The sequence below is a fragment of the Aegilops tauschii genome, chromosome 4 (genome assembly GCF_002575655.3).
Source record: "Aegilops tauschii subsp. strangulata cultivar AL8/78 chromosome 4, Aet v6.0, whole genome shotgun sequence".
NCBI classification, from domain to species: domain Eukaryota; kingdom Viridiplantae; phylum Streptophyta; class Magnoliopsida; order Poales; family Poaceae; genus Aegilops; species Aegilops tauschii.
In genome coordinates, this window is record NC_053038.3 from 181341483 (window position 1) to 181413571 (window position 72089).

Consider the following 72089-nt stretch of genomic DNA (forward strand, 5'->3'; position numbering starts at 1 on the left):
CCTAAAGATAATGTGCGTATAGGAGACACGTAGGCAGGTCTATGTATATAGAAAGGGTTCATGGGGATTGTGCGTGTGTATGCTTGCGAGAGGAAGAGTGCTTGTGATAAAGGTTAGTGAAAACAATCGTAAATGGTTACGAGAGGGAGGGAGGGTTATATCGAGAGCATGTGTGCGAGAAAGACACCTCGGGAGAGAGTGTGTGAGCATGTGTGAGAGACCACCGATGGAGAGTGAAACTACAAGTAAAAGACTGATGTACACATTGATTAAACATATAAATTGTATCCAAATATTAGGATGGGATCATTATATTTGCAATTCGCGTAAGGAATGATCATTGATCCATCAGACATCTAGATTCTATCGAATTTGAGCATGTCTAAGTTATTATTCGACACAATTGATCCACATAGTTAGTATTTTTGAACTCCCGACAATGCATCGCTTTAGCAATCGAATATAAACGTGAGTATAGTTCATGTTGTGTGTAAAGCACATTATACATACGAAAGTTAAACAATGAACATTATAAATAGCTACCTATGAACTAGCATACATTTGAATTCAACTTAAGGTGGTGTAAAAAAATCGAATTCAACATGAAGTCCATTCAATTATTTGAATTTGATATCATGGCATTTGTAAATCATACCTAAATTATGGGGGCACCAATCTTTGCTCTGATTTCGTACATAATAGCATATGTAGTCGTGTACAAAATAGATTCAAATTTAGCTCCTCCATTCCAAAATAATCATAGTTATAGGATTTTCAAGTGTCAAAATTTCAAAAAGAAGCGGATAATTTAATGAGGTTTTCAAACATACAAGGCCAAATTTAACGTTGTCTATTTAGGTCAATCCTCAAAGTTCAAGAGTACTCTAAACGTGCATGCTTGTGTTTCAAAATTTCGAACGAAGCGCCAAAAGAGCCTCTACTCGCCCGAAACCACGTGAGACCAATGTTTGGTAGTACAAGGAAATTACTTTTCTAATAACTCCGACCCGTGAAACCTACCGGCCCAGCGTCCAAAGGTCTAAACCGGGGTAGGTTTGTAGCTTCATCTAGACGCCACGCAACCGCCTCCGAAAAACATTCATACATAATGGTCGCCTAAGCACACATGCGCGCGGCCGAAATAGCTCCCGCCCACTATTTTGGACACCTGGGATTACCATCCTACCCCCGACCCGCAGTAGGTCCGAAATTTAAGAGGGGGGCAAAGTCTGTACTTTCCCCAAATTTCAAACAAGCGTGTCCAATCTTCTGTTCAAAAAAGCCAAAAACAAGCGCGTCCCAAACTGAAACATGGTTCTCCCCCCTCCCCCCCGCCCACCCGTCCGATTCCCCATTCGTACTCCATGGGTGCAAAAACTACCTCTCCACCAGCCTCGAAACCCCGGTGTCCTCCGTCTACCACCCCATTCCACCCATCAACCGTCGCCCTCCTCCATCACGCCAGAGCTGATACCCCGACGTTGTCGTCCACCGCAACCTCAACCGCGACGCCCTCCACGGCTAGTAGTTGAAGCCGAGGCCGAGCCGTCCGTACCCGTGCCAATTCAACCACGCCGTCCTGCGCCTCACCGCTGCCGCTCCAACTTCGCCACCCTCCACCGCATCGGAGCTGTTCCTGCTACGCTGTCCTTCGCCGCCTCGGATCTGCTTCCCCTCCGCTGACATATGGCCACGGCAACACAATCAACAATTTGGCCATGGGTTCGTCCAAGCCTGCACCCTCCTCCAGAACATCGGTTTCCCCGGCAAAAAGAAGAAGATTAGCATGACATGTGGAGGCGACCACACCGGCAACCGAAAATGGTACTCCTCTTCCCTTATTCATGCAAATCTTACGTGTCTGCTTGCATGGTATTCATCCCACAGAAGACACTAGTTGACCGCTTCTTCTTGATACTAGATGTTCCTAGTTACTCGCGATGCACAAGGTTTCTCCTCATATACCATTTCACCTTAGCTAGAGGTCCGTCGCCCCCTGGATTTCAATTCCTGGTCAGTTGATTCCCAATTAACGAAAGCATTCCCCGGCGTAACAGGCGCTAGTCCGCCTATTACACCGGGGAAGCAGCACCTCGGTGTTTATCTTAGGGGCGTGTGGGGCCTAGAGCTGCTGGCGCCCGATCTGGACGTCGGCCGGGATTAAAGGGATGGCCTGGGGGCGCTGCCAAGCACGGCGGTGGTGTGGGTCGATGGGAGGGCGGGGCGGCGGAGGCAGGGGTCTGGGCCGGTGGTCGCTGGCGGTTCAAGAAAGATCGTCAATAGTGACTGGCAGGAGGTAGACGAAAGCCATCTGCCCGTTCCTTATAGATCGGACGGTTCATAAAAAAATCAACCGACCTATTTATTTTTAGTCGACTGGTATCTTGATAGGACCACATGTGGTGGTGTGCTGGAGGAGTACCTGCATTTCCCAGCCATCCCAGTGCTCATATATTACAAAATCATACGGAGTAGAATCTAATTTTGTTTTCCATGCATTGTTGTAGAGCTATCATATGTCTCCTGTCATTTATTTTTCAGCCACCTGCTATCTGCTACTTTTACAGTGCACTAGTTCTGCACACACTTCACCCATACTCTCACTATTGTGTTTTTATGCAAGGGTATTTCAGACTCTGCTGCCTTGACAGAAGCAGAAAAGAAAAGAGAGATCGCTCCAGCATGGTACGCGGCTAAGACAGACACGTTTCAGCCTTATAAAGGGTGCAGTGTCAGCAGATGGAGACTGTAAACGTAGCTCTGGAGTTGATGACCTCGCTCGCCATGAACCACCATCCCAGGTGCTTCCTTTAACTTTGCGGTGTCATATGTGGTTGCATGTTGCATATGGTGTCTAGCTTGTATTCGAAAGGCCGAAGTCGGTCTTTATTAAGATAAGGAAAGATATTTTTACATGAACCACCATCCCGGGAGCACCAGAAGACAAATAGCTAGTCAGGGCACTAGCCGAGTCAGTGACAAGCCCAACACAGACATGCATCACCTGGAAGCCAACTAAAAAGCCGTGATGGTGGCGAAGTAGCCCGCCTCCCACCAGGCTCTCAGGAACTAGATGATCATGCTCACCACTCCAGCTCGATGTCTAGCTTGTATTGCTTCCAATTTGGTTAAATTGCATCTGCTTGTATACCTTTGAATATGACATGCCTTCCTGTTTTTGGTACATACTAGTACATCTGTCTATTAACCATGTTCTTACATCAAACTAATGTTCTTGCGTATCCCTCATCAATCACTTATGATGAGGCAGTCAGGCCAGTGGACTACTGTGATAAAAGATTCTCATTTAAGGAATGCAGCGTCAGCCTCCCCACATGATTCTCAAGAAACAGCAAGGCTAGATGAAGATAGTGAACGTAGCTCTATAGTTGATTACCGCATTCCCCTACACTAGCATCGCAGGTGCTTGCTCTAACTTGGCAGCGTGATATGTGGTTTCATGTTGCATATGGTGTCTAGATTGTAATTCTTCTAATCTGGTTAAATTGCATGTGCTATTCTGCTTAGTTTATACATTATACCTGTTAATGTGACATGCCTTCCTATTTTTAGTACATAGTACATCTGTCTATTAAGCATGTCCTCACATAAAACTATTGTTTTTTTGTATCCCGCATAAATCAATATGACGAGGCACCTTCAGTATAGGCAGTGTGATATTAGTTGCATCTTTGATATGATTTAGCATGCGCTGCTTCTAATTTGTTGAAATGCCATTTATGATGGGACATTTTTAACTTGACAGAGTCATATTGGTTGCATCTTTCATGTGGTGTCTAGCTTGCATTGCTTCTTATTTGTTGGAATGGTTTCTGCTTAGTTTACACAAACAATTGTGAACATGCCATGCTGTCCTATTTTTCGTACATATTCCATCCTGGTATCATGTGTTTGCCTTACATGAAAGTAGTGATTGTCAGTATCATGCGTGAGTGACTTCTGAAGAGAGAATTTTATTGCTTTTTCTTGTCAGTTTTACTTGACAATTCAAAATCAATAAAGCGGAAGGAAGTTAGCAAGGCAGCGGATAAAGGTGCTCCTTCCAAACAGAGGGCCTCTACAATTTCTACTCCTCCATCCCCCAAGATGATTTCCAAGACAACACATGCATAGACACTCAACATAGCTATGTTTATGATGAGCACGTCTCCCCTAGTGCACCATCACCGGTGCTCCCTCTAACTTGGCACTGTTATATGTGGTTGCATGTTATGTGTGATGTCTAGCTTGTATTGCTTCTAGTTTTGTTGAATTCCATCTGCTTACTTTACACATTATACTTGAATAAGACACGTGTTCCTGTTTCTAGAACATACAATATCTGTCTATCACACCATGTTCTTACATCAAATTACTACTGTTGTGTAACCTGCAACAATCACTTATCATAAGACACGTTTGACTTCGGAGTGTGATATAGGTTACATCTCGCATTCTTTTCTAGCTTGTACTACTAATTTGTTGAAATGGCACTTATGACGAGACAGTTTTAACTTGGTAGAGTGATATTCGTTGCATCTTTCATATGGTGTCTAGCTTTCATTACTTCTAATTTGTTGAAATGCCTTCTCCTTAGTTTACACATCATAAGCTGTGAATATGCAATGCTGTGAATATGCAATGGCACTAATGACGAGAGACCTTTAACTTGATAGTGTGATGTTGTTTGCATCTTGCATATGATTTATTTCTTGTACTGCTTCACATTTGTTTAAATGGCATTTATGATGAGACACTGTTAACTTGGCAGAGCGATATTTGTAGCATCTTTCATATGGTGTGTACCTTCCATTGCATTGCTTCTAATTTAATGAAATGTCTTCTGCTTAGTTTACACATCATAGTTCTGGTTATCTCATGTTGTCATGTTTTTCTTACATATTACATCCTCCTATCATGTGGTTGTCTAACATCAAAGTTCAGTTCGTTTGTATCACGCATCAATTTGTTCTGAAGAACTAAATTGTTATTCGTTTTTCTTGTCAGCTTGACTTAACATGGCACAGAGAAAGAGGAAGCAAGACAGAACGACAGGGAAAGGGAAGCGGAAGAATCCTGCAGATTCTGCTGGTACTGATGGTGCAATAGAAGGTCAAAGTCTAGCGGAAAATTGTACCGACAGGGTATCCCATGCTAAATGAGCTGCAGAACAAGCCGAACAGAAACAAATAGCTGCCACCAAACAAGTAGAGACAACCCTAGTTGTTGCAATACATTCCACAGTACCACCAGCTGCACGATTTACTCGTTGGTCAACTCAGCTAGCAGCACGTTCCCAAGCTCCCTTGCCACCTGACACTACTTCCAAAGCACTCTTGACACAAGATGAGTTGGCAGGATCAGATGAACTTTGTGAGCTTCAACAGCAAGAAGGTAGTTGCTGGAGTCAAGTTACAGTTGCATGCTTCTTTATATGTAGTCTCACAGTTTGATGTACACTAACACTTCCTATGTTTGTTGTTGGACTAGCACCTAGGCGCAAGAGGAAACAAACATCAGGGATAATGCTCGATAGGTTAACTAAATCTAGAGGAGGAAGAATGGAGATCCGTTTTGAGGCAGGTTTAAAAAGGCCACGTGATGCTATAGAGTCAGCCAAGTTAGTATCAGAGGCAGCGGTTGCTGTTAGGTGTCATGTACGTATCCTCCCAACATGGATTCAGTACAGGAATGACAAAGACGAAACCCATTTCAACACCTTCCTCGACCATTTATCTGTAAGTATGGTTATGTATGGAAACTAGTAATATCGTCTTGCTCTGTCCAATACTTTCTAGGTTGCTGATAATGAGACTCCCATAATTTTCAACAGATGAGATTCAAGCTGGATAGCCAAGATGATGCAACCAGACAAGCTTGCACCCATGTTTTCAAGTCTGCTCTGCGACAGTATCGGTATAACTTGAGGAAAACTCACTTTGAAGGCAAGGCTAATAGTGAACTTGCCCAAACATCTCCAGTGGAAAATATATCTGATGAAGACTGGAGAGGCCTCGTTAGACACTGGTCCGATCCGAAGTATCATGTACATTATATATATATGTGATCAGATCACATGTTGAAGTCCTATTTACGCCTGTGCCACACAAATCTATCTTCTTGTAGGTGAACTGTTCAAAGAACAAGGCCAACCGTACGAAAGTGAAATTCCAACAGACGACAGGATCTCTTAGCTATATTGCACACTGCAAGGCTCTTGTAATTAGCTGTTGTTTCACTCTTTTTGCCGTACCATATTATCAGATCTATATTGACTTGTTCCAAATGTAGAGGAAAGCCCGCAAGGACCAAAAAGCACCTGAACCAAATGCTATGGAAATCTTCAAGGACTGTCACACCAGCAAGAAGAAGGGCATGACTACACCAGTCAAAGCCGCTATTGTAAGTCCTTAATCCTCATGCCTTTTAACTACTACTTACTCTGACTTGTGCCTTGAACTGCATGGTTTGCAGCCAATGTCTATTACTCTTTTCAATTTTATACACAATTGTCTTAGCGTATCATTGCACCTTACAAGGTTTAAAAGAGAGGAGTGATGTTCCTTTGATCTTGACCTGTAATCTAGTTCCGTGCTGGACTTGCCCACACAACGTTACAATTGCCTGTTTGTCCGTTCTCAGTTGTTTTTTGATATGAATGATGTCATACTATGCTTACCATATTATAAACTTCGTCTCTTTATCCTTAGCCCTCAATACAATGTGAAGAAATAGACAATACATTAGCGATGGTACATGGTCATATGTTTGGAACCTGGTTTTATTATGTACTCTGCAATAAAATACAACTATTATTTTACATGGGTTCACCAGAATAAGTTTTGTATATAGACCAAAGCTATTTTGTTTGGTTTTGCTGCCTCCTTAATATCTTCTGTTCTGGTACTACTAATGTAAAACCTCAACTTTTCAGCGAGCTATGGAAAAAATGGTGGAACCGCCACCTTCTGAAGGTGGCGAGGCAACTATAACTGGAATGTCAGCTCTTGCTGCAGTGGGTCAGTACCTGTCCACTAACAGTGCCAAAAGCACGTTCCTGCGTAATACTGGGTTGGTTGTTAAGGCAACCTCGTCCAAACTGCCTCATGATCAAGATATGCAAGCTCAAAACAATGTTGTATCTGCGCTCCAGACACAAGTCCATTCCCTAACAGAGACCCTTTGTGAAAGAAGGAGAGACATTGTTCGATGTTGTCAAGATATGCATGGTTTTGAAACCAGACTATCAGACATTTGCTATGTTGTTCAGGAGCCTAGGAGAACTGAAGGCGAAGGTTATGGTGCTCCATCGGACAATACAGCATGAAAACATAACAGTCAGGTCAAATGAATTGAGCTTCTGAACTTCTGGTGGTGCATTTATCTGCTAGACTGTTAACTTTTATGCCAACCTTCCTTTTGTTTTATAGTTGTAATTTGTTTTGGTGCGATACAAAATTTGTTCTTAACGTGCAGCCACCGGCTAAAGAAAACAACAAGCCATTTTTGTATATTGTAGGGTGTTCCCTATATTTGCACTGGTGGCGAACTTTGATGCCCAGTGGATGTAATATGTGTAATAGCCATGATAGCCTAGCGTAAGTTGCTTGCTTAATTATTTCCTTATTGTCTTGTTTATTTGTTTTCTTGTAGTCAGTGCTGTTCTTTTTCCGTGGTTTGCTAGTGGCCGCAATAACCTATTTTTTAAAACTAGGCCACATTAACCATGGGCTACATATTTACTGTAGTTCACATGGGCCTCCTACGGGCCGTAGAAACAATGGGCCTTCTAAGGGCCGTAGAAACAATCGGCCTTCTACGGGGTGTAGAAGCAATGGGCCTTATATGGGCCGTAGACACAATGGGCCTTCTACAGGCCGTATCATCAATGGGCCTTCTACGGGCCGTATCATCGGTTGGCCAAATATGGGCCAATAACATACCACATTATGGCCGTAAATGGGCTAGAGTTGAAATTGTCTGTTCATGGGCCAACCATAACGGGCCGTCATTAATCGGCCGTATTTGATGATGCTATGAAAACGGCCCAACGTATTAACGGGCCACAAACGGGCCGACTGTAACCACGGGCTGAATTTGGCCCACAAGTAGAAAATGACAGTAACGGGCCGTAAGTAAACGAATGCTGGAAATGAGCCCAAGAATAAATGGGCCCTGAGAAGGCCGAAAGATAACATGGGCTGGAAACGGCCCAACTGAATAATGGGTCGTTAATGGGTATAAAGTGATACACTGTTCATTACGGGCCAGTTTCACCACGGGCCGTTAAGGGGCCAAGGGTTACTAAGGGCCTCATATGGGCCGAAAGACGTCATGGGCCATACATGGGCCGGAAGTTAAAACGGGCTGGAATTATATTGGACGGCCCAGATGATGCTACTGGGACTAATTCAGATAGGCCGTAAACGGGCCCTGGGTTAGCGGGCTGTAAATGGGCTATATGCGAACATGCCGTTAACAGGCTTGCCGTGGGCCGGCCCGCCACCTTTTGACCAAGTCAAACGGGCCGACCTTTTCACAGGAATGGGCCTCTGTTGGGCCGTGCCACGTGTCGACGTATCATAGGTGCTTTGGGTCCAATGAGTGGATGACATCTGTCCCAACGGTGAGCCGACATGTGTTTCCTCCATCCAATGATGATTTTACACGTGGAAAATCCCCATTGGCCGAGGCTGTTAACGGGTTATCGGATCCAAAATCGGACCTGATAGCTTAACGGTGTTCCGTTACGGTGGATGCCACATGTCGGTCACCCTTGACGAAAGCACTTCAGTGACGCGCGATTTATCGTCATGGAAGTGGACACTTCCGTGATGATAATTTTGGTAATGTCATTGAACACTTCTACGACAGCACGGGTATGACTATCTTGATTCTGTCATAAATTTGTCATGGATGTACATGCATGACAGAAAACGTGACCTACTGTGACAAACACGTATCATCACGGAAGTGTATTTTTTTGTAGTGCATCTAGGGAGAAGGTCAAGGAAGAAGAACAAGAAGAAGGCGGGCTCTCTCCCCCTCTCTCCTGGTGGCGCCGGAACGCCGCCGGGGCCATCATCGTCACCACAATCTACACCAACACCTCTGTCATCTTCACCAACATATTCATCACCTTCCCCCATCTATCTACAGCGGCCCACTCTCCCGCAACCCGCTGTACCCTCTACTTGAACATGGTGCTTTATGCTTCATATTATTATCCAATGATGTGTTGCCATCCTATGATGTCTGAGTAGATTTTCGTTGTCCTATCGGTAATTGGTGAATTGCTATGATTGGTTTAATTTGCTTGTGGTTATGTTGCTGTCCTTTGGTGCCCATGATATGACCACGCGCGTGGATCACACCATAGGGTTAGTTGTATGTTGATAGGACTATGTATTGCAGGGCGAGAGTGACAGAAGCTTCAACGTAGCATAGAAATTGATGCATACGGGATTGAAGGGGGACCAATATACCTTAATGCTATGGTTGGGTTTGACCTTAATGAATGTTGGTAGTTGCGGATGCTTGTTAATAGTTCCAATCATAAGTGCATAGAATTCCAAGTCAGGGATGACATGCTAGCAGTGGCCTCTCCCACATAAAACTTGCTATCGGTCTAGTAAAGTAGTCAATTGCTTAGGGACAATTTCACAACTCCTACCACCACTTTTCCACACTCACTATACTAACTTTATTGTTTCTTTATCTAAACAGCCCCTAGTTCTTATTTACGTGCTCTTTATATTCTTGCAAACCTATCCCGTTACACCTACAAAGTACTTCTAGTTTTATACTTGTTCTAGGTAAAGCGAACGTCAAGCGTGCGTAGAGTTGTATCGGTGGTCGATAAAACTTGAGGGAATATTTGTTCTACCTTTAGCTCCTCGTTGGGTTCGACACTCTTACTTATCGAAAGAGGCTGCAATTAATCCCCTATACTTCTGGGTTATCAAGACCTTTTTCTGGGACCGTTGCCGGGGAGTTATAGCGTGGGCTAAATATTCTCGTGTGTGCTTGTTTGCTTTATCACTAAGTAGTTTTTATTTTCTGTTCTAAGTTGTTCTCTATCTTTAGTTATGGATATGGAACACGAAATACCAAAAAAATTAGGTGTACTTGCTACTCCTGGAGATGGGGAACCTCCTAAAACCCTCGATGCTCATTATGTGAAAGATATTATGCACTACTTTAATAATCCTGAGAAAACCCCATTCAATTATATAATGGGAGACACGTTGGATCAACGTGAATACTTTAGGGATTATCGCTTGACTCAAAAAGGGAAACTATTATGGGATCAAATTCATATGTTGCATTGGTATGCTCGGCAACTATGCTTGAGATATGATTATACTTGTTGCTCTAGGATGAAGGCTCCACACCTTCCCTTTTCATGCAGATTTAATGATAATAAAACCTTGGCTTCTTATGCTAATGGTATATATGATTACTATGATGTGGAACAAATAGAAGAATTCGTTGCTTTTATGGGTGCTTATTAAATTGAATCTTTGTTTAAAGAGTGTGAAAATCTTGATGATGATGTTTACAGACCTGAAAATTTTGCTATACTTAAATATTGCTATGAGAATTATGAATTCTATTCCAATATTGATGAATTTATTGAGAGAGTCTCCCCTGTCCAAGAAGAGACTAATATTTTGCAGGAGTCTATGGAAGAAGAAACTGATGAAACTGTGAGCTCATTGGATGAAAAAGATGATGAGGAGAGCAAAGAACAAAAGGAGGAAGATCGGATTAGCTACCCGTGCCCACCTTTCAATGATATTAACTCTCCAACTCATACATTATTAAATGCCCCTTCGTTCTTACCGAAGGATGAATGCCATGATAATTGCTATGGTCCCGTTGATTCTTTTGAATTATCCCTTTTTGATGATGCTTGCTATGCTTGTGGCGAAGATGCCAATATGAATTATGCTTATGGAGATGAACTTGCTATTGTTCCTTATGTTAAACATGAAATTTTTGCTATTGCACCCACACATGATAGTCCTATTATCTTTTTGAATTCTCCAAACTACACTATATCGGAGAAGTTTGCACTTATTAAGGATTATATTGATGGGTTGCGTTTTACTACTAAACATGATGATTTTGATAGATATAATATGCATGTGCTTGCTGCTCCTACTTGCAATTATTATGAGAGAGGAACTACATCTCCGCCTCTCCATGTTTCCAATAAGATAAAATTGCTAGAAACTGTTTATACTATGCACTGGCCTTTACTATGTGTGCATGAATTGTTCTTTTATGGCATGCCGATGCATAGGAAGAGAGTTAGACTTCGTTGTTGCATGATATATGTTAGTTTGTGCTCACTACTAAATCACAAATCATTGTTAATTAAAATTGGCTTTGATATACCTTGGGATCCAGGTGGATCCATTACTTGAGCACTATATGCCTAGCTTAATGCTTTAAAGAAAGTGCTGCCAGGGAGATAGCCCGGAAGTTTTACAGAGTCATTTATTTCTGTTGCGTGCTTTTATAAAGTTTAAAAACAAAAATAATGTGCCAAGATTTGCCTTTAGGATGTTTACATTGCTTGTTGGTTTGTGCGGTGCAAAACAGAAACTTTGTCTGTAGTGCGCGATTTTACATTTTTTACTGGAACGTCAACCGGTTCTGAAACTTTCTGCACTGTCTTTCCAGACAAATTGTTTATTTTTCCTAATTTTTTCAGAATTTTTGGAGTACCATAAGTATGGTGAATCTTCAGATTACTACAGACTGTCCTGTTTAAGACAAATTCTGTTTTTGATGCATAGTTTGCTTGTTTTGATGAAACTATCGATTTCTATCAGTGGATTAAGCCATGGAAAAGTTATATTACAGTAGCTGCAATGCAAAAACAAAATATGAATTGGTTTGCAACAGTACTTAGAGTAGTGATTTGCTTTATTATACTAACGGATCTTACCGAACTTTCTCTTGAGTTTTGTGTGGATGAAGTGTTCAAAGATTGAGGATGTCTCGATGTGAGGAGAAGAAGGAGAGGCAAGATCTCAAGCTTGGGGATGACCAAGGAACCCCAAGTAAATATTTGAGGAGACTCAAGCGTCTAAGCTTGGGGATGCCCCGGAAGGCATCCCATCTTTCTTCAACAAATATCGGTCGGATTCGTTTCGTTCATGCAATATGTGCAAATCTTGGAGCGTCTTTTGCATTTAGTTTTCACTTTTCTTTTATGCACCATGCTGGTATGAGATAGTCCATGGTTGATTTATAGAATGCTCTTTGCACTTCACTTATATTTTTTGAGGTTGGCTTTATAGAATGCTTCATGTGCTTCACTTATATCATTTGAAGTTTGGATTGCCTGTTTCCCTTCACATAGAAAACCGCCATTTGTAGAATGCTCTTTTGCTTCACTTATATTTGTTAGAGCGTGGGCATATCTTTTGTAGAAAGAATTAAACTCTCTTGCCTCACTTATATCTATTTAGAGAGATGACGGGAATTGGTCATTCACATGGTTAGTCATAAAATCCTACATAAAACTTGTAGATCACTGAATATGATATGTTTGATTCCTTGCAATAGTTTTGCGATATAAAGATGGTGATATTAGAGTCATGCTAGTGGGTAGTTGTGGATTGTAGAAATACTTGTGTTGAAGTTTGTGATTCCCGTAGCATGCACATATGGTGAACCGTTATGTAACGAAGTTGAAGCATGAGGTATTTATTGATTGTCTTCCTTATGAGTGGCGGTCGGGGATGAGCGATGGTCTTTTCCTACCAATCTATCCCCCTAGGAGCATGCACGTAGTACTTTGTTTCAATGACTAATAGATTTTTGCAATAAGTATGTGAGTTCTTTATGACTAATGTTGAGTCCATGGATTATACGCACTCTCACCCTTCCATCATTACTAGCCTCTTCGGTACCATGCATTGCCCTTTCTCACCTCGAGAGTTGGTGCAAACTTCGCCGGTGCATCCAAACCCCATGATACGATACGCTCTATCACACATAAGCCTCCTTATATCTTCCTCAAAACAGCCGCCATTCCTACCTATTATGGCATTTCCATAGCCATTCCGAGATATATTGCCATGCAACTTCCATCATCATCATATACATGACTTGAGCATTTATTGTCATATTGCTTTGCATGATCGTAAGATAGCTAGCATGATGTTTTCATGGCTTGTCCGTTTTTTGATGTCATTGCTACGCTAGATCATTGCACATCCTGGTACACCGTCGGAGGAATTCATATAGAGTCATATCTTTGTTCTAGTATCGAGTTGTAATATTGAGTTGTAAGTAAATAAAAGTGTGATGATCATCATTATTAGAACATTGTCCCATGTGAGGTTATCAAAATAAAATGGCCAAAGAAGCCCCCCCCCCCAAAAAAAGAGAGACCAAAGAAGCCTAAAAATAAAAAATAAAAAAATTAATAAATAATGAGAGAAAAGAGAGAAGGGACAATGTGACTATCATTTTACCACACTTGTGCTTCAAAGTAGCACCATGTTCTTCATATAGACAGTCTCTTGAGTTATCACTTTCATATACTAGTGGGAATTTTCATTGTAGAACTTGGCTTGTATATTCCAATGATGGGCTTCCTCAAATGCCCTAGGTCTTCATGAGCAAGAAAGTTGGATGCACGCCCACTTAGTTTCAGTTTGAGCTTTCATACACTTATAGCTCTAGGGCATCCGTTGCATGGCAATCCCTACTCCTCACATTGACATCAATTGATGGGCATCTCCATAGCCCGTTGATTAGCCACATCGATGTGAGACTTTCTCCTTTTTGTCTTCTCCACACAACCTCCGCCATCATATTCTATTCCACCTATAGTGCCATATCCATGGCTCACGCTCATGTATTGCGTGAAAGTTGAAAAGGTTTGAGAATGTCAAAAGTATGAAACAATTGCTTGGCTTGTCATCGGGGTTGTGCATGATTTGAATACTTTGTGTGGTGAAGATGGAGCATAGCCAGACCATATGATTTTGCAGGGATAACTTTCTTTGGCCATGTTATTTTGAAAAGACATGATTGCTTTATTAGTATGCTCGAAGTATTATTATCTTAATGTCAAATGATAGACTATTGCTTTGAATCACTCGTGTCTTAATATTCATGCCATGATTAGATTACATGATCAAGATTATGCTAGGTAGCATTCCACATCAAAAATTATCTTTTTTATCATTTACCTACTCAAGGACGAGTAGGAATTAATATTGGGGATGCTGATACATCTCCATCGTATCTATAATTTTTTATTGTTCCATGCCAATATTCTACAACTTTTATATACTTTTGGTAACTTTTTATACTATTTTTGGGACTAACATATTGATCCAGTGCCGGTTCCTGTTTGTTGCATGTTTTTTGTTTCGCTGCAAATCCATATCAAACGGAGTCCAAATGGGATAAAACTCATGGAGATTTTTTTTGGAATATATGTGATTTCTGGGAAGAAGAATCAATGCGAGACGATGCCCGAGGGGGCCACGAGGCAGGGGCGCCCCCCAGGGGGCTGGGTGCACCCCTGACCCTCGTGGCCACCCCGTAAGGCGGTTCGTGCCCTTCTTTCGCCACAAGAAAGCCAATATCCGGATAAAAATCGTGTCCAAATTTCAGGCCAATCGGAGTTACGGATCTCCGGGAATATAAGAAACGGTGAAAGGGCAGAATCAGAGAGCGCAGAAGCAGAGAGAGACAGAGAGACAGATCCAATCTCGGAGGGGCCCTCGCCCCTCCCATGCCATGGAGGCCATGGACCAGAGGGGAAACCCTTCTCCCATCTAGGTAGAAGGTCAAGGAAGAAGAATAAGAAGAAGAAGAAGAAGAAGAAGGGGGTCTCTCTCCCCCTCTCTCCTGGTGGCGCCAGAACGCCGCCGGGGCCATCATCGTCACCGCAATCTACACCAGCACCTCCGTTTTTTGAGGAAAGGATAGTAGGAAAGGCTCCTACTATGTTTTCATATATATATATATATATATATATGAATGGGGGGTGTTACAATGTTTTTACATTTTTACAAGTAAGTCCTACCCAGCCCAGACAAGTTTGGGTTAGGTAGGGGAGCAAGAGGGGCTACTACTAGTGTAACTCGAAGATAAAAGAAGAAATGAAGGTAGGGTGAACACCCTTTGTCCTATGTTGGAGGAGGCCAAAATCGTCCTTAAATCTTTTCAGCCAACTATCAATGGTTGGAGCTATCCTCCAGAAATGTTTATTGTTTCTTCCCTTCCACAAACTCCAAGCAGCCACCAAGAGATGTCAAAGAAGAGCGGGTGCCCCCAAGAATTTTTATCTTGTTGAAGAAGTTGGAGGCGGCAGGTGAAGGAGGGCCAGTTAATTCCAGGTTTTTGCCAGCAGGATCGACTGAAAGAGCAAGTGAAAATCATATGATCCACCATCTCCTCATCATGGGTGCCACAGAGCAAACAACTGTGGTCATCACCTATATCATAGTGTCGGCGCTTGAGCATGTCACGTGTGTTTAGTCCATCATTCATGAGAAGCCAGCCAAAAACCTTTATCCTCATGATGCAGCGAGGGTGCCAAGAAGAGAGAAAGCTGGATGGGCGTTCACGTCTCGAAAGTAGAACCTGTAGTAGTCGGCTGGTTGATAAACGGTTTTGCCCCAGGTATAGTACCAGACATCACTGTCAGATGTGGACAGATGCATGTGCGAGGAGAGCTGCTGGATGTCTCGCACCTCGTCCAAGGCTTGTGGGGAGAGTGGTAGGTGAAAAGCCTCCGACAGCGACGTGCTCTCCAAGAAATCCTTGACGGTCCCATCTTCATGCATGGCAAAGGAAAATGCATGGGGATGCGAGCTTTCCAATACGTCTCCAGCCCAAAGATCTTTCCAAACTAGAGCAGTTGTGCCCGAAACCACTTGAACCTGTGTGATGCCTCGGAAGACAGGGGTGAGCTTTGTCCGCATAATACGTGTCCCAAATAAGGTGCACCCACGGGACGTCGAGCTTGTTGTAAAACTTTGTAGGAATTTCATGAGCAAAGCATCATTTTGCAACTTTATATTGATAACACCCAGGCCACCATGATTTTTGGGCTTGCAAACCATGTCCCTGGCGGCAAGGGAGTTGCATTTGTCCCCCTGCTCGGTCTATTTGATCCAGAGGCATCTTCTTCTAATTTTATCGAGCATCTCAATCAGCTTGGGTGAGAACTTGAGCGTGCACATGGCACAAATGAGGAGGGATGTGACGGTAGCATTAAGCCAAGAAAGTTTACCACCGTAGGACATCATTGCGATCGTAGAGGTGAGGCGGCGTTTAGCACTGCACACTAGTGGCATGAGGTCTAGGATAGTCGGTTTGGTTGTGCCAAGAGGGAGCCCAAGATAGGTAAACGACATCGAGCCAACCGAGCACCCACAGAAGCTCGCAAATGCCAGGGTAGCTTCATCCGACAGGTTGATTGGGATGAGCGTGGATTTAAGGAAATTGATCCGGAGGCCGATGGAGGACGCATAGTCCACAAGGATTTCTTTGATGACCGCAGCTTCCCGAGGACATGCAGGCATAGCCAGGATCGTATCGTCGACATATTGGATTATGGGGTAGTCCATTTGGCCAACGCAAGGGAAGGGCATCTGAATTTCCCCCTGCCTAAACGCGTCATTGATAGCTGCTTGGAGGAGATCAGCTGCAATCACGAAGATCAAGGGGGATAACGGGTCGCCCTGCCTTACACCAGTGCAGAAATGGAATTGACGGCCGAGTACACCATTTAATAAAACCGACGATCTCCCGGTTGAGAAGATGCATTTGATCCAAGAAAGCCACTTGTCATTGAAGCCCAAATGTTTCATAATGTTCAACATAGGAGCGTGTTCAATTGTATCGAAGGCTTTGGAAAAATCAAGTTTCAGCGGGATAATTTCCTTTTTAGAGGCATGGCATTGATGAATATATTGGAAGGCCCAGGCAAGGCAGTCCTGGATCGTTCTCCCCTTTATAAAACCATACTGGTTCTTGTGTATGATCTTTAGAATGACTCGTTGCAGGCGGTTGGCAAGCAGCTTAGTGATCATCTTAAGACAACAGTTGAGGAGTGTGATCAGGCGGTAGTCATTGACAATTTCAGGCGAATTGTACTTTGGGATTAAGGTTATCAGGCCATCATTTATGCAAGTGAGATCCAAGTCCCCTTGATGGAAAGCCTCACAAAGATTGTAAAAGTCTTTCTTGATAAGAGGCCAGCATGCTGTGAGAAAAGCCCCACTAAAACCATCAGGGTCGGGTGCTCGATCAGCCGGCATTTCTTTAGTCACTGCATCAATCTCATCGTGGGTAAATGGTTCAGTCAGTTGGTATAGATCATCGTGGCACTGCTGAATGCTAGGGAGGTTGAATTTCATTTCTGCTGGTCTCGAGGTACCCAGCTGGTTAGTGTAGGTTTGGAACAAGAGCACTTCTTTGCCCGCGTGAGTGTCAACGAGGGAGCATTTTCTTTTCTGAAGCTCGCGATGTTGTTACGACGGTACCTTTCAGTAGAAACAGCCTGAAAAAATTTGGTATTCTCATCTCCGAACTTGATCCACCTAATGGTGCAACGTTTCTTCCAGTACTAGTTTTGATATTTAAGTAGGCGCAGTAAATGTTTCTTGGTGATATTCTGAAAGTTCATCTATGGTATTGTTAGATTTCTGCTATTTTCTAGTTCATCAAGATGAGCAAGGGTCTCGTTGCAGTTAGCAATGGCTACTGAAAGTTGTCAAAGGTTTTTGCTCCAAAGTTTTAGGGAGTGGCGAAGGGCTTTGAATTTACGACAAAGGATGGTCGCTGCATTGTGGGCTCTAACTGGTGCTCCAAACCTCTTGGACAAGATCCATGAAGCCAGGGTGTAAAATCCAAAATGGCTCAAAACGGAAAACCTTGCTGCGAGGAATGCAGGTTTGGATGGAAATAATGCAGGGCACGTGATCAGAGACAGGCTTACCAAGAGGCTTGACCAGGGTGTTGGGATAAACATTAGTCCAATGCAGCGAGGTGAAGAACCAATCTAGCTGTTCAAGGAGCGGATCTTGTTGCATATTGCTCCATGTATATGATCGACCTTTTATAGGTAATTCAATAAGGCTCTGCTTACGGATAATGTCATTGAAAGTACACATGTCATTTGGACACCCCCTGGCTTGTTTCGATTGTCAGGCGCACGAATGTAATTAAAATCGCCAACTAGAAGCCAATCTTGTGTGCTAGGTATATCCAGATTATAGAGCCAGTCGGTAAACGTAATACGAGCATCACCCGAAGAGGGACCATATACATTAACTAACGTCCAAGAATGAGAGGACTATGTGCTAGTAAAGTTAATGACCAGGGCAAAATCAGACGAAAACACCACATCACCAGTAAACACAGAGCTTTTCCATATAGTAATTAGGCCCCCGAAGCTCCTTGAGATGGAACATAAGCAAACTGATCAAATTGCCTGGGGCAACAGGATTTAATAAAGGATAACTCAAAAGAGGATTTCTTTGTCTCTTGAATGCAAACGACCGAGCAACCACTAGTTCGTATGGCGTTATTAAGAGCTAACTGTTTATCATCAGAGTTGATGCCACGGATGTTCCAACATAGAACCTCCCAACTACGCAAAAGGGGCATGCTATGCAAGCAAACTAGGCCCTGGAAGTGCCATCCTCACCAGGCAGATCATCAGTATTCATGGTACCTGAGTGAGAGGTCAAAGCAGTAGTTGGTGCAGGAGCCGCATTGAGGAGTTCTTCAGAAAGTTCAGCAGCAGGGACAGCACATCTATTTATACCAATCTTCTGCAGGACATGGACAGGTGTGGAGGAACTTCCTCAGAAGCCATCTCATGGGCAGAGTAGGAGGAGCCAATCGATGGAACCAGCCGGGGTTTAACCCTAGAAGTGGGAGGGCGGGTGTCTGTCACTTGGTTGACCTTGAAGCCATTGTACTTGTTGGATCGATTTCTCCGATGAACTTCAACAGTGGAAATGGGTGCAGGTGCACGGGCCCGACATCCACGAGTCACAACAAGGCCGGCAGGTTCAGTGATGGAGTTAACAGTAGCAAGGCCGGCAGGCTCAGCAATGGGGTTAACAGCGGCAAGGCTAATCCCGTCTTGGTTGATCCTGGGGCTGGAGATACCTAAATGGGGCGGGATGTTGCGTGCATCATCCAGAGGCAGAGTTTCAGACAGAGGAACATCTTCAGCTTGAGCAATGCCAGGGGTTTTTGGCGGCAGAAACTGTACAGACTGCGGAGAACTTTCAGTAATTTCTTCCAGAACCACAGAGGAAGCTGGAGATGGTGGCAGCTGAGAGAAGGTGATGCCGTTGTCGCCAGAGGTGATCAAGACCAAAACCTCCAAGTTAGCAGAATGCATACCATATCCAGTGCGCCAAGGTCCAATGGTGGCAATTGCAGGTCGCAGAGCATGGAAGATGAAGCTGTTCAGTTGCTGCCTGGGAATCGGGTCTGACAGGAGGAGGTTGAGCAGGTCTGAACCTTGGGCAGAGAGGCCAAACTGAATTCCTTGGTTGTGCAAACTGACAGAAACAATTATTGCATCCTGAGCTTCAGACAGTGGTAGAGCGGGAGCAACAACAGGGAACAAAAGCAGAGCATCTTCAGTGGGAGCATAGCTGTCATCAGAAGAGGAGAAGGTGTCGTTCCAAGCCTCCATTGCATTATCAGAGATGTTGTCCTCTGGAACAATACCATGCTGGAAAGTGAGGCCTTGAGCTGCCAACCAAGCTTGATAGTTCACTAGATGAGGGGGAAGGGGTGGCAACGGAGGAGCCGGAGGAATTGGCCATTCCCCCCAACCAACATTGTTCTAAGGAGGCCCATTGCCCTGATTGACATTGTCAGCATTGGGGGCACCATTCTGCACCAACCAGTTGTGCACCTGCTGTTGATACATCTGTTCGGCAGTCAACTCAGGTCCAAACTGCGGATGAGGATTACCGTCAGGTGGTGGTTCTTCTTCACCAGGAGGAAGCACTTCAGGCAGTAGTCCATTCCAGTCGTTGCTTCGAAGGATTGTGATCTAGACAGTCCAGCAGTCACGCGCTCCACCCAGTTGCCAGACGACGAAGCTCTTTGGGATCAGACGGAGGCGCAAGACACGGGCTTTGATCAGCATATACCTCCTGTCCTGCCTTGGGTTGTACCAACTGACCAGAGAACCGTATCCACCCAGGGCTTTTGTGATGTAATAATCAGTCTGGTAGTCGTAAGGAAACCCGAAGAACATGAGCCATACCTCAGGGCCAAATGAAGTTGTGCGGTGATTGAGGGCCTCATTGTGTGGCACAAAAGAAATCAAAAGATCTTCTTCTTCAAGCTCGATTGGAGTGGCAACCGCAGTGTCGCGCATGAAAGAATCCACAAATCCAAATATGCCAATGCCAAAAGGTTGGTCGCTGGATTCAGTGGTAAAGAGCTGAAACTCATGGAGCAAACCTTGAACCATGTTGCGGATGGCCGCGTGGCGATGCAGGGGGACGTAGGCGCTGGCTTCAGCAACGGCTACAAAATCGTGGTTGAGCGGCGGGATGGGTCCGACGACCATGCTGCTGCGCACGATACGATCTGTCGGGCCGGGCTCAACGGCGAAGCCCGGCGGGAGAAAAGGCACCGGGTTGAGCGGGTAGTTCGCCATGGACGGTGGAGAGGCGGTGGGCAGTGATGGTGGTGGCTGGTGAAGTGACGCGACCGGGCAGGGCTGCGGTGTGGTAGAAACCGAGGCGAAAGGCGGACCATGAGGGGTAAAGAGGGAAGACTGGGAAGTCTTTGGCGTCCACTGCCACTTCTCGTTGAAACGACGTTTGCGGCAGGATTGCTCCACGTGGCCATAAAATCCACACACAGGGCATCTGATGGTAGGCTTGCGTTTATGATGATTTTGCAAATTAACGGAAGGATCAATTTGTCCGATCAGCGGATGCTTGTTACCAATTGTGGGTTGCAAAATATGGTGAGATTGGGACTTAGCAAATAAGGGGCAATCAACGGCCTTATGACCAGGCGAGGAGCAATTAATACAAATCAGTCTGGCTTGGCAAGAAGCCTTGTGGTGTCCCCATTGGAGGCAACGAGATCAAAGAACCGCCCAATTAGAGGATAATTCCAAAATTTCAGCTTCGGAATAGTGGGCCTGGGCCAGATCAGCTTTATGACGGGCCGAGAGAGTAGCGGGCCAAGAAACATGCGAGGGTGCATATTTGAACGCAGACTTCAGGTAACATTGAGGCAGCGAGGGATACGGGACAGATAGAGGACATTTAAAAGCACCCAATTGAATGTAATTACCCTGCTGTGATTCCTCATATTGAGCTTGGTTCAAAAAATGGGCAATTAATGCTGCGCGATCATTGTTGGCAGTAACCATGCTAGCTGCTCGAGAAGAATTTGCCAAAGAATAATCCATGTAACTATGATCCTCAGGAGCATCGTGAGAATGCGTATGATCATGTTGAACTTGTTCCAAATTAGAAATGGACGCTTCATCTGCGTTCTGGTTAGAAAACCGCATGGACGAAATCGGAATCAAGCCAAACTTACACAACACTTTCTTAGAACTTGAACTTAAGTTGGAATCCGAGTGTAAGAACTTGAGAGAGGATTTAACAGCCATCGTGCGTCGAGAGGATAGATCCTTTAGCTCTTCATCAGCATGCCAACAGGATTCATCAATCGGAGCATTGGCAAAACGACCATTGTAAAGATGGAAGTGACAAACAAAATCTGGCCAGACACGATCCCTCAAACGGTGGATGAAATGTCCCACTTTGTTATTGGCCACCGAGAACCGAAAAGAACGAGAATTGATTTGAAGCACTTTGAAACCAGAGCTAATACCCCCAATGCAGCATTGGAGTGCAATACCAACCGAATCCACGGAGAGAGTGAAAGAAGACGAGGAGAAATAGACCACCAAAAAGAATTCCTTGGAGTCTCGAGAAGGAGAAAAATGGACCGTGTGCCAAACCTTCATCTCACCTGATCGGCCAAGGCAAGGCCAGGTGCAAAATCTCAATGCAAGAGGCCTTCCATGAGGAACTACCCTAGGAATCGCCATGGAGCTTGGTGGGTGGTGGGAGGGGAGAGGTGGGAGAGGAGATGTAGGGGAGAGCCATCATCTAAAATCCCTTTTGATTGCACACCAACACCTCCATCATCTTCACCAACATCTTCATCAGCTTGCCCCATCTATCTACAACGGTCCACTCTCCCGCAATCCGCTGTACCCTCTACTTGAACATGGTGCTTTATGCTTCATACTAGTACAATGCCCGTGCGTTGCCACGGGCTCTTGAAATAGTTTGCAAGAGTTATATAAATATAATGCATGTTAAATTTCACACGTACGGACAATATAACACAGACACAATTATTTAATAATTAAAGTACATTTTTGCAATGTAAATTGCCAAAAAGAAAAATTAACGGCATGTCCATGTAACAAACTTAATGGAGTTCCAACTAAACATCTATTATAAAATTATTAATATCTAGGTTATACGCTTAAGAAATTCTTTCACAATATACGGAAAGTTGTCTTTAGCTTCATTCCCACGATGTTTTAGCAAGTATAATAAAAACTGCTTTCTCAACTCATATCCATCCTGCACAAACAATATATGTAGTTAGTATGAAAATAAGTAATGGACAATACTCACCGCGCAAACCGGCTTGACCCGTTCCACCAGAGCATAAAATGAATCATCGCTAATCATAATTCCCATTAACATCAACCAGTATTCTTGGTGTTTATTACTGTTAGTCAACTGGCATTTCAAGTTTCATTACTGCCTGAAATGAAGGTTATCACTCTAAAATAGCATGGTCATATTAGTGACCGTGCAAACTTCAAGATTTAAAACCGATAAGCAGCCCTTCAAATTGGAAAGGGTGCACGTGCAGCGCACGTAAGTTTAGGAATTTCTTCATCATTTTGATTATCTAAATCAATTTTTTTCATAATAGTTGTCACAATAACATGTTATGTTTAACAAGAATTGGTCTAAACTGAAATTTTATAACAATCCAAAGTCCAATTTCGGCAAACAGCCTCCTCGCTAGCAAGATGTGTCAGCACCATCCAATCGCCATCTCGCAACTGTCATCCTAGTGGTTTGGATTTCTGAATATGTTTGTCTCTTTCCTGCCGCACGCAACACTTTATCTCCATGTCACGCCGAATCTTCTTTTTGGGCTATCATCAGGGGATTTTGTCTACCTAAATATAATTACACACCATGAAGACAAGCTCGAATTGCTGGTGGCTTGGATCGTCTCAACAACACCCAACCAAGAACGAACCGACCAGGCTCGATCCTCTGCAAGGAGGGCAAACCAAATCATCTCCTTTTTTATCAACACAGATAGAATGTTCAAAACAATGCCATCGTAATCAACATGGGCAAAACATAGCAAAAAATAAGGACATGCTATTGTTCTACGCGAGACAATAAGCAACTTCAGCATCCAGTGTCCCATCATCTACCATGAAGATTGGGAACTCCGTCGTTCCAAGATATGCTTCAATATTTCAATATTTCAAGATTGGGAACTCATTGCATGTAACTTTTTTCTTGCTTGTTAGCATAAACCCTGACATTGTCACCCCACAACAGAAAACATTAAGGTTTCAAAACAAAAGAAAACATTTGAACAAAAGAAAGTTAAAGTATAGCAGATCTCAACCCATCTTACATCGCAAACTGTTAACCCCAATATTTCATGATCTGAATGGGGCAATTAAGGTTGGATTTTGTCTCTGACGAATCAGATTTCTGGACATTGTCAACATCAAGATTCCATCGCATGGTTTCATAACAATCAACCTGTACATGGATCCCTGATTAAATTCTAGCCACTACCATGAAGCTCCCGGTCAGCAAGAGTTGTATTTTTTCTGTTTAAGCGGGCACCTAGTTTTTCTAATACATGGATGTAATTCTCCCCATGTGGCTCAAAAGAAGCATGATGCCCCTGGGTTCCTGAACCTTGACCCAACGCCACCCATTTATTTGTGACAATTTATGCCCAAATTTATCTCAAACAAAAGGTATGCCCAGATCTGTAACACAAGCAGCTGAACAATTAAAAAATATAAATATCCTAGCCTTCTTTTTCATACGACTCATGAGATTCTACAGCAACAAAAATGATTTTACATTATTTTTCACACACACATGAACCAGAGCTGCTAGGCAGCAATATTCCACCATTTGACAATAACTATAACGATAAAGAATGACTACCAGACCATATCCTTTACTACATAATGGAATACTAATGTGCAAACAAATGCCACCATTGCTCCTGAAGTATTCATATCATCGAGTAAGAATGGTTGCATGTTTATCACCTTTTCCAATCCAATGAAACTGATGTTATAACGCATTACACATGCTATGAAAGAAATTGATGAGAACAATATTACATTTGCTCTTACTGCAAATCAACACCAACAAATCTATAATAGGTTCATGCATAAAGCAAGTGAATTTGAAAAAGAAACCAGAACCTTATTAAGTGATCCTAATTCCATGCGAAGTTGCCTAGGAAAAATAGAAGTGGAGGATCAAGGTGGATTCCAAATAATAGTAATATAATACTCCTTCAAGGTAAAAAAATGAAATCTAGTGGGTACAAGCATTTTGAATAATAAACAAAATTAAGATCTAACTATATACGTGCAATACATGTTTCTAAAATTCAAAGTATGTATGAATATATGTAAATAAAAGTTTTGCTTAGGTCATAATTTTTCATACTTCACAAACATCTTATCCTGTCAAATCATTGGTGCACATCCCCATTGTGCAGGATTTTTTTGGAACTTCCTATCTCCACTTACATCATGGATAGCATACAGCAAAAGTTAATTAAAATTCAATAGACTTCTATGAGATGACATGAGTGACGATCGGTGCAGGTTTATGGCATTGAGCATCATCTACTAACCCTTCAAAATGATGATTTTCATTTGGACCAAGTACATCTCAAGCTGCAAGCACAATAAAATCACCATGGGCTTGGAGCCCACCATCTCTCCACGTTCCTGCATGTGAAGAATTAACTAGTGCCCCAAGTCAGAACTACTGCTAACCTTATTCATGTAGACCTTACTAAAAATTCAGAAAATATGCAGAGTATCCATTTTTGTTAACCTAGCTATCTGCAGTCCAAGACAGAGCGTGACCATAATCCACACTACAACACATGAATATAGCTACCTTATGGGGCATATATGCCTAATCCTCATATCTTCTTGTTTGGAAAAGAGTTGACCATTTGCACATAGTATAGAATGGCGAAGATTGAACATGCTCTCATAAAATTGGGGAATGGTGTGGAGCTCCATAAGCGACGGCGGCGATGCCGGCTACAGTTGTTCTGACAGGAACTAATTTGCTTACTCTTCGTTTTCAGTTAACCACATAGTACTACACTGCCATATACAAAATCAGGAGAGGAAGGTACCTTCTGTATGCCCACTGCACGGGAGAGTTTTGTGGCGGACTGTATACCTGGACGCGATAATCTTGTTTCGGAGGAGCGCCCAACTGCGGCATGGAGGTCAGAGAGGGGTGAGAGCCGGACCGGCGTGATTCACACAGTGCAAACCTGATAAACAAAACGCAAAAGTCCAGCACCTGGTTTACTGCAAGGAGCTCACTGGTGTCCAGATTCAACCCGAGGTAGACTTGCCCATTATCTCGCCCTTCCGCCATCGGATCGGCGGGATGTCCCCTGCTCAGCCGCTCCCGTCGACAGGTACGGCCGTCCGCGACTGCAGGCGTTGTGGCGGCGAGGGACTCTTGGAGATGCGATCGAGCAGCCTACCCCTTGACTTGCAGAGGCAGGAGCTGATACGGACGCCGATCCCACTGAGGGGCCCGGCGGAGTGTTGGTGCGGACTTGATGATTCGACACATGAAGTCGAATAGATCATGGAACCCGGCACCGCCGCCGGCATCAGCGGGGTCCCGTCGCATGGGTCGTGGTCTAGGCTCGGGGGTCGTGTCGACGGCGGCATGGAGGTAAGAGAGGTGAGAGCCTGCTGGCCGTGCCCTTCCTCCCCTCCCTTCCTTCTGTTCTCCCTGGAACCGCAGCAGGCCATGGAGGAGCTCAGTCGCCGCCGTCGTCCCTCTGACTCTCGCCGGAGCCGTCCGTCGTTGACCCGATCCTGCTGCCATCCGCCAGATCCACAGCAGCCCCGCCGGAGCCCACAACTTGGCCATCACCGTTCCCTCGAGATGCCGCCGCCTCCCTGTGTTGACCGCGTCGCTCACCTGCATTCAGGGATCTTTCGATATCGGATTGTGTTTTCCTTTCCTTGGATTAGGAAACGATGTACCGGGGTCGACGCGGGGCGCGCGGAACGTTTGGTACGGCAGAGTTTTCGTCCGCCAGGTAAATTGCTTAGCGCGTTTTTGGCTCTGGATTAGATTAAATTAAGTGATTCTGATCGTGTGGTTATAATTGAGCTATGTTGTTATGTGTACGTTAGGCTGGGTACACTTAGCGATGTATATGTTTTCTTCTTTAATAAGTAGTAGAGATGGTTTACCTATGAATTTCTTTAAATCCATTATTTGTTTCCTCAAAATCTATTATTTATTTCCTAAAGCAAATTGCATTAATGAGAGAAATTCACTTATTTGGTTAAGGTAGGAAAGAATCTATTATTTGTTTCCTAAAGCAAATTGCATTAATGGAAGAGATCCGTTGATTTGGCTAAGGTAGGAAAGAATCTATCATTTGTTTCCTAAAGCAAATTGCATTTATGAAAGAGATTCGTTGATTTGGCTAAGCTAGGAAAGTTAGATCCGTGATCTTTTTTCATTACGAAAGTGTTGAAAATAAACCGTATTAAATCCATTATTTGTTTCCTGAAAATCTATTATTTATTTCCTAAAGCAAATTGCATTAATGAGAGAAATTCATTGATTTGGTTAAGGTAGGAAAGAATCTATTATTTGTTTCCTAAAGCAAATTGCATTAATGGAAGAGATCCGTTGATTTGGTTAAGGTAGGAAAGAATCTATTATTTGTTTCCTAAAGCAAATTGCATTAATGGAAGAGATCCGTTGATTTGGCTAAGGTAGGAAAGAATCTATCATTTGTTTCCTAAAGCAAATTGCATTTATGAAAGATATTCGTTGATTTGGCTAAGCTAGAAAGTCAGATCCGTGATCTTTTGTCATTAGGAAAGTGTTGAAAATAAACCGTATTAAATCCATTATTTGTTTCCTGAAAATCTATTATTTATTTCCTAAAGCAAATTGCATTAATGAGAGAAATTCACTGATTTGGTTAAGGTAGGAAAGAATCTATTATTTGTTTCCTAAAGCAAATTGCATTAATGGAAGAGATCCGTTGATTTGGCTAAGGTAGGAAAGAATCTATTATTTGTTTCCTAAAGCAAATTGTATTTATGAAAGAGATTCGTTGATTTGGCTAAGCTAGGAAAGTTAGATCCGTGATCTTTTGTCATTAGGAAAGTGTTGAAAATAAACCGTACCGGACTACCAACTCCTCCATTAGGTTTTTTTTCACTGGTTAATCTTGGTAGGTCTTTTTTCGTTGGTTAACCTTCGTAGGTCTATTTTTTTGGTACGTGGATGGGTGCGGGTTGGGGCCTCAGGAGGAGGTTTTTTCGGTTTCTGGTGGATAAGTCAGAGGTGGGAGTGAGGACGAAAAAAAACCGGACTAAAATGGTGGGACGAAAATAAACCCGGAACGGAGACTACCAACTGCTCCATTAGGAGTAGAGATTATTATCAAATGATGTGTTGCCATCCTATGATGTCTGAGTAGATTTTCATTGTCCTGTCGGTAATTGGTGAATTGCTATGATTGGTTTAATTTGCTTGTGGTTATGTTGCTGTCCTTTGGTGCCCATGATATGAGCGCACGGGTGGATCACACCATAGGGTTAGTTGTATGTTGATAGGACTATGTATTGCAGGGCAAGAGTGATAGAAGCTTCAACCTATCATAGAAATTGATGCATACGGGATTGAAGGAGAACCAATATATCTTAATGCTATGATTGGGTTTTACCTTAATGAACATTAGTAGTTGCGGATGCTTGCTAATAGTTCCAATCATAAGTGCATAGAATTCCAAGTCAGGGATGACATGCTAGTAGTGGCCTCTCCCACATAAAACTTGCTATCGGTCTAGTAAAGTAGTCAATTGCTTAGGGACAATTTCGCAACTCCTACCACCACTTTTCCACACTCGCTATACTAACTTTATTGTTTCTTTATCTAAACAGCCCCTAGCTCTTATTTATGTGCTCTTTATATTCTTGCAAACCTATCCCGTTACACCTACAAAGTACTTCTAGTTTTATACTTGTTCTAGGTAAAGAGAACGTCAAGTGTGCATAGAGTTGTATCGGTGGTCGATAAAAATTGAGGGAATATTTGTTCTACCTTTAGCTCCTCGTTGGGTTCGACACTCTTACTTATCGAAAGAGGCTACAATTGATCCCCTATACTTGTGGGTTATCATGTACTTGCGACCGAAAACAATTTCGCCTGTATAATTGTATTTTTAGCTCTACTATACGTATTTCCGTATTTGAGCGCTCGCCGGTCGCACACGACCTCATTTTGCCGAGCGTGTGTGCCAGGAGGGAATATCCCTGACGGTTTCTAGGTCGTGTGGGGAGGACCCCCCTGTCGCCGTCACTCACTTGGTGACGGTTCCGGACGCCGTCTCGGAAAGGGGTTAAAAACCGTTTGTATAGCACCGACGCGTACCAGTGCAAGCACACTAGCTCGCTCCCCAAATACCCCCGCCTCTGCATACCTCGCAATCTCGAAAATATTACTGCCTCATAATCTAAAAAATATCTACCGCCTGGAAGGTTTCAATGTTTGATAGCACACGATTAGTATGCGCGGACCGTGTGCGATGTCTGTTACTCCCGCTCTGCTTCAGTCCCTTGATTCAAATTTTCAGTAGCCCCGGCATTTTACTCCCGCCTCTGCATCCGTCGCAATCTCAAAAATATCTGCTCGCCCTTGATCCAAAATTTTAGTAGCCCCGCCTTGTTACTCCCGCCTAGTAAAATTTTCAATTGCCGCAGTATTTCCTCAAACACCACCTTGCCCCCCTCCACACACACCACACACTCCCCAAAACCCCTGCTCACACCGACACACACCACCCCCGAAACCATTGGCAGGTCGCCGCCATCGCCGCCGCCTCCATCCTCAACCTCTGCCTGTGTGCTGGGGAGCTCGAGGAGCAAATGGCCAAAAAGAGATTTATCGCGGCCTTTTCTCCCGACGCCGACGAGGTGTTCCCGTCGTCTTCCACGGGCTCGATCCGCCGTCACCGGTCCCCCGATCCGCCCGCCGCCGCGCCCCTACACTGGTTCGAGGACTTCCTCGTCCTCCCTCGGACCCGGCAGTCGACGAGGTCCTACCTCGAGGTCCAGCAGTGGCGGTGGGGGACGTGAGTCACCGAGATTACAGATCGGGAGGCCCACACCCGGCGGTGGCTTGGTAGCTTCCACACGGCCGAGCTCGCGGCCATGGAGTACGACCGCTGGTAGGTCCGCTACCACGGCGTGGTGGCTAGGCTCAATTTCCCCTTGGCACACGTCCAGTCGACCTCGTTCAGCCAGAGCCAGGGGTGGTGAGCTCGGCTATGGCGCGGGAGGACCGCGAGGCATGGGAGTGCCTCGAGGCCGAGGCCGCCGACGAGGCCTACATGCAAGATCTCCGCCGGCAGCACCCGGAGCTCGTGGAGGCGGAGCGGGTGATCTTTGCCGGCGCAGAGGGCGGCGAGATTATCGCGCTCTCCTCTAATGACGAGGTCAAAGGCGGCGAGGACGGCGGCACGAAGGGCGGTGAGGTTATCGCGCTCTCCTCCGATGACGAGGTCGAAGGCGGCGAGGACGGCGGTGCGGAGGGCGTCCAGGTGGGCCCTGAGGACAAGGATATCGACGTCGATGAGTGGAGGAGTGCCTTCCCCAATGACCCCGACGACGGCACCGGCCCGGACCCGGCTCGCGGCACACCGTACATGACGAGGAAGGATTGGCTCGACCTCTACTTCGACCGAAAGTAGTTTAACTTAGTTTAAATTTATGTTTTATGTTTGGTTATGCAAAACTATCTATGTTTATGTTTGAATGCATGGTACTTTTGGTTAAACCTGCTTTGAACTTGATCAAATTGAAGTTTACAACGTTAAGTTTATGGGATCGACTAGAAAAGGTTAAAAATTGCTGGAGTGTATATATATATAAGGTGAGTCTATTATGATAACACCTTAAGAGTCTTATTCTGATAACAGCGGGCTTATTCTGCTAACAATTCAACACTGCACAAACCACTGAAGCGAACCGCAGCAAAAAACAATAAAAAGACAACCCCACCTACTGCCTTCATCCCCTGCCCTGCGCACCCACCCACCCCGACCTGCTTCTTCATCCCCTGCCCCGCTCCGCCCGACCACCCCCTGCCACGCGCCGCCGCACCACCCCTCCCCGCGCCGCCGCACCACCCTCCTGCCCGGCGACCACGGCGACGGTGCGAACCACCGCGGCGCCCTACCCCACCACCACCAGCTCCCCCTCCCCCCCGCCCGCGCGACAGCCCCCTTCCCCTACACTGCCTTCCTCTCCCACCCGCCGCCGCCGTGGCACAGGGCCGTGTCACCCCAGCCACCTACCTCCGCCGGCCAAGCACCACCCAGCAACCACCAGATCCGGCGGGATCCGGCTCCACCTCCCCTCATCTCCCCCTCCTCAGAAACTCCGCCGCCGCACGGGTCCCGGCCGCCCGCCCTCCTCATGCCACCGCGCCGGACGGCCTGAGTAGCACCGGAGGCCAGCCCGCCCGCCCCTCCACGTTGCGTGCCCCTCCTCTCCCTCCTTTCCTTCTTCCTCCTCCTCACATCTCCCTCACACACTTGTCCCGCAGGAGCCGTCGTGCCATCTCAACCTTGCCCCGTCACCGCCGCTCTGGATCTGGCCGTCGTCGTGCTACGTACTCGCGTGGGATCCAACCGCTGTCAGGCAGATCCGCCCCAACAAAGAGGAGCGCGGCGCAGCATCTCCACCCCGTGGGCTCCTCCCGCGACGGGAAGTTAGGGGTCTGCCCCGGCATCCAGGGGTTGGCGGTGGTCCGACGGCCTCCTCTCCTCGCCCACCCCCTGCTCACCCTGCCGTGCCCGCGGGATCATGGGCTCACGGCGGAGCCCTCTACAGTTTGTGGTGTGTGCCGGTGCAGTGCAGAAGGCGCATGCTTTGTGAAAAAAAAGGACTTAGTTTTTCTGGGATGTTTCTGTTGGTTTTTCAGGCAAACTTATAATGATTTTGTTTAACAGAAGTTCATCCCGCGTTGTGTTACATTTCATTTTTCTTGACTGTGTGGCCCGCTTGCTTTGTCCACTAACATCCCCTCGACAAGTAATTCGCTATGTTACTATGTACTCTCTCCGTTCCTAAGTGTTTTTACTATGAACCATGTACGGATGTATCTAGATGCATTTTAGAGTATAGATTCACTCATTTTGCTTCGTATGTGGTGTGAAATTTCTCAAAAGACTTATACTCCCTCCGTTCCTAAATATTTGTCTTTTTAGACATTTCAAATAGATGTATGTAGACATATTTTTTTAGTATAGATTCACTCATTTTATTTCGTATGTAGTCATTTGTCGAAATCTCTAGAAAGAGATATATTTAAAAACGGAGGAGTACGTAATTTATCGCAATAGTTAATTTGTGATTACCGCAATAGTTAATTTGTGAAAACCGGGCACTCCCCCATTCCTACTCTCCGGGATGAGCAGCGCAAGGTCTCCCTGGAGCAGTCCACACAGCAAGCGCGTGCGGCAATCATCGACTCGCCATGCAGTGCACTTCTCTACTGTGAGGCGATCATCGTCGGGATTATGACAAATTTTGTAGTTCGCTTCAATCCCATTTAGCTCGATGGCTCACTGTGCAGTTTAATCGACGCTCTCTTTTGCAGTCCCGCCGGACGCGCGTGCAATCTGCCTCCTGTCCCGCGCATGCGTGCAGTACATTTTCTGGAGATCTTTTTTTTGAAGTGTAATTGGTTTCTGTAAAAAGAATGATGTTTCATTACCCATGTATAAAGTGCAATTTGTTTTGTGTGTTTCAAAAATTAGTCGACTACATCAACACCTGCAGTGCGTTTGGTCCTCAAATGTGGTTCACTTTTGAGAGTTATGCTGTTCACTTGCGCCTAGCATGAAAAATGTGAAAAATTTAGCGAATCAACAAAAAAGTAAAGCGGTTCACTTTGATATATGATGTGGTTCACTTGCCCTAGTCTCTGCGGTCCGCTCTCGTTCATAAAAAAAGTTAAAAAAAACAACAAAAACTCGTATGAGAAAAATAACGTCCGACAAAAGAAATTATGCAGCTCGCTTGCCCATCTGATGCAGTGCGGTTTTCATTCTGAAGCAGTGCGGTCGGCCGTATGATGTTGTTCATCCCGTAAATGCAAAAAAATTGTTACGAAAGCAAAAAAAAAGTAATGTGGTTCACTTCTTAATAGTGTTGTGGTTTATTTACACCCGATGTGAAGTGCATTATACTTTCTCGTCCTTGAAAAAAATACGTTTGAATGAAATAAACCATGCAGTTCTCTAACACGTCTGATGCAGTGCGGTTTTTCTTTCGATGCAGTGCGGTTTTTAGTCGGATGAAGTACCCACGTCGATTTGGGTGTCTCGAAAAACAGAGTGTCCACATTTCGGTAAATTCGAAATTCCTCTTAAACCGTAAGGAATTAGAGAGAGTGTTCTACATGAAAAAGTTGCACCTCGTCGATATATTTCCAACGGCGTATCGCTTGGATCATTCTGACCAGCGGTTTGTAAAAATTTCACAAAAAAGGCCGCTGCCACTCGTCGTCCGTTGTACGATTTTCAAAATTAACTTAAAACCGTAAGGAATCTCAAAAACATTTCAACATACTAAAGTTGCGCCTTGTCCATAGCTTTCCAATGACGTATTACACGCCTCGTTTCGACAAACGGTTCAAGAACTAGAGCGAAAACACTTTCGAAAATTGCAAAAATTTCAAAAAAACAGAATTCCGCGATTTAGTAAATTTGAAACTGCTCTTAAACCGTAATGAATTAGAGAAAATAATAGATATGAAAAAGATACGCCTCAACGATATCTTTCCAACGGCGTATCATTTGCTTTATTCCGTTGAGCGGTTTAGAAAAAATCGCGAAAATACGCTCGCTACCACTCGTCATCCACCGCACCATTTTTGAAACTGCTCTTAAACCGAGAGGAATTTCGAAAAGTGTACAACATGGCGAAGTTGCGCCTAATCAATAGCTTTCCAACGGTATATTATACGCCTCGTACCGATAAACAGTTAAAAAATTAGAGTGAAAACAGTACCAGAAAAACACTACGTGCAGTTTTTCCCGACACGAAGTTCACTTGTGTGAGTACTGCGGCACACTTGGTTCAAACAATGACGTGCACTTGCGTTGAGCGTGCAGTGCGGAAGTGTTATCAGAATAGTTATTCTGCTAATATTAGCAGAATAGACCGGCTGTATATATATATATATATATATATATATATATATATATATATATATATATATATATATATATATATATATATATATATATATATATATATATATATATCCACGAAGGGTTTTAGTCCTTTAACTTTTAAAGGATCGGCTAGAGATGGCCTTATGACTTGTTTATTTCAGTTCTTCACAACGTGATGCTCTATATGTGAAACTATTTGCTGTGCAGTTCAATTTCATCATTAACAGTTTCAACAATACTACTATGAATTACGATATTTGGTTGCTGTTAAGGATATTGCAGTTAACATGCCTTTTCGTTTTTTTAACAATAACTAGTGTACTTTAGACCTGCACAATACCAGTTTGAATGACTATTTGCTTGTTTTTAAATATTATGCCTGATGCAGTTAACACACCTTTCCACTTCTTGTTTTGCTTAATTAGCGTGCTTAAGCCTGCACACTAAAGCTACATAGCAACATGCATTGTACTGAATGACTAAATATGCAATCCCAGGCTACATAGCAATAAGGAAGAGTGTTACCTTAATGTTCTGATGATGTCTAGATATACATGTAATAAAATCTTATATAATGGGATGGAGGGAGTGTTGTACTACATCATCTTGCAATTGTTCTTTAGCTTCTAATATTAACTTGGTGCTTTTAGGTACATATGTCATTGCCAAAGATCCACACTTCGACCCTTTCTGCGTATGGGGCAATGATATATTCATAAACCGGCATCAAGTGAGGAAACTGATAAAGATTGTTATTAAAATGGGTCAAAAGATGTCAATCGAACTATTTGTTTACACTTTATGCAAGACAATAGTGAACTGCAGGATGGTAAGTAAGAACCATGTAGCCTTCTTTTTACTGCTCGTAATAAGTTGTGTTAGATGACAATGTTTGAATCTTTTTTCCTTTGCAGTGGATCCTGAAGCAGTTTACTCATGATTACCTCTCAAACTACATGATTGACGGCCGACCATCACAAGGGGTTGGACTAGAGTTGTGCGTGCCTTCTGCATCCAGGAGATCACAATAGAGCCATTCCGCTTCACCTTGTTCAACAACCAGACTGTCTGTCGCCTCTTTCTTTTCCATCTATAATAGTACAAGAATAGAACCCTGGTTCATCATTCTTTATTTTGTGCTTATGTAACTCTTAAACAAATGTACCTGTGAATCGAATAATGCATTGCTTGTTTCAACCTGATGGGTATGAATAAAGCTATAGCCTACTTTCAAGTTTAAATTAGGTACAATTTTAAATAGTAGCAATTAAATTAGGGCGAAATTATGGTGTGCAGGTCATTACGGTGCACACGGTTAATAAAGCACAACGTGTGTGATATACATCATAATCCGACATGGTTCACGAAGAGGAAACGTGTGTAACAATGCACACAGTTGCTGTTTGCAAAGCGTGTGTGATGTCAGGCACTATCACATACGGTGCAGGAAAAAAATGTGTGTGATTGTCTACCTATCATACACGGTTTATAATCATGAACTGTTTGTGATGTGCTAGGCATCGTAAACGTAGAGCCAGTTTGGTACTTTCCTGGAATCTGCCTGGTTTTAGGTAAAAACCACAAAACTCCGACTATGATAGCAGTGCGAGCACAAACGAGCAGCAAGGATGAAGCGTTTGGGATATTCAAGATATCGAAAACGGTTATATAGGGATAACCTTATGCATCAAGGCACCCTATTCCCGACGGTTTCTGGGTCGTGTGGGAAGGACCCCCGTATCGCCCACACTCACTTGGCGATGGTTCCAAATGCCGTCGCGGAAAGGGGTTAAAAACCGTTTGTATATCACCTCGCTGTACCAGTGACATTATTTTTATAATACAATGGATTTGTACAAGGGGATAATTATTTTTGTTGAAAAGTTTCTATAATTCAAGATTCACAATGTTTCCATGGGCATGAACAAAGTTCAAGGCATGCTCTCGCTTCCACGGTGCTCGTCTTTCTCACTTTCACTTTTCTTTTTGTGAACCTTTAGGTTCCCCTCTACATTTTATGTTTTTAAACTTTATAGAAGCACAAAATAGAATAAAATGACTCTCTAAAACTTCCGGGTTGTCTCCCTGGCAGCACTTTCTTTAAAGCCATTGAGCTAGGCATAAAGTGCTCAAGTAATCGATCCACCCGGATCCCAAGTTATATCAAAGGCAATTTTAATTAGCAATGATTTATAATTTAGCAATGAGCACAAAGCAACATATATCATGCAATGACGAAGTCTAACTCTCTTCCTATGCATCGGCATGTCATACAAGAAAAATTCATGCACATCAAGTAAAGGCCAATACATAGCATAAGGAATTTTTTGCAATTTTATCATGTTGGAAACATAGAGAGGCGGAGATGTAGTTCCTCTCTCATAATAATTGCAAGTAGGAGCAGCAAGCACATTCATATTATATTCATCAAAATCATCATGTGCAACGGTAAAAGGCAACCCATCAATGTAATCCTTAATAAGTGCAAACTTCTCCAATATAGTGTAATTTTGAGAATTCAAAAAGATAATAGGACTATCATGTGTGGGTGCAATAACAACAATTTCATTCTTAACATAAGGAACTATAGCAAGTTCATCTCCATAAGCATCATTCATATTGGCATCATGGCCACAAGCATAGCAAGCATCAAGTTCATCAAAAAGGGATATTTCAAATGAATCAACGAGATCATAGCAATTATCATAGCATTTATCCTTCAGTAAGAACGAAGGGACATTAAACAATGTATGAGTTGGAGAGTTACTCTCATTATAAGGTGGGCACGGGTAGCTAATCCGCTCTTCCTCCTTTTGTTCTTCGCTCTCCTCGTCATCTTTTTCATCCAATGAGCTCACAGTTTCATAAATTCCTTTTTCCATAGACTCCTGCAAAATATTATTCTCTTCTTGGACAGCGGAGAAGTCCTCAATATATGGTTTAATATAAGCATTAGAATAATAATTTTCATAGCAATATTTAAGTATGGAAATTTTTAGATTTGTAAAGAGTAGCATCATACGTGCCAATCAAAGAAGCAATTTCATAAGCACCCTTAAAAGCAACGAATTCTTCAATTTTTTCAATATCATAGTAATTGTAAGCACCCTTTGAGATAAGTGGTGTCACACAAAATAAGCATGCTCATCTAATGATTTTCCCTCAACTAAGCTAGTTGGGGTTTCATCACGAGCACATAGGGATCGAAGATGATCCAAGTAGAAAGCTTCAATAGTATGATAGATTTTGGGTGGTTATTTAACCATTGGTTTGGTAGGTAAAACTATTTTTGGCATTTTACGTTTCCTACCCATAAATGAAGATAGAAAACAAGATCAGAAAAATAAAAACTACTCAGTGATAAAGCAAACAAGCACACACGAGAATATTCACCCCACGCTATTGCTCCCCGGCAACAGTGCCAGAAAAAGGTCTTGATAACCCGCGTTTGTAGCCTTTTTCGATAAATAAGAGTGTTGATCCCAACGAGGAGCTAAAGGTAGAACAAATATTCCCTCAAGTTCTATCGACCATCGATACAACTGTACGCACACTTAACGTTTGCTTTACCTAGAACAAAAATAAAACTAGAATTAATTTGTAGGTGCGGATAGGTTGCAAGATAATAAAGAACGTGAAAATTAAAGTTAGGTGCTGTTTAAACAAAGAAACAATTAAGCTTAGTAAAACGAGTGTGGATTAGTGGTGGTAGGATTTGCGGAATTGTCCCTTAGCAATTGACTACATTGCTAGACCGATAGCAAGTTTTTATGTGGGAGAGGCCACTCTAGCATGTCGTCTCTTACTTGGAATTCTATGAACTTATGATTTGAACTATTAGCAAGTATCCGCAACTACTAACGTTCATTAAGGTTAAACACCCAACCATAGCATTAAGATATATATTGGTCCCCCTTCAATCCTGTACGCATCAATTTCTATGTTTAGGCTGAAGCTGCTGTCACCCTTGCCCTCCAATGCATAGTCCTATCAACATACAACTAACCCTATGGTGTGATCCACACACGTGCTCATATGATGGGCACCAAAGGATAGCAACATAACCACAAGCAAATTAAACCAACCATAGAAATTCACCGGTTACCGATAGGACAACAAAAATCTACTGAGACATCATAGGAAGGCAACATATCATTGGATAATAGTATGAGGCATAAAGCACAATGTTCAAGTAGAGGGTACAGCGGGGTGCAGGAGAGTGGACCGCTGAATATAGATGGGGGAAGGTGATGGAGTTGTTGGTGAAGATGACAGAGTTGTTGGAGTAGATCGCCGTCACACGGTGATTGCCCCGGCGGCATTTCGGCGCCACAAGAGAGAGGGGGAGAGAGCCCCCTCCTTCTTCTTCTTCCTTGGCCTCCCTCCTAGATAGGAGGAGGGTTCCCCCTCTAGTCCATGGCCTCCATGGCGGCGGAGGGGCGAGATGGGGGCGGAGCCCCCGGTTGGCCTTCTCCCGGCTATAAAATGGGAGTGGGGCGGAGCCCCCAGTCCATCTTCATCTTCTTGCTGCTCGCTCCTTCTTCTTCCCCTTCGCCATCTTGCCAAAGCGTCCATGGCGCCAGTGAGGAGGTTCTCGTCCGCCGAGAAGGGAAAGGCCCGCAAGGAGGGGCCAGGCTCGCCGCTGCCCAAGCGGGGCCGCCACCATCCCCGCAAGCACGTTGTGATGCCGACAGTGCCCCCCCCGACGGCGTGGGCGCATCTCCTCGAAGGCTGGCGCCGCCTTCGGCCGTCGTGGTGGTGCTCCCTCCCGCACCGGATGCTGCCATAGGCGAGGTGGCCGCCGCCATGGAGGGAGGCACGTGGCAGCCATTCGGCCTCTTATAATAAGTGCAAGTAATGATAGTAGTAACAAAAGTGCAGAAAGGTAGCCCAATCATTTTGAGGCAAAGGACATGCCAAAACGGTCTCTTATAATAAGCAAAGCGTTCTTGAGGGTACACGGGAATTTCATCTAGTCACTTTCATCATGTTGATTCAATTCGTGTTCGCTACTTTGATAATTTGATATGTGGGTGGACCGTTGCTTAGGTGTTGTTCTTACTTGAACAAACCTCCTACTTATGATTAACCACCTCTCAAGCATCCGCAACTACGAGAAAAGTATTAAGAATAAATTCTAACCATAGCATTAAACTTTTGGATCCAATCGGTCCCTTACGGAATAGCGCATAAACTAGGGTTTAAGCTTCTGTGACTCTCGCAACCCATCATCTAATAACTACTCCACAATGCATTCCCTTAGGCCCAAATATGGTGAAGTGTCATGTAGTCGACGTTCACATGACACCACTAAGGGAATCACAACATACATACTATCAAAATATCGAACACATATCAAGTTCACATGATTACTTGCAACATGATTTCTCCCGTGACCTCAAGAACAAAAGTAACTACTCACAAATGATAATCATGCTCAAGATCAGAGGGGTATTAAATAGCATATTGGATCTGAACATATAATCTTCCACCAAATAAACCATATAGTAATCAACTACAAGATGTAATCAACACTACTAGTCACCCACAAGCACCAATCTATAGTTCTGGTACACAGGTTGAACATAAGAGATGAACAAGGGTTTGAGAGGAGATGGTGCCGTTGAATATGTTGATGGAGATTGCCCTCCCCAAGATGGGAGAGTTGTTAGTGATGATGATGATGATGACGATTTCCCCCTCCGGGAGGGAAGTTCCCCCCGCGGAATCGCTCCACCGGAGGGTAAAAGTGCTCCTGCCCAAGTTCCGCCTCGGGATGGTGGCGCTCCGTCCCGAAAGTCCTCTCCTTATTTTTTCTAGGTCAAAATGACCTATATACTAGAAGATGGGCATCAGAGGTGGGCTAGGCTGAGCACAACCCACCAGGGCGCGCCTGTGAGGCTTGGCGCGCCCTGGTGTCTTGTGCTCACCAGGTGGCCCCCCTCCGGTAGTTATTTGCTCCTGTATTTCTTACTTATTCCATAAAAATTCCTCCTGAAGTTTCAGCTCATTCAGAGTTGTGCAGAATAGGTAGCCTGACGTAGCTTTTTCAGGTCCAGATTTCCAGCTGCCGGAATTCTCCCTCTTTGTGTGTACCTTGCATATTATGAGAGAAAAGACATTAGAATTACTCCAGAAAGAATTATTATACATAAAAACATTACAAATAACAGTAGGCAAACATGATGCAAAATGGACGTATCAACTCCCCCAAGCTTAGACCTCGCTTGCCCTCAAGCGAAAACCGAGATAAAAAACATGTCCACATGCTTAGAGAGAGAGAGAGAGAGGTGTCGATTAAAACAAAATACGGACATAGAAGCATCATGTAAATTATTATAACAAGAACAAACTTAAACATAAAACTTTTATCATAGACTTCTCATGAACAAGTAACAATTCATCACAATATCGATGTATAAAGCATAAACTCTACTGGAAACCAACAAACTATATTCTCAGTCAACTTTGCAACTACAATTCATCATCTTGTCAGGAAGGGTCACGCATCGGAGCCTTTTGGGAAGTCCACATACTCAACCATCATATAGTTTTCTATGATTACTAACACTCACCGCATGAGCAAACCGTTTCAACCGAACACATAGAAATATAGGGGCTTATAATTTCGCCTGCCAACGTATTCACCTCAAGGGTGATGTCAACAAAAATAACTCATCACTGGTACGCATCGGTGCTATACAAACGGTTTTTAACCCCTTTCCGCGATGTCATTTGGAACCGTCACCAAGTGAGTGTGGGCGATAGGGGGTCCTTCCCACACGACCCAGAAACCATCGGGGATAGGGAGCCAAGATGCATATACAATACTCCTACTCGTTTCTTCTCGCATTGCCATCACAGTCGGTATTCTGTGGTGCTACGTTTACGATGCGCGGCCCATCACAAATGGTTCACTATTATAGAACATGTATGATAAGAATGCAATCACACACATTCACTTTTCCCAAACCATATGCGATAACTAATTAAGAAGATTAGCTAACCGTCGTACGAATGTCGGACAGGATTACCAAAAGTCGGACCGTCGTAACATCGTCGTACACGACAACTATCACACACGCTATTCTGTGGTGCAACATTTACGATGCATACTTCATCAGAAACAGTTCATGGCCGCGAATCGTCTACGATAAGGCAACTAACACAAACGTTTAGTTTGCCGGCACCATTTGTGATATTGTCTGACATCACACACGCTTTGCAAACGGCAATTGTGTGCATGCTTGCACACGTTTCCTCTGTGTGAACTGTGTCGGATTGTGGTGTATATCGCAAATGTTTGTGTTTTACCAACCATGTGTGCCGTAACGACCTGGAGGGCATAATTTCACCGTAATTTAATTGCTGCTATTTCAAATTGTACCGGATTTGGATTTGGATTTGGATTTGAATGTATGCTGTAGCTTTATTCATATCCATCATCACTGGTGCGCGTTGGTCCTAAACAAACGGTTTTTAACCCCTTTCCGCGATGGCATCTGGAACCATCGGCAAGTGAGTGTGGGCGATAGGGGGGTCCTTCCCACACGACCCAGAAACCGTCGGGGATATGCCCTCCTGGCACACACGTTTGGCAAAATGAGGTCGTGTGCGACCGGCGAGCGCGCAAATACGAAAATACGTACAATATAGCTAAAAAATACAATTATGCGACAAAATTGTTCCCAGTCGCATGTACATCCCACACAGTCAGTCCCCGCTAAACGTTTTCGTTCGTATGTACATCCCACACAGTCTGTAACACCCCGCATGTAACTTGCCATATTTGTAACTCCGACTCTTGCCATTTCCGGCTATGTGATATGTTTTTCCCTCCGTTGTCGGGTTTTGTCTTTCGTTTTGCATTTTGTCATGTCATGCATTTTCTTATCATGTCATCATGTGCATTGCATTTGCATACGTGCTCGTCTCATGCATCCGAGCATTTTCCCCGTTGTCCGTTTTGTAATCCGGCGCTCCTATCTCCTCCGGTGCACCCCTCTTGTTTTCTTTCGTGTGCGTGTGTCAAACTTTCTCAGAATGGACCGAGGCTTGTCAAGTGGTCTTCTTATACCACCCGGAGACTACCGGTCAAGTTTCGTTCCATTCGGAGGTCGTTTGGTACTCCAACGGTTAACCGGGCATCCGCAAAGTCCATTTGAGTATCCAGCAAAAACCCCCTCTAAAACCAGCCCAAAACCCACCAAACTCTCTTCCATGCTCTAGGTCGTTCGATCACGATCGTGTGGGCGAAAACCGCACCTCATTTGGAGTCTCCTAGCTCCCTCTACCTATAAATATGTGGGCATCCCGAAATACAACCGCAGTCTAACCCTAGCCCTCGTCCCACTCCGCCGCCGGACACGTCCGGCCGGAGCCGGACACGTCCAACCGCCCCGCCGCCGCCACGTGTCGCCGCCGGGTTCTCCCGCCGCCGCCGGCCCGCAGGCCCGTCCCCGGCCCCCTCGGCCCGCTCCACCGCGCCGCCTCCCCGCGCCCCGTCCGCCGCCTCGGGCCCGCGCCGCCGCGGCCTCCCCGCCGGCCGGCCGCCGCCGCCGCCACCGGCCCCCGCCGCCGCGCCTCCGCCGGCGCTCGCCGCCCCCGCCGGCGACCCCCACCTCCGGCGCCGCCTCCCTCCGGCGCCCTCCTCCGGCCAGGCCCCGCCGGCCCCTGCCTCGCCGTCGCCCTCCGGCGCCTCTTCCTCCCGCCAGCGACCCAGCCCCGATCGGGATCTGGATCGATCTCTCTGTGGTGAGGCCCGTTGACTTTTTCCCCCGAGATCCCGTTTTTTCTTCCAAGTCCTTAATTTCATCAGCATCTTGCTCTGTTCCCGATGCGATAACTCTGTGCATGTAGCTCTGATTTGCGCGTGCAATATGTAAAATTGTTTGCCTCGTGATGCTCTTCATTTTGTTCAATTGCACCATGTTCATTAGAGGTCATCTTGATGCCCAAATCTTCGTTGGAAGAGGGCTAGTTGCTGTTAATCTCTGGTTCTTATCAGAACTTGGAGATTTGTTATTTTTGTATCACTTAATCTGTGCATCTTTTGAGCATGAGCTCTACATGTGTTTTGAAGTATGCCATGCCATCTTTCCAGTGGTGTAGTCCATGTATTTTTGTGATCTCTGTGGTGACTAACACAAGCATGCAAAGTAGGCCCCGTAATATTTCTGATTTCAGGGACTGATTTCTCTAAAGTCCTTGTCTGCCGTAATTTTGTTGCCATGTAAACTTGATGCTACAGAGAGATCCATGCATATTTTGGAGATGTTCAGTAAGGATGTTTTGTAGATATAGTTGTAATTGATCCATTCCTGCAATTGTTTGCAATTTTAGAGAACCATAAATTGACTCAATCTTGCTCTACTTTTGCTATAAAATATTTCTGGCAGATTCTTAACATGATATGCATTTTTTCCAAGCTTATTGTAGTTGATCCATACATGTTATGTAATCGTTCTTGCCATGGATAGCTTCATAAACATGCCATCTTGCTGTAGGTATGATTTTTTTGTCATGCATTGCTCTGTAGCGAGTGCATCAAGCTCACAAAGAGGCCTAGATATTAATATTTCTGCCATGCTCTGTTTTTCTGCCAAGTCTGAAACCTGATAACGAAACTTGCTATGTTTACATGCTTGCCATCATATCTTCTGGTCCTTTTTGGCTTATGGTCAGTAAGGTACTTTTGTCATGTGCATTTAGTAGAACACTACCATGCCTTGTTTTGCTATGTTAAGTTCCTGTAGCATGTTGATTTCGTGCTCTGAACATTGCTACCTGATGCTGTTTACTGCCATGTCCAGTGTTTCACTAAGTCTGTGAACCTGTAATCTTTTGCACTTTTGCCATGCTTGTTTGAGCTTGATATGTTGTGAACTAGCCGTAGCTCAGTGTTCATCTTTTGTCAAGCATCTCCTGTAGATTACTGCCATGTGATTTGTTGCTATGTTGGGGTGCTGTAGCATTGTTACTTGTTGCATTTTAAGTGCTATCTTGCTGTTTATCGCAGATTCGTGTCATTCTTGTTTTGCTTGCCATTTGCAAACCGTGCATCCGATTCCGGCGATCTTTATATCGATTTCGACCGAAATCATCTCATCTTCCTAGTGGCATGCTTGGTTTGCCAAGTTACTGCCATGTTCATCATTTTCCTTCCGGAGCACGCATATGCATCGCATATCATATCTTGCATATCATATATGTTTTGCATCATGTTGCTTGCGCATTTCTCGTTGTTGATTGTGGTTCCGTTTGTTTGTGTTCTTGTCTTGGGTAGAGCCGGGAGACGAGTTCGTGAACGAGGAACCTGTCGAGTACGCTTACGAGGATCAAGCTTTCGACAACTCTGAGAACCTTGCAGGCAAGATGACCACCCCTCGAAATCACTTCTATCTTTGCTATGTTAGTTGTTCGCTCTATTGCCATGCTCCGCTACCTATCACTTGCTATTAGCCATGTCAGCCCTAACCATCCTTTCCTAGCAAACCGTTGTTTGGCTATGTTACCGCTTTTGCTCAGCCCTTCTTATAGCGTTTCTAGTTGCAGGTGAAGTTGAAGTTTGTTCCCTGTCGGAACATGGATATGTTGGGATATCACAATATCTCTTATTTAATTAATGCATCTATATATATTTGGTAAAGGGTGGAAGGCTCGGCCTTATGCCAGGTGTTTTGTTCCACTCTTGCCGCCCTAGTTACTGTTATACCGGGATTTTGTTCCTTGAGTTTGCGTTCCTTACACGGTCGGGTGATTTATGGGACCCCCTTGACAGTTCGCCTTGAATAAAACTCCTCCAGCAAGGCCCAACTTTGGTTTTACCATTTGTCGCCTAAGCCTTTTTTCCCCCGGGTTTTCGCGAGCCCGAGGGTCATCTTATTTTAACCCCCCCGGGTCAGTGCTCCTTCGAGTGTTGGTCCGAACCGAGCAGCCTGCGGGGCCACCTCGGGGAAACTCGAGGTCTGGTTTTACTCGTAGCTTGACTTATCCGGTGTGCCCTGAGAACGAGATATGTGCAGCTCCTATCGGGATTTGTCGGCACATTCGGGCGGCTTTGCTGGTCTTGTTTTACCATTGTCGAGATGTCTTGTAAACCGGGATTCCGAGACTGATCGGGTCTTTTCGGGAGAAGGTTTATCCTTCGTTGACCGTGAGAGCTTATGACGGGCTAAGTTGGGACACCCCTGTAGGGTATTATCTTTCGAAAGCCGTGCCCGCGGTTATGAGGCAGATGGGAATTTGTTAATGTCCGGTTGTAGATAACTTGTCACTTGACCCAATTAAAATACATCAACTGCGTGTGTAGCCGTGATGGTCTCTTCTCGGCGGAGTCCGGGAGGTGAACACGGTCTGTGTTATGTATGACGTAAGTAGGTGTTCAGGATCACTTCTTGGTCATTGCTAGATGACGTCCGTTCCATTGCTTCTCTTCTCGCTCTCATTTGCGCAAGTTAGCCACCATATATGTTTTGCCGCTGCAGCTCCACCTCTTGCACCTCCTTGTCCTATAAGCTTAAATAGTCTTGATCTCGCGGGTGTGAGATTGCTGAGTCCCCGTGACTCACAGATTCTACCAAAACAGTTGCAGGTGCCGACGATGCCAGTCCAGATGATGGCGTCGATCTCAAGTGGGAGTTCGATGAGGAACGTGGTCGTTACTATGTGTCTTTTCCTGATGATCAGTTGTGGAGCCCAGTTGGGACGATCGGGGATCTAGCATTTGGGGTTGTCTTATTTTCATCTGGATTTTTACCGTAGTCGGTCTATATGATTGTATTTTGGATGATGTATGAATGATATTTATGTATTGTGAGAAGTGGCGATTGTAAGCGAACTCTTTATCCCATTCTTGTTCATTACATGGGATTGTGTGAAGATGACCCTTCTTGCGACAAAACCACTATGCGGTTATGCCTCTAAGTCGTGCCTCGACACGTGGGAGATATAGCCGCATCGTGGGCGTTACATAGTCGCTCCAAGGAAAACGTTTGCGCAAGGTGGCGTAACGCAAACAGTTTTGAAGAGAATGTTGTGTGTGATTGTTCATTGATCCAACTCGGTTTATTCCTAGAAACTGTGTGCGTTGCCTGAGGTCATCACCCACGGTGGTTTCTCATTAACCGTTTGCAATAGGAAAACCCAATTAGCAAGCTAATTGGCCAATTAGCGGGCTAATTGCCCTATTATTAATAATCCATTTACTAATCTAATTGACATTCATATTAAGCACATAATATATTCCATTTCCATATTAAGGAAGCGAGATTTCATAATTGAAATACATCAGAGTACAACATGATATAGCTTCAACACTCAGCTACCCCATTACACAACTGCACTAGCAACAAGTTTCACATGCAACATCTAGAACCTTTCGAAATTAGCATCTTAGACGGTACATAGAGAGATGCATCTCATCTGGAAAACTGCTGAAGCGGAAGGTGAATATTGAGCCTTCATTCATGTTGAAGGTCTTTGCAACTTTAGGCCAGTGCCTGTGGATGATTGACCGTCCATCCTTCGACCTCTTCTGGAACGCTTCAATATTGAACCGTGGGTGTTGTATGAAAACTTTCCTCACCTCCTGACCACAGAGGTGGTTTGATAGGTAATCATCAGTGAAGCCTGAAAACAAGGATGTGCATAAATATCTTCTCTGTATTGGAAATGGGGCAAAGGAATACAAAAAGGCAAGGTATAATAGTTATTACCATCTTGTAAACCTCAGTGCTTCCCATTGTTTCCCTGCAACACATATAAGGTAGTTAGTCATCACGTTAAGTAAGGGTTCGCATGCTATCTGTAAAATATGTTGATGATAAATAAGCACATTGCAGATTCATCAGATTAATTCAAGCCACATGGAAAACCCATTTATCCAAACCAAGCATGATTAAGAACTAGGAAATATAGCACTTGTATATGTTTCTCATGTATTAAGTGCAGCCAAATTCGATTTATTCCTCACATGGTAAACAATAACAGAATGCAGCCACAACAATTGAACATCGCATTGCAGAATTGAACCAAGCAGTTAACTAAACACCACAACAAATGAACCAAACGTTAACTGAGCACCACATTGCACAATATAACATACTCCTAATAGAAGATCAGATAGTTAACCAAACCAAGCATGCTTAACAACTTGGAAATATAGCAATTGTATTTGTTTCTCATGTATTTAGTACAACCAAATTCGATTTATTCCTCACATGGTATACAATAACAGAATGGAGCCACAACAATTGAACATCACATTGCAGAATTGAACCAAGCAGTTAACTAAACACCACAACAAGTGAACCAAGCCACAAAAAATGAACCAAGAAGTTAAGTAAACACCAATTGAACAATATAACATACTCCTAATAGAAGATCAGACAGTTAACCAAACCAAGCATGCTTAACAACTTGGAAATATTGCACCCTGAAGAATTGAACATCACATTTGCAGAATTGAACCAAGTAGTTAATTGAACACCACATTGCCCGACATATAGAACATATACACTATAGCAGAAGATTGCATGGTAAAAGTAGATAGCACAATTCACTAGAATTTGTTAAGAAAAGGCAGTAGCTAGCAAACTGAACATGGGTCCTTATAGTGAGCTAATAAGACAAGCTACTCCTCATTGTCGGAGATATCGATGACGATTGGCTCCTTGGACATGGAAGAGGGCGAGGCCTCCGCATCGTGGGTGCCCTTGTTGTAGTGGTGAGTTGCCTGAGCCGCTCCGGGCACCAACCTGCTGGCTCTCGAGATGAGGTAAGCACGTGCACGCTGAGAAAACACCTCGTAGTCTTCGTCGAAGGCACCAACGGTGGCCTCAAGAAAACGCCACGAGCTGTCGTTTAAAGCGGCCAACCGCGTCGCGGCGTCGGCACACGAGGTGTCAACGGTGGCCTCGACGGCGAGGTGATCCTCCAAGATCTTGGGGTCGACACGAATGGCAGCCACCGCGATCTCATCCGCGCGTGCACCCGAGATTTGCTTCTCCGCTGCCAAATGCTCCTTGAGGTCCTGGCTATACTGCATGCACCATGGCTTAGGCCGGCGCTTATTTGGTGGAGGGGTCGGTGATTTGGGTGGAAGGTGTCGCGCTCGTGCCGGCCGTCGGGACATGTGGGATGTGGAAGGAGGAGGAGGATGGGGGTCGGGTGTGGATTACCTGCCTGGATAGGCGAGGCCGAGCAGCGTGAAGGAGGGTCGCCGACGAGGAGGCAGCGGCGCTGTAAGAAAGGAGTGAAGGTTTCAACTTGGAAAGGAAGGCGGAAAGAGGGGAAATGTGGCTTTTGGTAAGGGGGAGGGGGCGGGGAGGTAGATATTGCTGTGGAAGCCGAAAATTTGGAATCGCTTCAGCCAAAAAATGGCGCGCAAAGTGTCATCAGACACGGTCCCTTATTCAGACACGGTCTGAAGATATTTTGTGCTGCATCTCACACGGTTGCTTATATTAAACCGTGTGGGATCTACTTGATTTTTAGTCTTGATTTGAATTACATAATGGGGTCACAGCGGCCATGGACGGAGTTTGAATTGCTAGACCTTTTATCTGCAGTGATCATAAAAGAATTGGAATTATTCAGGGTTTGTTTGGACATTTTTATGCATTAAGTGAGTTTTCAATGCATTTATGTGCATAATTCAAATTTCAACTACACGCACATGCTCGAGTGCATATAAATTCGTTTAAAAATCAAATCCTTGTCGTTGGGTGCATGCTTAGGTCCCATGCAAGAAATGGGAATGAATTTCAAACACCATGGCACCGTTGATTGCCGGCAAAACAGTGAGATGCCTGGTTTTCAAATTCTACTAAATCCAAAACTCGTCTGAAATTCATGAAACTTGGCATGCTACCATGGAGCGGCATCAACATGCCGTGGTACAAATTTTGTCCCATTTGGGGCAGGTTTGGGTATATGCTTCTCACAAACCGGAGCTTCTCACAGCAAGCATGATGGTTTTCGGTAGGGAACGTCCCACCTTTGGGGACAAAACGATATCGATTGCCTCTTATTGCTTCCAAGTTTTTTTCTCATGTCAACATAGAACAACAGGAGTGTTGTGTGAATTTTTGTGATTTTTCGGGGTTCGTTTGGACATTTTATGCATTAAGTGAGTTTTCAATGCATTTATGTGCATAATTCAAATTTGAACTACATGCGCATGCTCCAGTGCATATAAATTCGTTGAAAAATCAAATCTTTGTCGTTGGGTGCATGCTTAGGTCCCATGCAAGAAATGGGAATGAATTTCAAACAACAGGGCACCGTTGATTGCCGGCAAAACAGTGAGATGCCTGGTTTTTAAATTCTAGCAAATCCAAAACTCGTCTGAAATTCATGAAACTTGGCATGCTATCATGGAGCGGCATCAACATGCCGTGGTACAAAATTTCTCCCGTTTGGGGCAGGTTTGGGTATATGCTTCTCACAAACCGGAGCTTCTCACAACAAGCATGATGGTTTTCGGTAGGGAACGTCCCACCTTTGGGGACGAAACGATATCCATTGCCTCTTATTGCTTTTAAGTTTTTTTTCTCGTGTCAACATAGAACAACAGGGGTGTTGTGTGAATTTTTGTGATTTTTTGGGGTTCGTTTGGACATTTCTATGCATTAAGTGAGTTTTCAATGCATTTATGTGCATAATTCAAATTTGAACTACATGCGCATGCTCCAGTGCATATAAATTCGTTGAAAAATCGACTCTTTGTTGTTGGGTGCATGCTTAGGTCCCATGGAAGAAATGGGAATGAATTTCAAACACAAGGGCACCGTTGATTGCCGGCAAAACAGTGAGATGCCTGGTTTTTGAATTCTAGTAAATCCAGAACTCGTCTGAAATTCATGAAACTTGGCATGGTATCATGGAGCAGCATCAACATGCCGTGGTACAAATTTTGTCCCATTTGGGGCAGGTTTGGGTATATGCTTCTCACAAACCGGATCTTCTCATAACAAGCATGATGGTTTTTGGTAGGGAACGTCCCACCTTTCGGGATGAAACGATATCCATTGCCTCTTATCGCTTTCAAGTTTTTTCTCGTGTCAACATAGAACAACATGAGTGTTGTGTGAATTTTTGTCATTTTCGGGGTTCGTTTGGACATTTTTATGCATTGACTGAGTTTTCAATGCATTTATGTGCATAATTCAAATTTGAACTACATGCGCATGCTCCAGTGCATATAAATTCGTTGAAAAATCAAATCTTTGTCGTTGAGTGCATGCTTAGGTCCCATGCAAGATATGGGAATGAATTTCAAACACCAGGGTACCGTTGATTGCCGGCAAAACAGTGAGATGCCTGGTTTTTAAATTCTAGTAAATCCAAAACTCGTCTGAAATTCGTGAAACTTGGCATGCTATCATGGAGCGGCATCAACATGCCGTGCTACAAATTTTGTCCCATTTGGGGCAGGTTTGGGTTTATGCTTCTCACAAACCGGAGCTTCTCACAACAAGCATGATGGTTTTCGGTAGGGGACGTCCCACCTTTGGGGATGAAACGATATCCATTGCCTCTTATTGCTTTCAAGTTTTTTTCTCGTGTCAACATAGAACAACAGGAGTGTTTTGTGAATTTTTTGATTTTTCGGGGTTCGTTTGGACATTTTTATGCATTAACTCAGTTTTCAATGCATTTATGTGCATAATTCAAATTTGAACTACATGCGCATGCTCCAGTGCATATAAATTCATTGAGAAATAAAATATTTGTCGCTGGGTGCATGCTTAGGTCCCATGTAAGAAATGGGAATGAATTTCAAACACCATGGCACCTTTGATTGCCGGCAAAAAAGTGAGATCCCTGGTTTTTTAAATTCTAGTAAATCCAAAACTTGTCTGAAATTCATGAAGCTTGGGATGCTATCATGGAGCGGCATCAACATGCCGTGGTACAAATTTTGTCCCATTTGGGGCAGGTTTGGGTATATGCTTCTCACAAACCGGAGCTTCTCACAACAAGCATGATGGTTTTCGGTAGGGAACGTCCCACCTTTGGGGACGAAACGATATCCATTGCCTCTTATTGCTTTCAAATTTTTTTCTCGTGTCCACATAGAACAACAGCGTGTTGTGTGAAGTTTTGTGATTTTTCGGGGTTCGTTTGGACATTTTTATTTATTAACTGAGTTTTCAATGCATTTATGTGCATAATTCAAATTTGAACTACATGTGCATGCTCCAGTTCATATAAATTCGTTGAGAAATCAAATCTTTGAAGTTGGGTGCATGCTTAGGTCCCATGTAAGAAATGGGAATGAATTTCAAACACCATGGCACCGTTGATTGCCGGCAAGACAGTGAGATGCCTGGTTTTTAAATTCTAGCAAATCCAAAACTCGTCTGAAATTCATGAAACTTGGCATGCTATCATGGAGCGGCATCAACATGCCGTGGTACAAGTTTTGTCCCATTTGGGGCAGGTTTGGGTATAAGCTTCTGACAAACCGGAGCTTCTCACAACAAGCATGATGGTTTTCGATAGGGAACGTCCCACCTTTGGGGACGAAACGATATCCATTGCCTCTTATTGCTTTTAAGTTTTTTTTTCTCGTGTCAACATAGAACAACAGGAGTGTTGTGTGAATTTTTGAGATTTTTCGGGGTTCGTTTGGACATTTTTATGCGTTAACTGAGTTTTCAATGCATTTATGTGCATAATTCAAATTTGAACTACATGCGCATGCTCCAGTGCATATAAATTCGTTGGAAAATCAAATCTTTGTCGTTGGGTGGATGCTTAGGTCCCATGGAAGAAATGGGAATGAATTTCAAACACCAGGGCACCGTTGATTGCCGGCAAAACAGTGAGATGCCTGTTTTTTAAATTCTAGTAAATCCAAAACTCGTCTGAAATTCATGAAACTTGGCATGCTATCATGGAGCAGCATCAACATGCCGTGGTACAAATTTTGTCCCACTTGGGGATGGTTTGGGTATATGCTTCTCACAAACCGGAGCTTGTCACAACAATCATGATGGTTTTTGGTAGGGAACTTCCCACCTTTGGGGACGAAACGATATCCATTGCCTCTTATCGCTTTCAAGTTTTTTCTCGTGTCAACATAGAACGACAGGAGGGTTGTGTGAATTTTTGTGATTTTCGGGGTTCGTTTGGACATTTTTATGCATTGACTGAGTTTTCAATGCATTTATGTGCACAATTCAAATTTGAACTACATGCGCATGCTCCAGTGCATATAAATTCGTTGAAAAATCAAATCTTTGTCGTTGGGTGCATGCTTAGGTCCCATGCAAGAAATGGGAATGAATTTCAAACACTAGGGCACCGTTGATTGCCGACAAAACAGTGAGATGCCTGTTTTTAAATTCTAGTAAATCAAAAACTCATCTGAAATTCATGAAACTTGGCATGCTATCATGGGGCGGCATCAACATGCCGTGGTACAAAATTTCTCCCATTTGGGGCAGGTTTGGGTATATGCTTCTCACAAACTGGAGCTTCTTAGAACAAGCATGATGGTTTTCTGTAGGGAACGTCCCACCTTTGGGGACGAAACAATATCCATTGCCACTTATTGCTTTAATGTTTTCTCTTGTGTCAACATAGAACAACAGGAGGGTTGTGTGATTTTTTGTGATTTTTCGGGGTTCGTTTGGACATTTTTATGCATTAACTGAGTTTTCAATGCATTTATGTGCAGAATTCAAATTTGAACTACATGCGCACGCTCCAGTGCATATAAATTCATTGAAAAATCAAATCTTTGTCGTTCGGTGCATGCTTAGGTCCCATACAAGAAATGGGAATGAATTTCAAACACCATGGCACCGTTGATTGCCGGCAAAATAGTGAGATGCCTGGTTTTAAATTCTAGTAAATCCAAAACTCGTCTGAAATTCATGAAACTTGGCATGCTATCATGGAGCAGCATCAACATGCCGTGGTACAAATTTTGTCCCATTTGGGGCAGGTCTGGGTATATGCTTCTCATAAACCGGAGCTTCTCACAACAAGCATGATGGTTTTCGGTAGGGAACGTCCCACCGGTGGGGATGAAATGATATCCATTGCCTCTTATTGCTTTCAACTTTTTTTCTCGTGTCAACATAGAACAATAGGAGTATTGTGTGATTTTTTTGATTTTTTGGGGTTCGTTTGGACATATTTATGCATTAAGTGAGTTTTCAATGCATTTATGTGCATAATTCAAATTTGAACTGCATGTGCAGGCTCCAGTGCATATAAATTCGTTGAAAAATCAAATATTTGTCGTTGGGTGCATGCATAGGTCCCATGCAAGAAATGGGAATAAATTTCAAACACCAGGGCACCGTTGATTGCTAGCAAAACAGTGAGATGCCTAGTTTTTAAATTCTAGTAAATCCAAAACTCGTCTGAAATTCATGAAGCTTGGCATGCTATCATGGAGCGGCATCAACATGCCGTGGTAGAAATTTTGTCCCATTTGGGGCAGGTTTGGGTATATGCTTCTCACAAACCGGAGCTTCTCACAACAAGCATGATGGTTTTCGGTAGGGAACGTCCCACCTTTGGGGACGAAATGATATCCATTGCCTCTTATTGCTTTCAAGTTTTTTTCTCGTGTCAATATAGAACAACAGGAGGGTTGTGTGAATTTTTGTGATTTTTCGGGGTTCGTTTGGACATATTTATGCATTAACTGAGTTTTCAATGCATTTATGTGCATAATTAGAATTTGAACTACATGCGCATGCTCCGATGCATATAAATTCGTTGAGAAATCAAATCTTTGTCATTGGATGCATGCTTAGGTCCCATGCAAGAAATGGGAATGAATTTCAAACACCATGGCACCGTTGATTGCCGGCAAAGCAGTGAGATGCCTGGTTTTTAAATTCTAGTAAATCCAAAACTCGTCTAAAATTCATGAAACTTGGCATGCTATCATGGAGCGGCATCAACTTGCCGTGGTACAAATTATGTCCCATTTGGGGCAGGTTTGGGTATATGCTTCTCACAAACCTGAGCTTCTCACAACAAGCATGATGGTTTTTGGTAGGGAACGTCCCACCTTTCGGGACGAAACGATATCCATTGCCTCTAATTGCTTTCAAGTTTTTTCTCGTGTCAACATAGAACAACAGGAGGGTTGTGTGAATTTTTGTGATTTTCGGGGTTCATTTGGACATTTTTATGCATTAACTGAGTTTTCATTGCATTTATTTGCATAATTCAAATTTGAACTACATGCGCATGCTCTAGTGCATATAAATTCGTTGAAAAATCAAATCTTTGTTGCTGGGTGCATGCTTAGGTCCCATGCAAGAAATAGGAATGAATTTCAAATACCAGGGCACCATTGATTGCCGGCAAAATAGTGAGATGCCTGGTTTTTTAAATTCTAGTAAATCCAAAACTAGTCTGAAATTCATGAAACATGGCATGCTATCATGGAGCGGCATCAACATGTCGTGGCACAAATTTTGTCCCATTTGGGGCAGGTTTGGGTATATGCTTCTCACAAACCGGAGCTTCTCACAACAAGCATGATGGTTTTCTGTAGGGAACGTCCCACCTTTGGGGACGAAATGATATCCATTGCCTCTTATTGCTTTCAAGTTTTTTTCTCGTGTCAACATAGAACAACAGGAGTGTTGTGTGATTTTTTTGATTTTTCGGGGTTTGTTTGAACATTTTTATGCATTAACTGAGTTTCCAATGCATTTATGTGCATAATTCAAATTTGAACTACGTGCGCATGCTCCAATGCATATAAATTCGTTGAAAAATAAAATCTGTGTCCTTGGGTGCATGCTCAGGTCCCATGCAAAGAAATGGGAATGAATTTCAAACACCAGGGCACCGTTGATTGCCGGCAAGATAGTGAGATGCCTGGTTTTTAAATTCTAGTAAATCCAAAACTAGTCTGAAATTCATGAAACTTGGCATGCTATCATGGAGCGGCATCAACATGCCGTGGTACAAATTTTGTCCCATTTGGGGCAGGTTTGGGTATATGCTTCTCACAAACCGGAGCTTCTCACAACAAGCATGATGGTTTTCTAAAGGGAACGTCCCACCTTTGGGGACGAAACGATATCCATTGCCTCTTATTGCTTTCAAGTTTTTTTCTCGTGTCAACATAGAACAACAGGAGTGTCGTGTGAATTTTTGTGATTTTTCGGGGTTCGTTTGGACATATTTATGCATTAACTGAGTTTTCAATGCATTTATGTGCATAATTAGAATTTGAACTACATGCGCATGCTCCGGTGCATATAAATTCGTTGAGAAATCAAATCTTTTTTCGTTGGGTGCATGCTTAGGTCCCATGCAAGAAATGGGAATGAATTTCAAACACCATCGCACCATTGATTGCCGGCAAAACAGTGAGATGCCTGGTTTTTAAATTCTAGTAATCCAAAACTCGTCTGAAATTCATGAAACTTGGCATGCTATCATGGAGCGGCATCAACATGCCATGGTACAAATTTTGTCCCATTTGGGGCAGGTTTGGGTATATGCTTCTCACAAACCGGAGCTTCTCACAACAAGCATGATGGTTTTCGGTAGGGAATGTTCCACCTTTGGGGACGGAATGATATCCATTGACTCTTATTGCTTTCAAGTTTTTTTCTCGTGTCAACATAGAACAACAGGAGTGTTGTGTGAATTTTTGTGATTTTCCGGGGTTCGTTTGGACATTTTTATGCATTAAGTGAGTTTTCAATGCATTTATGTGCATCATTCAAATTTGAACTACATGCGCAGGCTCCAGTGCATATAAATTCGTTGAAAAATCAAATCTTTGTCGTTGGGTGCATGCTTAGGTCCCATGCAAGAGATGGGAATGAATTTCAAACACCAGGGCACCGTTGATTGCCAGCAAAACAGTGAGATGCCTGGTTTTTAAATTCTAGTAAATCCAAAACTCGTCTGAAATTCATGAAGCTTGGCATGGTATCATGGAGCGGCATCAACATGCCGTGGTACAAATTTTGTCCCATTTGGGGCAGGTTTGGGTATATGCTTCTCACAAACCGGAGCTTCTCACAACAAGCATGATGGTTTTCGGTAGGGAACGTCCCACCTTTGCGGACGAAATGATATCCATTGCCTCTTATTGCTTTCAAGCTTTTTCTCGTCTCTATATAGAACAACAGGAGGGTTGTGTGATTTTTTGTGATTTTTCGTGGTTCGCTTGGACATATTTATGCATTAACTGAGTTTTCAATGCATTTATGTGCATAATTAGAATGTGAACTACATGCGCATGCTCCGGTGCATATAAATTCGTTGAGAAATCAAATCTTTGTCATTGGGTGCATGCTTAGGTCCCATGCAAGAAATGGGAATGAATTTCAAACACTAGGGCACCGTTGATTGCCGGCAAAACAGTGAGATGCCTGGTTTTTAAATTCTAGTAAATCCAAAACTCGTCTAGAATTCATGAAACTTGGCATGCTATCATGGAGCGGCATCAACATGCCGTGGTACAAATTTTGTCCCATTTGGGGCAGGTTTGGGTATATGCTTCTCACAAACCAGAGCTTCTCACAACAAGCATGATGGTTTTCGGTAGGGAACGTCCCACCTTTCGGGACGAAACGATATCCATTGCCTCTTATTGCTTTCAAGTTTTTTTCTCGTGTCAACATAGAACAACAGGAGGGTTGTGTGAATTTTTGTGATTTTTCGGGGTTCGTTTGGAAATTTTTAGGCATTAACTGAGTTTTCATTGCATTTATGTGCATAATTCAAATTTGAACTACATGCGCATGCTCCAGTGCATATAAATTCGTTGAGAAATCAAATCTGTGTTGTTGGGTGCATGCTTAGGTCCTATGCAAGAAATGGGAATGAATTTCAAATACCAGGGCACCATTGATTGCCGGCAAAATAGTGAGATGCCTGGTTTTTAAATTCTAGTAAATCCAAAACTCGTCTGAAATTCATGAAACTTGGCATGCTATCATGGAGCGGCATCAACATGCCGTGGTACAAATTTTGTCCCATTTGGGGCAGGTTTGGGTATATGCTTCTCACAAACCAGAGCTTCTCACAACAAGCATGATGGCTTTCGGTAGGGAACGTCCCACCTTTCGGGACGAAACGATATCCATCGCCTCTTATTGCTTTCATGTTTTTTTCTCGTGTCAACATAGAAAAACAGGAGTGTTGTGTGAATTTTTGTGATTTTTCGGGGTTCGTTCGGACATTTTTATTCATTAAGTGAGTTTTCAATGCATTTATGTGCATAATTCAAATTTGAATTACATGCGCATGCTCCAGTGCATATAAATTCATTGAAAAATCAAATCTTTGTCGTTGGGTGCATGCTTAGGTCCCATGCAAGAAATGGGAATGAATTTCAAACACCATGACACCGTTGATTGCCGGCAAAACAGTGAGATGCCTGGTTTTAGATTCTAGTAAATCCAAAACTCGTCTGAAATTCATTAAACTTGGCATGCTATCATGGAGCGGCATCAACATGCCGTGGTACAAATTTTGTCCCATTTGGGGCAGGTTTGGGTATATGCTTCTCACAAACCGGAGCTTCTCACGACAAGCATGATGGTTTTTGGTAGGGAACGTCCCACCTTTGGGGACGAAACGATATCCATTGCCTCTTATTGCTTTCAACTTTTTTATCTCGTGTCAACATAGAACAACAGGAGTGTTGTCTGAATTTTTGTGATTTCTCGGGGTTCGTTTGGACATTTTAAAGCATTAACTGAGTTTTCAATGCATTTATGTGCACAGTTCAAATTTGAACTACATGCGCATGGTCCAGTGCATATAAATCCGTTAAAAAATCAAATCTATATCCTTGGATGCATGCTCAGGTCCCATGCAAGAAATGGGAATGAATGTCAAACACTAGGGCACCGTTGATTGCCGGCAAAACAGTGTGATGCCTGGTTTTTAAATTCTAGTAAATCTAAATCTCGTCTGAAATTTATGAAACTTGTCATGCTATCATGGAGCGGCATCAACATGCCATGCTACAAATTTTGTCTCATTTGGGGCAGGTTTGGGTATATGCTTCTCACAAACCGGAGCTTCTCACAACAAGCATGATGGTTTTCTGTAGGGAACGTCCCACCTTCCGGGACGAAACGATATCCATTGCCTCTTATTGCTTTCAAGTTTTTTTCTCGTGTCAACATAGAACAACAGGAGTGTTGTGTGAATTTTGTGATTTTTCTGGGTTCGTTTGGACATATTTATGCATTAACTGAGTTTTCAATGCATTTATGTGCATAATTAGAACTTGAACTACAGGCGCATGCTCCAGTGCATATAAATTCATTGAGAAATCAAATCTTTGTCGTTGGGTGCATGCTTAGGTCCCATGCAAGAAATGGGAATGAAATTCAAACACCATGCCACCGTTGATTGCCGGCAAAACAGTGAGATGCCTGGTTTTTAAATTCTAGTAAATCCAAAACTCGTCTGAAATTCATGAAACTTGGCATGCTATCATGGAGCGGCATCAACATGCCGTGGTACAAATTTTGTCCCATTTGGGGCAGGTTTGGGTATATGCTTCTCACAAACCAGAGCTTCTCACAACAAGCATGATGGTTTTCGGTAGGGAACGTCCCACCTTTCGGGACGAAACGATATCCATTGCCTCTTATTGCTTTCAAGTTTTTTTCTCGTGTCAACATAGAAAAATAGGAGTGTTGTGTGAATTTTTGTGATTTTTCGGGGTTCGTTCGGACATTTTTATGCATTAAGTGAGTTTACAATGCATTTATGTGCATAATTAGAATTTGAACTACATGCGCATGCTCCGATGCATATAAATTCGTTGAGAAATCAAATCTTTGTCCTTGGATGCATGCTTAGGTCCCATGCAAGAAATGGGAATGAATTTCAAACACCATGGCACCGTTGATTGCCGGCAAAACAGTGAGATGCCTGGTTTTTAAATTCTAGTAAATCCAAAACTCGTCTAAAATTCATGAAACTTGGCATGCTATCATGGAGCGGCATCAACTTGCCGTGGTACAAATTATGTCCCATTTGGGGCAGGTTTGGGTATATGCTTCTCACAAACCTGAGCTTCTCACAACAAGCATGATGGTTTTTGGTAGGGAACGTCCCACCTTTCGGGACGAAACGATATCCATTGCCTCTATTTGCTTTCAAGTTTTTTCTCGTGTCAACATAGAACAACAGGAGGGTTGTGTGAATTTTTGTGATTTTCGGGGTTCATTTGGACATTTTTATGCATTAACTGAGTTTTCATTGCATTTATTTGCATAATTCAAATTTGAACTACATGCGCATGCTCTAGTGCATATAAATTCGTTGAAAAATCAAATCTTTGTTGCTGGGTGCATGCTTAGGTCCCATGCAAGAAATAGGAATGAATTTCAAATACCAGGGCACCATTGATTGCCGGCAAAATAGTGAGATGCCTGGTTTTTTAAATTCTAGTAAATCCAAAACTAGTCTGAAATTCATGAAACATGGCATGCTATCATGGAGCGGCATCAACATGTCGTGGCACAAATTTTGTCCCATTTGGGGCAGGTTTGGGTATATGCTTCTCACAAACCGGAGCTTCTCACAACAAGCATGATGGTTTTCTGTAGGGAACGTCCCACCTTTGGGGACGAAATGATATCCATTGCCTCTTATTGCTTTCAAGTTTTTTTCTCGTGTCAACATAGAACAACAGGAGTGTTGTGTGATTTTTTTTGATTTTTCGGGGTTTGTTTGAACATTTTTATGCATTAACTGAGTTTCCAATGCATTTATGTGCATAATTCAAATTTGAACTACGTGCGCATGCTCCAATGCATATAAATTCGTTGAAAAATAAAATCTGTGTCCTTGGGTGCATGCTCAGGTCCCATGCAAAGAAATGGGAATGAATTTCAAACACCAGGGCACCGTTGATTGCCGGCAAGATAGTGAGATGCCTGGTTTTTAAATTCTAGTAAATCCAAAACTAGTCTGAAATTCATGAAACTTGGCATGCTATCATGGAGCGGCATCAACATGCCGTGGTACAAATTTTGTCCCATTTGGGGCAGGTTTGGGTATATGCTTCTCACAAACCGGAGCTTCTCACAACAAGCATGATGGTTTTCTGAAGGGAACGTCCCACCTTTGGGGACGAAACGATATCCATTGCCTCTTATTGCTTTCAAGTTTTTTTCTCGTGTCAACATAGAACAACAGGAGTGTCGTGTGAATTTTTGTGATTTTTCGGGGTTCGTTTGGACATATTTATGCATTAACTGAGTTTTCAATGCATTTATGTGCATAATTAGAATTTGAACTACATGCGCATGCTCCGGTGCATATAAATTCGTTGAGAAATCAAATCTTTTTTCGTTGGGTGCATGCTTAGGTCCCATGCAAGAAATGGGAATGAATTTCAAACACCATGGCACCATTGATTGCCGGCAAAACAGTGAGATGCCTGGTTTTTAAATTCTAGTAATCCAAAACTCGTCTGAAATTCATGAAACTTGGCATGCTATCATGGAGCGGCATCAACATGCCATGGTACAAATTTTGTCCCATTTGGGGCAGGTTTGGGTATATGCTTCTCACAAACCGGAGCTTCTCACAACAAGCATGATGGTTTTCGGTAGGGAATGTTCCACCTTTGGGGACGGAATGATATCCATTGACTCTTATTGCTTTCAAGTTTTTTTCTCGTGTCAACATAGAACAACAGGAGTGTTGTGTGAATTTTTGTGATTTTCCGGGGTTCGTTTGGACATTTTTATGCATTAAGTGAGTTTTCAATGCATTTATGTGCATCATTCAAATTTGAACTACATGCGCAGGCAACAGTGCATATAAATTCGTTGAAAAATCAAATCTTTGTCGTTGGGTGCATGCTTAGGTCCCATGTAAGAGATGGGAATGAATTTCAAACACCAGGGCACCGTTGATTGCCAGCAAAACAGTGAGATGCCTGGTTTTTAAATTCTAGTAAATCCAAAACTCGTCTGAAATTCATGAAGCTTGGCATGCTATCATGGAGCGGCATCAACATGCCGTGGTACAAATTTTGTCCCATTTGGGGCAGGTTTGGGTATATGCTTCTCACAAACCGGAGCTTCTCACAACAAGCATGATGGTTTTCGGTAGGGAACGTCCCACCTTTGCGGACGAAATGATATCCATTGCCTCTTATTGCTTTCAAGCTTTTTCTCGTCTCTATATAGAACAATAGGAGGGTTGTGTGATTTTTTGTGATTTTTCGGGGTTCGCTTGGACATATTTATGCATTAACTGAGTTTTCAATGCATTTATGTGCATAATTAGAATGTGAACTACATGCACATGCTCCGGTGCATATAAATTCGTTGAGAAATCAAATCTTTGTCATTGGGTGCATGCTTAGGTCCCATGCAAGAAATGGGAATGAATTTCAAACACTAGGGCACCGTTGATTGCCGGCAAAACAGTGAGATGCCTGGTTTTTAAATTCTAGTAAATCCAAAACTCATCTAAAATTCATGAAACTTGGCATGCTATCATGGAGCGGCATCAACATGCCGTGGTACAAATTTTGTCCCATTTGGGGCAGGTTTGGGTATATGCTCCTCACAAACCGGAGATTCTCACAACAAGCATGATGGTTTTCGGTAGGGAACGTCCCACCTTTGGGGACGAAATGATATCCATTGCCTCTTATTGCTTTCAAGTTTTTTTCTCGTGTCAATATAGAACAATAGGAGGGTTGTGTGATTTTTTGTGATTTTTCGGGGTTCGTTTGGACATATTTATACATTAATTTAGTTTTCAATGCATTTATGTGCATAATTAGAATTTGAATTACATGCACATGCTCCGGTGCATATAAATTCGTTGAGAAAACAAATCTTTGTCATTGGGTGCATGCTTAGGTCCCACGCAAGAAATGGGAATGAATTTCAAACACCATGGCACCGTTGATTGCCGGCAAAACAGTGAGATGCCTGGTTTTTAAATTCTAGTAAATCCAAAACTCGTCTAGAATTCATGAAACTTGGCATGCTATCATGGAGCGGCATCAACATGCCGTGGTACAAATTTTGTCCCATTTGGGTCAGGTTTGGGTATATGCTTCTCACAAACCGGAGCTTCTCACAACAAGCATGATGGTTTTCGGTAGGGAACGTCCCACCTTTCGGGACGAAACGATATCCATTGCCTCTTATTGCTTTCAAGTTTTTTTCTCGTGTCAACATAGAACAACAGGAGGGTTGTGTGAATTTTTGTGATTTTTCGGGGTTCGTTTGGAAATTTTTAGGCATTAACTGAGTTTTCATTGCATTTATGTGCATAATTCAAATTTGAACTACATGCGCATGCTCCAGTGCATATAAATTCGTTGAGAAATCAAATCTGTGTTGTTGGGTGCATGCTTAGGTCCTATGCAAGAAATGGGAATGAATTTCAAATACCAGGGCACCATTGATTGCCGGCAAAATAGTGAGATGCCTGGTTTTTAAATTCTAGTAAATCCAAAACTCGTCTGAAATTCATGAAACTTGGCATGCTATCATGGAGCGGCATCAACATGCCGTGGTACAAATTTTGTCCCATTTGGGGCAGGTTTGGGTATATGCTTCTCACAAACCAGAGCTTCTCACAACAAGCATGATGGCTTTCGGTAGGGAACGTCCCACCTTTCGGGACGAAACGATATCCATCGCCTCTTATTGCTTTCATGTTTTTTTCTCGTGTCAACATAGAAAAACAGGAGTGTTGTGTGAATTTTTGTGATTTTTCGGGGTTCGTTCGGACATTTTTATTCATTAAGTGAGTTTTCAATGCATTTATGTGCATAATTCAAATTTGAATTACATGCGCATGCTCCAGTGCATATAAATTCATTGAAAAATCAAATCTTTGTCGTTGGGTGCATGCTTAGGTCCCATGCAAGAAATGGGAATGAATTTCAAACACCATGACACCGTTGATTGCCGGCAAAACAGTGAGATGCCTGGTTTTAGATTCTAGTAAATCCAAAACTCGTCTGAAATTCATTAAACTTGGCATGCTATCATGGAGCGGCATCAACATGCCGTGGTACAAATTTTGTCCCATTTGGGGCAGGTTTGGGTATATGCTTCTCACAAACCGGAGCTTCTCACGACAAGCATGATGGTTTTTGGTAGGGAACGTCCCACCTTTGGGGACGAAACGATATCCATTGCCTCTTATTGCTTTCAAGTTTTTTATCTCGTGTCAACATAGAACAACAGGAGTGTTGTCTGAATTTTTGTGATTTCTCGGGGTTCGTTTGGACATTTTAAAGCATTAACTGAGTTTTCAATGCATTTATGTGCACAGTTCAAATTTGAACTACATGCGCATGGTCCAGTGCATATAAATCCGTTAAAAAATCAAATCTATATCCTTGGATGCATGCTCAGGTCCCATGCAAGAAATGGGAATGAATGTCAAACACTAGGGCACCGTTGATTGCCGGCAAAACAGTGTGATGCCTGGTTTTTAAATTCTAGTAAATCTAAATCTCGTCTGAAATTTATGAAACTTGTCATGCTATCATGGAGCGGCATCAACATGCCATGCTACAAATTTTGTCTCATTTGTGGCAGGTTTGGGTATATGCTTCTCACAAACCGGAGCTTCTCACAACAAGCATGATGGTTTTCTGTAGGGAACGTCCCACCTTCCGGGACGAAAAGATATCCATTGCCTCTTATTGCTTTCAAGTTTTTTTCTCGTGTCAACATAGAACAACAGGAGTGTTGTGTGAATTTTGTGATTTTTCTGGGTTCGTTTGGACATATTTATGCATTAACTGAGTTTTCAATGCATTTATGTGCATAATTAGAACTTGAACTACAGGCGCATGCTCCAGTGCATATAAATTCATTGAGAAATCAAATCTTTGTCGTTGGGTGCATGCTTAGGTCCCATGCAAGAAATGGGAATGAAATTCAAACACCATGCCACCGTTGATTGCCGGCAAAACAGTGAGATGCCTGGTTTTTAAATTCTAGTAAATCCAAAACTCGTCTGAAATTCATGAAACTTGGCATGCTATCATGGAGTGGCATCAACATGCCGTGGTACAAATTTTGTCCCATTTGGGGCAGGTTTGGGTATATGCTTCTCACAAACCAGAGCTTCTCACAACAAGCATGATGGTTTTCGGTAGGGAACGTCCCACCTTTCGGGACGAAACGATATCCATTGCCTCTTATTGCTTTCAAGTTTTTTTCTCGTGTCAACATAGAAAAATAGGAGTGTTGTGTGAATTTTTGTGATTTTTCGGGGTTCGTTCGGACATTTTTATGCATTAAGTGAGTTTTCAATGCATTTATGTGCATAATTCAAATTTGAATTACATGCGCATGCTCCAGTGCATATAAATTCATTGAAAAATCAAATCTTTGTCGTTGGGTGCATGCTTAGGTCCCATGCAAGAAATGGGAATGAATTTCAAACACCATGGCACCGTTGATTGCCGGCAAAACAGTGAGATGCCTGGTTTTAGATTCTAGTAAATCCAAAACTCGTCTGAAATTCATGAAACTTGGCATGCTATCATGGAGCGGCATCAACATGCCGTGGTACAAATTTTGTCCCATTTGGGGCAGGTTTGGGTATATGCTTCTCACAAACCGGAGCTTCTCACAACAAGCATGATGGTTTTCTAAAGGGAACGTCCCACCTTTGGGGACGAAACGATATCCATTGCCTCTTATTGCTTTCAAGTTTTTTTCTCGTGTCAACATAGAACAACAGGAGTGTCGTGTGAATTTTTGTGATTTCTCGGGGTCCGTTTGGAGATTTTAAAGCATTAACTGAGTTTTCAATGCATTTGTGTGCACAGTTCAAATTTGAACTACATGCACATGGTCCAGTGCATATAAATTCGTTGAAAAATCAAATCTGTGTCCTTGGGTGCATGCTCAGGTCCCATGCAGGAAATGGGAATGAATTTCAAACACCAGGGCACCGTTGAATGCCGGCAAAACAGTGAGATGCCTGGTTTTTAAATTCTAGTAAATCTAAATCTCGTCTGAAATTTATGAAACTTGGCATGCTATCATGGAGCGGCATCAACATGCCGTGGTACAAATTTTGTCCCATTTGGGGAAGGTTTGGGTATATGCTTCTCACAAACCGGAGCTTCTCACAACAAGCATGATGGTTTTCTGTAGGGAACGTCCCACCTTTGGTGACAAAACGATATCCATTGCCTCTTATTGCTTTCAAGTTTTTTTCTCGTGTCTACATAGAACAACAGGAGTGTCGTGTGAATTTTTGTGATTTTTCGGGGTTCATCTGGATATATTTATGCATTAACTGAGTTCTCAATGCATTTATGTGCATAATTAGAACTTGAACTACAGGCGCATGCTCCAGTGCATATAAATTCGTTGAGAAATCAAATCTTTGTCGTTGGGTGCATGCTTAGATCCCATGCAAGAAATGGGAATGAATTTCGAACACCATGCCACCGTTGATTGCCGGCAAAACAGTGAGATGCCTGGTTTTTAAATTCTAGTAAATCCAAAACTCGTCTGAAATTCATGAAACTTGGCACGCTATCATGGAGCGGCATCAACATGCTGTGGTACAAATTTTGACCCATTTGGGGCAGGTTTGGATATATGCTTCTCACAACAAGCATGATGGTTTTCGGTAGGGAACGTCCCACCTTTCGGGACGAAACGATATCCATTGCCTCTTTTTGCTTTCAAGTTTTTTTCTCGTCTCAACATAGAAAAACAGGAGTGTTGTGTGAATTTTTGTTATTTTTTGGGGTTCGTTTGGACATTTTTATGCATTAAGTGAGTTTTTAATGCATTTATGTGCATAATTCAAATTTGAACTACATGCGCATGCTCCAGTGCATATAAATTCGTTGAAAAATCGAATCTTTGTCGTTGGGTGCATGCTTAGGTCCTATGCAAGAAATGGGAATGAATTTCAAACACCATGGCACCGTTGATTGCCGGCAAAACAGTGAGATGCCTGGTTTTAAATTCTAGTAAATCCAAAACTCGTCTGAAATTCATGAAACTTGGCATGCTATCATGGAGCAGCATCAACATGCCGTGGTACAAATTTTGTCCCATTTGGGGCAGGTTTGGGTATATGCTTCTCACAAACCGGATCTTCTCATAACAAGCATGATAGTTTTCGGTAGGGAACGTCCCACCTTTCGGGACGAAACGATATCCATTTCCTCTTATTGCTTTCAAGTTTTTTTCTCGTGTCAACATAGAACAACATGAGTGTTGTGTGAATTTTTGTGAATTTTTGGGGTTCGTTTGGACATTTTTATGCATTAAGTGAGTTTTCAATGCATTTATGTGCATAATTCATATTTGAACTACATGCGCATGCTCCAGTGCATATAAATTCGTTGAAAAATCAAATCTTTGTCGTTGAGTGCATGCTTAGGTCCCATGCAAGATATGGGAATGAATTTCAAACACCAGGGTACCGTTGATTGCCAGCAAAATAGTGAGATGCCTGCTTTTTAAATTCTAGTAAATCCAAAACTCATCTGAAATTCATGAAACTTGGCATGCTATCATGGAGCGGCATCAACATGCCGTGGTACAAATTTTGTCCCATTTGGGGGCAGGTTTGGGTATATGTTTCTCACAAAGCGGAGCTTCTCACAACAAGCATGATGGTTTTCGGTAGGGAACGTCCCACCTTTGGGGACGAAACGATATCCATTGCCTCTTATTGCTTTCAAGTTTTTTTCTCGTGTCAACATAGAACAACAGGAGTGTTTTGTGAATTTTTTGATTTTTCGGGGTTCGTTTGGACATTTTTATGCATTAACTGAGTTTTCAATGCATTTATGTGCATAATTCAAATTTGAACTACATGCGCATGCTCCAGTGCATATAAATTCATTGAGAACTAAAATATTTGTCGCTGGGTGCATGCTTAGGTCCCATGTAAGAAATGGGAATGAATTTCAAACACAATGGCACCGTTGATTGCCGGCAAAAAAGTGCGATGCCTGGTTTTTTAAATTCTAGTAAATCCAAAACTCGTCTGAAATTCATGAAACTTGGGATGCTATCATGGAGCGGCATCAACATGCCGTGGTACAAATTTTGTCCCATTTGGGGCAGGTTTGGGTATATTCTTCTCACAAACCGGAGCTTCTCACAACAAGCATGATGGTTTTCGGTGGGGAACGTCCCACCTTTGGGGACGAAACGATATCTATTGCCTCTTATTGCTTTCAAATTTTTTTCTCGTGTCCACATAGAACAACAGGAGTGTTGTGTGAAGTTTTGTGATTTTTCGGGGTTCGTTTGGACATTTTTATGCATTAAGTGAGTTTTCAATGCATTTATGTGCATAATTCAAATTTGAACTACATGTGCATGCTCCAGTGCATATAAATTCGTTGAGAAATCAAATCTTTGAAGTTGGGTGCATGTTTAGGTCCCATGTAAGAAATGGGAATGAATTTCAAACACCATGGCACCGTTGATTACCGGCAAGACAGTGAGATGCCTGGTTTTTTAAATTCTAGTAAATCCAAAACTCGTCTGAAATTCATGAAACTTGGCATGCTATCATGGAGCAGCATCAACATGCCGTGGTACAAGTTTTGTCCCATTTGGGGCAGGTTTGGGGTATATGCTTCGCACAAACCGGAGCTTCTCACAACAAGCATGATGGTTTTCGGTAGGGAACGTCCCACCTTTGGGGACGAAACGATATGCATTGCCTCTTATTGCTTTCAAGTTTTTTTCTCGTGTCAACATAGAACAACAGGAGTGTTGTGTGAATTTTTGTGATTTTTCGGGGTTCGTTTCGACATTTTTATGCATTAAGTGTGTTTTCAATGCATTTATGTGCATAATTCAAATTTTAACGACATGCGCATGCTCCAGTGCATATAAATCCGTTGAGAAATGAAATTTGTGTCCCTGGGTGCATGCTTAGGTCCCATGCAAGAAATGGGAATGAATTTCAAACACCAGGGCACCGTTGATTGCCGGCAAAATAGTGAGTTGCATGGTTTTTAAATTCTACTAAATCCAAAACTCGTCTTTAATTCATGAAACTTGGCATGCTGTCATGGAGCGGCATCAACATGCCATGGTACAAATTTTGTCCCATTTGGGGCAGGTTTGGGTATATGCTTCTCACAAACCGGAGCTTCTCACAACAAGCATGATGGTTTTCTGTAGGGAACGTCCCACCTTTGGGGACGAAACGATATCCATTGCCTCTTATTGCTTTCAAGTTTTTTTCTCGTGTCAACATAGAACAACAGGAGTGTTGTGTGAATTTTTGTGATTTCTCGGGGTTCGTTTGGACATTTTATGCATTAACTGAGTTTTCAATGCATTTATGTGCATAATTCAAATTTGAACTACATGCGCATGCTCTAGTGCATATAAATTCGTTGAAAATTCAAATATGTGTCCTTGGGTGCATGCTTAGGTCCCATGCATGAAATGGGAATGAATTTCAGACACAAGGGCACCGTTGATTGCCGCCAAAACCGTGAGATGCCTGGTTTTTAAATTCTAGTAAATCCAAAACTCGTCTGAAATTCATGAAACTTGGCATGCTATCATGGAGCGGCATCAACATGTCGTGGTACAAATTTTGTCCCATTTGGGGTAGTTTTGGGTATATGCTTCTCAGAAACCGGAGCTTCTCACAACAAGCATGATGGTTTTCGGTAGGGAATGTCCCACCTTTGGGTACGAAACGATATCCATTGCCTCTTATTGCTTTCAAGTTTTTTTCTCGTGTCAACATAGAACAAGAGGAGTGTTGTGTGATTTTTTGTGATTTTTCGGGGTTCGTTTGGACATTTTTATACATGAACTGAGTTTTCAATGCATTTATGTGTATAATTCAAATTTGAACTACATGCGCATGCTCCAATGCATATAAATTCTTCGAAAAATCAAATCTTTGTCGTTGGGTGCATGCTTAGGTCCCATGCAAGAAATGGGAATGAATTTCAAACACCAGGGCACCGTTGATTGCCAGCAAAACAGTGAGATGCCTGGTTTTTAAATTCTAGTAAATCCAAAACTCGTCTGAAATTCATGAAACTAGGCATGGTATCATGGAGCGGCATCAACATGCCGTGGTCCAAATTTTGTCCCATTTGGGGCAGGTTTGGGTATATGCTTGTCACAAACCGGAACTTCTCACAACAAGCATGATGTTTTTCGGTAGGGAACGTCCCACCTTTGGGGACAAAACGATATCCATTGCCTCTTATTGCTTTCAAGTTTTTTTTTCTCGTGTCAACATAGAACAACAGGAGTGTTGTGTGAATTTTTGTGATTTTTTGGGGTTCGTTTGGACATTTTTATGCATTAACTGTGTATTCAATGCATTTATGTGCACAATTCAAATTTGAACTACATGCGCATGCTCCAGTGCATATAAATTCGTTGAAAAATCAAATTTTTGTTGTTGGGTGCATGCTTAGGTCCCATGCAAGAAATGGGAATGAATTTCAAAGACCAGGGCACCGTTGATTGCCGACAAAACAGTGAGATGCCTGGTTTTTAAATTCTAGTAAATCCAAAACTAGTCTGAAATTCATGAAACTTGGCATGCTATCATGGAGCGGCATCAACATGCCGTGGTACAAATTTTGTCCCATTTGGGGCGGGTTTTGGTATATGCTTCTCACAATCTGGAGCTTCTCACAACAAGCATGATGGTTTTCCGTAGGGAACTATCAGGACCCTGATTCCAAGTCACATCGATCTAGCTGGTAACACCTCTTATCACTTTGCGGCCTCACGCATGGTATTCCCACGGGTATCGCCTTGCCATGCCCCGGGACCATTGGCGCCTTTTGGCTCACGTATATGATAGTGTCGATAGCATCCATATGACAGAGAACCTGGGCCGACATGACTAGTCATGAACGCAAAGTGGCACTAACTTATGGGGACAGGCATACATGAATCAACATCGAGCATGTCGGTCAGCAGCGTGCGAATCCGGGCTGTAGCACTAGACTAACAGGACTCCGGTGAACCGGGCTGTAGCAGGCTAGGAAGGACTCCGGATGTCACCGCGTGACATTTCCCCGAAGGGACAGACACAGGAACAAAGTGAATCACATGCCGGCCAGTCAAGTGTTCCAGAGCAGTAGTGCTGGGCTAGCAGGACTCTGGTGAACCGGGCTGTAGCGGACTACTATGGCTCATGGAAGCACAAGACTACATTTCCCCATAAGAGAGGCTACCAAGGATAAACAACTAGGTTGTCGGATCCCACACATACCAAGCATTTCAATCATACACACAATATGCTTGATATGTGTAAATACAACATGGTATCATAACAAAACTCTACGACTCAAAGTATTTATTCATTAGGCTCCGAGGAGCGAGATATTACAAACATGGGTTTCATGACCCAACATTCAGAGCATACAAGTCAAAGCACATGCGAAAGCTTAACATGTCTGAGTATAGACATCTACAAATGAAAAAGGCTGAGAAGCCTGACTATCTACCAGATCCTGCCGAGGGCACAAGATCGTAGCTGAGGTATCAAGCTAAACGTCGAAGTCCACACGGAACTACTAGCGAGACTGACGTCTCTCTGCAAAACATAAAATAGGCAAACGTGAGTACAAATGTACCCAGCAAGACTTACATCAGAACTAGCTACATATGCATCAGTATCAACAAAGGGGGTGGTGGAGTTTGACTGCAGCAAGCCATCTTTGACTCAGTGGCTATCCTAAACTATGACTGCAAGTAACTCTTTTGAGGTGGCGCACACGAGTCCACATATTCACCATATCAATACACCACTATGGATCCGCTCCCATCTCCCTACGAGAAGGCCATCCATAGCACTCACGCTTATCTTGCGAGTTTTAGAGTATCCACTTCCACTTGTCTATGAACTGTACAGGCAACCCAGAAGTCCTTTACCGCGGACACGGCTATTCGAATAGATCATTTATAACCCTGCAGGGGTGTACTTCTTCACACACGCTCTCGCCACTTACCACCATGTACACGTCGTGTATCTCGGCAACCTTCAAGTGGAAGCCTGGCGAGGGAGTCGGCCACGACCTGACTAACCACACAAGTCTCTAGTCCAGGTTTATCGCCTATTCAGGTTCCATCCATGAGGAGATCCGGCCAGGGTTTCGCTCACAGCCCCAAACGATGTGTGCAGGGTTCCCTAGACACCAAACGGGCGCCCGGTACACCGGGCCACGGTGTATATACCGCATCATAGCCCACCCCTAGGGTCAGCGCTATGCACGACCTCCAACACATATCCTACAAACACCAGAAACTAGCTGCAACTCCTGGACAGAGAACAGGGGCGGTTAATAAGTCGAGAGAGTCAATTCCCAATGTGTGGTAGTAGCTGTTCATGGATCACAAACACAGAACTCAGTTCCCGAGGACGGTTTCAATGTGACAACCCACCATGTACTCCTACATGGCCTCTCACCGCTACCTTTACCAAATCGTGTTCACACACTTAGCTCACACACAGTAGGACATGTTCATCACCATTCCAATTTATTCCCGATGAATCAGACCTGACTCAACTCTAAGCAGTAGCAGGCATGCCAAACAAGCATGAATGAGTAGGCACATCAGGGCTCAAACAAATCCTACTCATGCTAGTGGGTTTCATCTATTTACTAAGGCAATGACAGGTCATGCAGAGGAAAGGGGTTCAACTACCGCAGCATGTAACAGTTGAATCGTTGTTGTCCTAATGTAGTAAAAGAGAGCAGGAGCGAGAGAGTGGGATTGTATCAGAATGAACAAGGGGGTTTTGCTTGCCTGGCACTTCTGAAGATAATATATTTCTTCATCGGTGTCATCGAACTCATCGTCGGAACCACGTCTATCGAGAGGGAACAAATACCGGCAAGAGAGAAGAAACACAATCAATGCAATGCAACAATATGATGCATGATCATGACATGGCAATATGCTGTGGTTTGAGCTAATGCAACTAGCAGCCAGATTCAATGAAGTTGGTTTGAACCAAAGATTCAAATTCAACTCCATATGTGATTATTCAAATGCCATTTATTTGATTTGTCCTAAACAGAAGCAATAATTTGTCCTAACATACATGAAAAGGGTACAGATGGCAAGATTGGATTTTTCTGATCATTTTTCATATATAATTTGTTTCATTTGGAGTTACGGTTTAATTTCTATGAATTTTAGAAGTTTAGGCAAATTTCTGAAATAAATAAATCATTTCTGATTTATTTAAAACTACAGAAGACATTTACTGCATCAGCATGATGTCATCGTGATGTCAGCAGGTCAGCGCGGGTTGTCCAGGTCAAACCTGACATTGGGGCCCACTAGTCAGTGACTAACTAACTAACACAGTTAGTTAGTGCTAAGTTAAATACTAACCTGAGTTAGTTAGGCCCTGGGCCCACATGTCGGTGGCTCATCTAATTAACTAAGTTAATTAACACTAATTAAACCTAACACTAATTAATCAGGGGCCTGGGCCCACAC

General features: G+C 43.2%; 1 protein-coding gene across 1 annotated transcript; it reads left to right on the forward strand.

Annotated features, from left to right (window-relative positions):
* The first annotated feature begins 25988 nt into the window (after nt 1-25988).
* LOC109751852 (uncharacterized) lies at nt 25989-31584 on the forward strand. Its single transcript, XM_020310734.3, has 3 exons — nt 25989-26078; nt 30358-30914; nt 30987-31584. Exons 1-3 carry the CDS (start codon nt 25989-25991, stop codon nt 31387-31389), a joined length of 1050 nt encoding a protein of 349 aa, XP_020166323.2. The 3' UTR covers nt 31390-31584.
* Nucleotides 31585-72089: the final 40505 nt, after the last annotated feature.

Bases quoted from the DNA above. Each gene is read 5' to 3' on its own strand.
- LOC109751852 (XM_020310734.3), top strand. From the start codon at position 25,989: ATGGAACCCGGCACCGCCGCCGGCATCAGCGGGGTCCCGTCGCATGGG. The intron at 26,079-30,357 runs GTAAGAGAGGTG...TTCTGATAACAG, and splicing joins GTGTCGACGGCGGCATGGAG to CGGGCTTATTCTGCTAACAA. The intron at 30,915-30,986 runs GTTGCGTGCCCC...CTTGTCCCGCAG, and splicing joins CAGCCCGCCCGCCCCTCCAC to GAGCCGTCGTGCCATCTCAA.